Source organism: Colobus angolensis, unplaced genomic scaffold (assembly GCF_000951035.1).
Source record: "Colobus angolensis palliatus isolate OR3802 unplaced genomic scaffold, Cang.pa_1.0 Scaffold147, whole genome shotgun sequence".
In the NCBI taxonomy this organism is placed as follows: domain Eukaryota; kingdom Metazoa; phylum Chordata; class Mammalia; order Primates; family Cercopithecidae; genus Colobus; species Colobus angolensis.
In genome coordinates, this window is record NW_012114566.1 from 836,602 (window position 1) to 908,690 (window position 72,089).

General features: G+C 36.6%; 1 pseudogene; it reads right to left on the minus strand.

Moving 5' to 3' along the window:
* Positions 1-23,612: 23,612 nt before the first annotated feature.
* On the minus strand, positions 23,613-24,723 carry LOC105507255 (annotated as a pseudogene).
* Positions 24,724-72,089: the final 47,366 nt, after the last annotated feature.

Here is a 72,089-nt window from a genome sequence, read left to right on the forward strand (position 1 = left end):
ATTAACGAGGAATATTCCCTGTTTACTAATGCTACCAGTGATCGTTGCTTAAGGCCTTCAGCAACACAATCCAAGACGAAGGAGTCCAACAATCCTGATTATGACGGTTTCCAACATGAAATGACTAAATTAGACCGAATCTTTAAATTTCATTTTCTGCATCATGAAGAATAGGGATAGAGGTTCAGAAAATTAAATAAACTATAGAAAATTATATCAAAAATTATAATAGACACACACAGAACTGAGCACCATGAAAACTAGATTAAAAGAGGAGATGACTATAAGGAAGGCATAGCCAGGCTACAGGTACACTAGAAGTAAGAATAGGAAATCAGAAAATCAGTCTTCTCTCTGTATCTCACAGGGACTTCAGATCCTTTTTCTTAGCTTCTCGTTAGTTAGCTGCATGCTGCTGTCTCTCCTGGCCTCATCCTAGACAAGGATGAAGAGCTGCTCTGCTGCTGACTGCAAAGTCATGATGTCATTCAGAAGTCTCCAGCTCATAATACCAGTGGCCTCTGCCATTTCAAATCCCATTTCCTCATTCTTTGCTTGACATTTCTGACTTATGCACTCCTACTGATTTCTTACTCATCTCGTTCTTCCTCTCTGCCAGCACTTTTCCCTCTATTTTGTATGCTGATGGAAATGTCATTTACACTGTCATTTGGTGAAGATGAAACTCATGAATTCCTTGTCAGAATGGGGTATATGTGCACACACGTAAATGTTATATATAAGACTGGACATATGGACTCTTGTTGTAATCCACATAATATAACGGATCCATCTTATTATATGAGGTGGATACAATTCTCAGTCCAAAACTTATGTTTTGCAAGAATCGTAACATATGTCTTTTTCTACGACTCAGCTTAATTTCTATTTCGAGTTCCCATGCTGCTGTAGTTGTAGAAACTCAGTGTTAACCAGTTTGTTCCCACACCCCTCTCTTTCTCCAGGATTATGCTAAAGTTGTAGAGGTTTGTACAGTGCCAAGAAATTGGAGTGAGACTCTTCAAAATCTTCCATTTTTCTCCTCCAGGTCCATACTAGTTCCTTCCACACCAGTCCCTGCCCTGGGGCCTGAAGTAAATAGATCACATCCATGGGGCTTCCCTGTGGCTCCCAGATGGATTCAGCCTTCTCTGCCTGATTCTTTTCCTTCTAATTTCCAGAATCACACCCTCCTCTCCTCATTTCATGCCTAGCAGTGGCAACAGCTCTGCTGCTACAAGTCCCAGGTTCCTGAACTCTACATGCTTGTCTACACCTTGTAATCAGTCTCCTTTGTAAATAATTTCTCCTCAAATTATCCAACTATTAGGGCATCATCTATTTCCTGTTGTGACCTTGACTGATTCAATTCTAGATGTTCATTGTCCACATAGATTCCCAGATATATTTTATTCTATCTGGTACCTGGTTGTCAGACCTCAAGATTTACAACATCCCTTGTGTTTGTTTACCTCCCCGTGCAGGTCTTGTCACTCCCCTGCTGCTTTGCTCATGCCAAACTTCGGCCCAGAAATACCTGTTCGGTTGCCAAGGCTCTATCTGCCTGGACCTGTGTTATTCTCTCCCTCTCTGCATCCAAGGTTGTAAAATAAAGGGAGCTCCCTGTCTCTAGGGAAGATTCATGTCTGCGCACTTCCCACCCCTGCCCTGTCTACCTTATGCAACCCATACTAGGGGACAGGTTTGACTGGTGGGAGATGGTGAGAGGAATGAGGAGCATAAAATATTGGAGAAGAAATATATATGTCCTAACATAAAGAAGTTGTTAATTTAGGTATTTAAACATCACCACCTTGTAACAAATCCATGAAACCCAACATTTACATAGCCACTAGAACCATCCAGCTTGTGGGTTCTGAGAATAAGAACTTTAACAGTTCTTCTGCCAAATGCCAGGCTTTTCATTCATATAGTAAATTATACTTTGAAAAGCATATTGCATATAAAAACTTATTGGATCCTCAGACAACCTGGAGAGGGCTATAAAGTATACTTCATTCTATAGATCAGAAACTGAAGTTTAGAGAGGTTAAATGGCCTGCCAAAAACTCACAGGCAGCTTTACAGTAAGTTATTTCCAGTGAGTTATTACAATTGTAATCCCAATACTTGTCTCCTACCCTATATTATGGCTCTCATGAGATGACTACAAGTGCTCTATAGCTGCACAATATTATTGTCATATGAGAATATTCATGAGAATATGTGTATAAACTTCTTCAAAGTCAAGCAAGGCATCTGTGGGCTTAGGCCACCAGGTTGTGGCTGCCTCCAGGCTGTTTCCAGACTCCCCACTTCCCACCCTCCCTCCACTCCATCTGCTGCTTTTCCGCCCCTTTCACACTCCCTGTCAATTTCCTGAATCACAGGTCCATTCAGAAGACTGTACGATGACGGAAAGAGGTGAGGGAGGGACCCTCGAGCCCCAAGTGAACTGCACCGAAACACTATGAGGTACATAAAGGAGAGGACACTACTGGGGGCATTGAATTCCCACAATGGAGCCAGGCTAAAGAAAATGAAGGGAGAGCGAAAACAAAAGGAATTTCAATCTAATTCTGAGTCTAAGCACAGGAACTTGAGCCTGTGGACTGCAGTAGGGTGGATGGGCTAGGTGGGAATAAGAAACCCTCGGTTATGGGCTCAGATCTGTGGCTTGCTTACAAGGAATTTTGGGCAAATTAATTATTGGGCCTAGGTTTCCTTACCACTGAACGGCTAGGTTATATATGCAGTTTCTTCTAACTCTGATATGTGCTAAGATGTCTACCTGACACTGTAATTTTGTGTTTTCATTGAAGCATAAAATTGCATCATATGATTCAGCTGCCATTTGAACTTCAATGTCAAGTTTTGATGCTCTTGGGGAGTAGGTTTTTAAAACATAGTAACAATTTTAACTGTAAAAGTATTATTTTGAAGTTAATCTTACTCCAATTTCAATATAAGAGGAAAAAAATGACAATTTATTTCATTGTAATCACAGCAAATATTTCACTCATTTCCTCATTCATTTAGCCAACATTGAAGGAACACTTACTGTGGGCTGATTCCTTACTGTACTTACCTTAGGCAATCAGAGTCTTTTCAGTTGGGGGACAGAGACAATACAGAGTGGATAAGGCTGTGGATCATTTTAGAATATAGGTAAACCCAGGATGGCATGGCAGGTATAAAAGAGCAAAAAGGGCAACTAGCCTGACTTTCCCATGAAGAATGAATAGGAGCCCATCCAAGACAAATGGAGTAATCTGTACTGTGTCCCAGCGAGGACTGGAGATAGTCAAGGAATCATAGGAAAATAGGAAGAGTCTATCAAAAGGACTGGATATTTTGATGACTAAATCATGAAATTCTCTCATACACTACCTGTAATTGAGTTTAAACAATTCCTTTGCTATTTGTTACCCTTGTGAGGTTTCTAAATGATGTGAATCTTATGGCAGTGCCTAGTACTTGTTATATCCTGACTTGTTCTTAGAAACAAACATGCCTAAAGTCACAGAAAATTAGATATGAAAAGGACCTAATAAATCAAGTATTCCAACCCATTCACTCAGAGAGATAAACAAATTGCTACTAGACTTCACAGCAGCAGAGCCAAATCTAGTTTCCAAATATCTGGGCTCCTAATGATTTTGTATTTTTTCTACTGAAACTCCCTGCACTTCCCACCAACCTTTATGTAGAAATTCCAGGGAAGGAAGTCAAATATTCTCTGTCATTCTGTGAATCAGCTACCAATCATTTAGGAAGTATGCCAGACCACAGAATCGATCATGACTATATTGCAGTTGTGCTACCATGCACAGAGTTGTGTGCCATATAATTGATATTTTGGTCAATGATGGACTGCATGGGCAATGGTGATGGTGGTCCCATAGGATAACAACGGAGCTGAAAACTTCCTGTTGCCCAGTGACATCATAGCACAATGCATTGCTCACAAGTCTGTGGTGATGCTGCTGTAAACAATCACACTGCGTTGCAAGTCATGTAAAAGTATAGCACATACAATAACATATAGTACATAATACTTGAAATGTCTATGTCACTGGCTTATGTATTTACTATGCTATGCTTTTCAACCATTATTTTAGAGTATACTTCTCATTCTTCTTATAAAAAGTGTTAACTGTAAAACAGTCTCAGGTAGGTCCCTCAGGTTGATATTCTAGAAGAAGTCATTGTTTTCATAGGAGATGACAGCTCCATGCATGTTTCTGCCCCCAAAGACCTTCCAGTGAGACAAGTTGTGGAGGTGAAAAACAGTGATGCTGATGTTCCTGATCCTATGTAGGCCTAGGCTAATGTGTGTGTTTGTGACTTAGTTTTTAACAAAAGAGTTTTAAAAGTTAAAAAATATAAAAATTTTTAAAATAGAAAAAACTTATAGAATAAGGATATAAAGAAAGATAATATTTTGTACAACTGTAATAATAGGCTCATATTTTAAGCTAAGTGTTATTACAAAAGAGTTAAAAGGTTAAAAAAATTAAAAGTTTGTAAAGTAAAAAAGTGACATTAAGCTAAAGATAATTTATTATTGAAAAGAAAATTGTTTTTATAAATTTAGTGTAGCCTACGTGTGCAATGTTTATAAAGTCTACAGCAGTGTACAGTAATGTCCTCAGCCTTCACATTCACTCACCGACACCCAGAGGAACTTCTAGTCCTGCGAGTTCCATTCATGGTAAGTACCCTGTACAGGTATACCGTTTTTATACTGTATTTTTGATACTGTATTTTATGCTGTATTTTTACTCTGCTTTTTCTGAGTTTAGAGATGTTAGATACACAAATACTTACCATTGTGTTACAGTGGTCTACAGTATTCAGTATAGTCACATGCTGTACAGGTTTATAGCCTAAAAGCAATAGGCTATAGCATATAGCCTAGGTGTGTAGTAGACTATACCATCTAGGTTTGTATAAGTACACTCTTATGTTTGCACAATGATGAAATCAGTTAAGGATGCACATCTCAGACCATATCTCCATCATTATGTGGCTGTATTTATATGTTCAATATTTTGAAATTTTTTTCATTTAAAATAGTCTTAGCTGGAAAGACTTATAAATGCAGACAGTGACTGAATATTGCAAAAATTTCCTCAGAGCTGACTAAAAAAGTGGAGTGGCAGTTGACACTGAACTCAGATTCCCTGTTCATTTGGCAAACATTTAATGAGCACCTAATATGTGCCAGGCACTGTTCTAAGAAGTGAAAAAAATGGAGCAACTGTAATAAGACAATGTCCTGGGTCACATGGTGCTCATCTACTGAGTGAGATAAAACATAAGCAATGAAATGCACATTACTAAAAAGTTGAACAGTAACAATCATATGACAAAGATTCAAAATACAGAAAGTGAAGAATGTTTTCTTTAAATTCTAAAGGATTAAAAAGTGCAATAAGAGGAAACTGTATTGACTCCTACTTCCAGAAAAGACACTTGAATACATTGAAGCCTTTTGCATTCACCTTCCTCTGTCACAAAGTCATTCTTAGAAACATAGTGGGAAGAGGTAGGAGGCACTCTCGAATTTCTTCTGGAGTATCAAGAACCACCCTCCTATCTCTTCTCAGATTGGTTTTGAGAGACATCAAGCCTTATCACTTTCTCCTCCAAATACAAGGGAGATCTTGTGTTTTTGTATTATTTGGGCAATGGTTCTTCTTTGCAATACCTGTACTGCAGTTTCTTCAGGAACAGAAAACAGAAGAAAACACTCTACCTGTTTTGTGGGATATATTTGAAGTAGAGGGGCCTCTTCTTTAACCATTTGATCCTGGTGACATATGGCTAGGGCATTTTCCATACTTGTAGGGAATCCTGAAGCTTTTAAGTGCATTGGTGGCCTGAGGTCAATGATTATACATGGCTCCCTTCCTTTCCCAAAACACCCAGGTTACAAAATGTTGCATTAAATTTCAGAAAGTTCATTGAAGACCATCAATAATCATCTTCCTAATGATCCCTTCAAAAAACAATCATATTTCTCTTCATTATGGAGAATGAGTTCTAACTGGCTTAGGCAGGGGGGTTGCAATCCAATAATGCACATGTTCAGAGGCCTCTTGGCAAAAGGACTTTGGGCCACCAGTCTGCACTGTTCAGGGAGTAAAATTCACAGGGATGACCAGCAGGATTAACAGGGATAACAGTCAATACTGTTAACTGCTGTTATTGAAAACAAAAGAGGATACCAACTTTTTTAATTTTATAAAGGAGTTTTAAATATATACATGTAAAAATGGTTGCTCCTGAAATTCATAGAATAAATACAATGGAATCCTTAAAATATTAATTGTTAACTCTACCCATATATTAGAACTACAAAAGTCTACAAATGAAATTAAGAAACTAAATAAATAAAGAGATATTCTATGTCTATGGATGGAAAGACTCAATAATGTTAATATGTCAGTTTTTCCTAACTTGATCTATAGAATCAAAGTTATTTTGTGGATAAATACAAACTAATTCTAAGGTTTATATGGAGAGGCAAAAGACCCAGAATAGCCAACACAATGTCAATGGTAAAAAACAATGTTGGAGGCCTGACATTACCCAACTTCAAGAATTACTGTAAAGTTACAGTAAATAAGACAGTGTGGTATTGGCAAGAGAATAGACAAAACAGGGTAGAACACCCAGAAATAGATCCACATGAATATAGTCAATGGAAATTTCACAAAGGAATGAAGACATTGAAAGAGAAAAGATAGTCTTTTTCAATAAATGGTACTGGGGCAGCTGGACATCCACATGCAAGAAAAAAAAATGAATCTAGACACAAATCTTACATCATATACAAAAATTAACTCAAAATGGATCATAGACCTAAATGTAAAATGCAAAACTATAAAACCCTTAGAAGATAACACAGGAGAAAAAATATATGACATAGAATTTGGCAATAACTTTTTTATATATAACAACAAAGGCATAATCTAAGAAAGCAATAACTGAATTTTATTAAAATTAAAAATTTATGCTCTGGAGAAAGGAGGTGGAGCAATATGGCCTGACCAAATATAAGCTTCTACTGATCACCACCCCTGACAGGAACATTAAATTTAACAACTATCTACACAAAAAATCACCTTCATAAGAACCAAAAATTAGGTGAGTAATCATAGTACCTGGTTTTAACTTTCTATCACTGAAAGAGGCACTGAAGAGGGTAGGAAAGACAGTATTTGATCACCAACGCAACTCCTCTCCCATGCCCTGACATAGAGGGAATCTGTGTGTTGTGGGGAGAGAGAGTGCAGTGACTGTGGGACTTTGCCTGGGAACTTAGTGCTGCCCCGTCACAGCAGAAAGCAAAACTGGGATGAACTCAGCTGATATCCATGGAGGGAAGGTTAAGTCAAGTGCTAGCCAGAGAGGAACTGCCCATCCCAGAGGCTGGAACTTGAGTTTCAGCAAGGTTAGCCACCACGGGCTAAAGTGCTCTGGGGTCCTAAATAAATTTGAAAGGCAGTCTAGGCCACAAGGACCACAACTCCTAGGCAAATCCTAACACTGTGCTGGGCTCAGAGCCAGTGGACTTGTTGGGCATGTGACCTAGTGAGACACCAGCCATGGCAGCCAAGGGAGTGCTCTTGCCACACTTCCGCCAACCCAAGGCAGCGCAGTTTGCAGCAAGAAAAGTGACTCATTTCTTCTATTTGATGAAAGGAGAGGAAAGAGTAAAGAGGATTTTGTCTTGCAACTTGGATGTCAGCTCAGTCATAGTAGGATAGCGCAGCAGGGAGAGTCATGAGGTCATTACAATAGACCCTACCTCCTGGAAAATGTTTATAGATACACCCTGAGCCAGAAGGGAACCTGCTGCCTTGAAGGGAAGCATCCAATCATAGCAGGATTTATTCCCTGCTGACTAAGGAGCCCTTGGCCCCTGAATAATCAGCAGTGATACCCAGGTAGTAAGTCACGGTCCTTGAGCAAGACTTTGAGACATGCTGACTTCAAGTATGAAACAGCACATTTCAAGCTGTGGTGGCTGTGGTGATAAGACTCTTCCTGCTTGAAAAAGGCAGAAGGAAGAGTAAAGGGGACTTTGTCTTGAACCTTAGGTACCAGGTCAGCCACAGAGGGAGAGAACACAGGGTAGGCTCTTAGGGTCTCTGATCCCAGGCCTGGGCTCTTGGATGGCATTTGTAGATCTGCTCTAGGTCAGAGGGAAGCCCACTGCCCTGAAGAGTGAGTCCTAGGCTTCGCAGCATTCACCATAAACTGACTGAAGAGCCCTTGGGCCTCAAGGGAACATAAATGGTAGCCTGGCAGTACTCCCCATGAACCTGAAGTGGTGGTGGCCACAGGGTGAGGTTTCTCTACCTGTGGAAAGGGGAGGAAAGAGTGGGAAGAACTGAGTATTATGGTTTCAGTGCCAGCTCAGCTGCAGTACAATAGAACACCAGGTAGCCTTCTAAGGTTTTTGACTCCAGTCTCTGGTTCCTGGATGGCACCTGTGAATGTACCTGGGGCCTGGAGGAGCTCATCTCCCCAAAGGGAGAAACACAGGCATGGCTGGCTTCACCACTTACTGATTGTAGAGCCCTAGGACCTTGAGCAAACATAGGCAGTAGCCAGGTAGGGGTTACAGCAGACCTTGAGCAAGACCCAATGCTGTGCTGGTTTAAAGTCTAACCCAGCAGAGTCCCAGTGGTGGTAGCCACAGGGGTGCTTGTGTCACTCCACCCCCAACTCCAAGCACAGAGAGACACTCCATTTGTTTGGATAAAGTAAAGGGAGAGAACAAAAGTTTCTGGTAATCCAGAGAATTCTTGCAGATCTTATCTAACACCACCAAGGTGGTACCTCTATGAGTCGGAAAGAACCAGAGTATTACTGGGCTTGGAGTACCCCCAAGCCCAGTAATCTAAACTGTAATGCAGATACAGTTTAGATGACAACACCCAAATCCCTTCAAATACTTGGAAAGTCTTCCCAAGAAGAATGAGTACAAACAAGGTTAGACCACAAAGACTACAATAAATATTATACCTAAGTCTTTAATGCCAGACACCGAGAAAACATCTATAAGCATCAAGAGCATTCAGGAAAACATTACCTCACCAAACAAACTAAATAAGGCACCAGGGACCAATCCTGGAAAACAAAAGATATATGATCTTTCAGACAGAGAATTCAAAGCAGCTGTTTCAAGGAAACTGAAAGAATTCAAGATAGCACAGACAGGAATTCAGAATTCTACCAGATAAATTTAAAAAGCTATTGAAATAATTTAAAAGATCAGACAGAAATTCTGGAGCTGAAAAATGCCAATGGGATACTGAAGAATGCATCAGAGTCTTTTAATAGCATAATTGATCAAGCAGAAAGTAGAATTAGTAAGCCTGAAAACAGGCTATTTGAAAACACACCGTCAGAGGAGACAAAAGAAAAAAGAAAACAAAAACAATGAAGCATGCCTACAGAATCTGGAAAATAGCCTCCAAAAAGCAAATCTGAGTTATTGGCCTAAAGAGGAGATAGAGCTGGAGGAGTACAAAGTTTATTCAAGGGATAATAACAGAGAACGTCTCAAATATAGAGAAAGATATCAATATTCAAGTACAAGAAGTGTGTGGAAAACTAAGCAGACTTAAGGAAGACTACCTCAAGGCATTTAATAACGAAACTCCCTAAGGTCAAGGATAAAGAAAGAATCTTAAAAGCAGCAAGAGAAAAGAAACAAATGACGTACAATGCAACTTCAAGATGTCTGGCAGCAGGCTTTTCAGTAAAAATCTTATAGGCCAGGGGAGGGGGCATGACATATTTAAAGTGCTGCAGGGAAAAAAAAAGAAAAAAGAAAAAGAAAAGAAAAAAAAACACACTTTTAACCTAGAATAGTATATCCGGAAGAGCATTTGAAAAAATATCCTTCAAATCTGAAAGAGAGACAAAGACTTCTAGACAAGCAAAAGGTGAGGGATTTAATTAACACCAGACCTGTTCTATGAGAAATGCTAAAGGAAGTTCTTTAATCAGAAAGGAAAGGGTGTTAATGAAATCACCTGAAGGTCCAAACTCACTGATACTAGTAAGTACAGAGAAAACACAAGATATTATAATATGTAATTGTTGTATATAGAACTACTCTTATCTCAAGTAGAAAGACTATAAGATGAAGCAATCAAAATAATAACTACAACAACTTTTCATGATATAGCAAAATGAGATATAAATAGAAACAACAAAATTTAAAACCAGGGGGATTAAGTTAAAGTGAAGAGTTTTTATTAGTTTTCTTTTTGCTTACTTGTTTGCTAATAAAATCAGTGCTAAGTAGTTATCAGATTAAAATAATGAGTTATAAGATAGTATTTGCAAATCTCATGGTAATCTTAAACCAAAAAACATACAACAGATAATGTAAAAAATAAAAAGCAAGGAATAAAAACAAACCACCAGAGAAAATCACCTTCACTAAAAGAAAGATAGGAATGAAAGAAAGAAGTCCACAAAACAACCAAAAAAACCACAAAATAGCATAAGCAAATCCTTTCTTATCAAAAATAACATTGAATGCAAATGGACTAAACTCTTCAACCAAAATACAGAGAGTGCCTGAATGAATTTTTAAAAACAGACTCAATAATCGGCCGGGCACAGTGGCTCACGCCTGTAATCCCAGCACTTTGGGAGGCTGAGGCGGGAGGATCACGAGATCAGGAGATCGAGACCATCCTGGCTAACATGGTGAAACCCCATCTCTACTAAAAAAACAGAAAACTTAGCCAGGCGTGGTTGTGGGCACCTGTAGTCCCAGCTACTTGGGAGGCTGAGGCAGGAGAATGGCCTGAACCTGGGAGGCAGAGCTTGCAGTGAGCTGAGATCGTGCCACTGCACTCCAGCCTGGGTGACAGAGCAAGATTCTGTATCAAAACAAACAAACAAACAAAAAGACTCAATAATCTATTGCCTACAAGAAATACATTTCACCTATAAAGACACAAATAGACTGAAAACAAAAGGATGGAAAAAGATGTTCCATGCCAATGGAAAACAAAAAGGAGTTGCAGTAGCTATATTTACATCAGACAAAATAGAGTTCAAGACAAAAACTATAAGAAAAGATGATGAAGGTCATTGTATAATAATAAAGGGGTCATCAATTCAGCAAGAGGACATAACAATTGTAAATATACATGCATCCAACATTGGAGCACCCAAATACATAAAGCAGATATTATCGGAGCTAAAGAGAGAGAGAGACCCCAACACAATTACAACTGGAGACTTCAACAACCCCATTCAGCATTGGACAGATATTCCAGACAGAAAATCAGAAAGAAACATGAGACTTAGCCTGCATTACAGACCAAATAGATCTAATAGCCTCTTACAGAACATTTCATTCAACAGCTGCAGAATACACATTCTTCTCATCAGCACATGAATCACTCTCAAGGATAGACCATACATTAGGTCACAAAACGAGTCTTACAAAATTCAAACAAATTGAAATAATATCAAGCTTCTTCTCTGACCCCAACGAAAGAAAACTAGAAATCAATAACAAGAGGAATTTTGGAAATTATACAAATATGTGGAAATTAAACAATACACTCCTCAGTGACCAATGGGTCAATGAAGAAATTAAGAAGAAAATTGAAAAATGTCTTGAAATAAGTGATACTGGAAATATAATATTCCAAAACTTATGAGATACAGCAAAAGCAATACTAAGAGGGAAATTTATAGCTATAAGTTCCTACCTCAAAAAAGAGGAAAAACTTCAAATAAACAATCTAACAATGCATTTTAAAGAGCTAGAAAAGCGAGAGAAAACCAAACCCAAAATTAGTAGAAAAAAAGAAATAATAAAGATCAGAGCAGAAATAAATGAAATAGAAGTAAAAAATGCAAAAGACCAATTAACAAAAAGTTTGCTTTTTGAAAAGAGAAGCAAATTGACAACCCTTTAGCCAGACTAAGAAAAAACAGAGAAGATCCACATAAATAAAACCTGAAATGAAAAAGAAGACATTACAACTGATATGGCAGAAATCAAAGAATCATCAGTGTCTACTATGAGCAACTATATGCCAATAAATCAGCAAATCTAGAAGAAATTGACAAATTCCTAGACACCAAGATTGAACCAGGAAGAAATCCAAAACATCAAAAGACCAATAACAAGTAATGAAATAGAAGGTGTAATAAAAAGTCTCCCAGTAAAGAAAAGCCTGGGAACTGACGGCTTTATTGCTGAATTCTACCAAACATTTAAAGAATGAATTCCAGTCCTACCCAAACTATTCCAAAGCATCGAGGAGGGAATATTTCCAAATTCATTCTACAAGGCCAGTATTACCCTGATACCAAAATTAGCTAAAGATGCATCAGAAAAAATAAAACTACAGGCCAATATATCTGATGAATTTTGATGTAGAAATCCTGAATAAAATTCTAGCAAACTAAATTTAATAATATCTTAAAAAGATTATTCATCATGAACAAGTGGGGTTTATACCTGGGATACAAAGATAGTTCAACATATGTAAATCCATCAATGTGATACATCATATCAACAAAATGAAGGATAAAAACCATATGATCATTCCAACTGATGCTAAAAAAGAACTTGATAAAATTAAACATCCTTAATTTTAAAAAAATTCAAAAAACTGGATATAGAAGAAACATGCTCCAAAACAATAAAAGCCATATACAACAGACCCATAGCTAGTATCCTACTGAATCGGAAAAAAACTTTCCCATAAGATCTGAAACATGACATGGACAGTCACTTTCACCACTGTTTTTCGACATAGTACTAGAAGTCCTAGCTAGAGTAATCAGACAAAAAAAGAAATAAAGGGCCTCCAAATTGGAAAGAAAGAAGTCAAATTATCTTTGCTTGCAAATGATATGATCTTATATTTGAAAAAATCTAAAGACTCCACCAAAAAACTATTAGAAATGATAAATAAGTTCAGTCAAGTTGCAGGACAAAAAATCAGTATCATTTCTATATGCCAACTGCAAACAATCTGAAAAAGAAATTAAAAAGCAATTCCATTCACAAAAGTCACAAATAAAATTAAATACCTAGGAATTAACTTAACCAAATAAGTGAAAAGCCTCTACAATGAAAACTATAAATCACTGATGCAAGAAATTTAAGAGGACACAAAAAATGGAAAGATATTATATAGTCATGAATTATAAGAATCAATATTGTTAAAATGCCCATACTACCCAAAGCAATCTACAGATTAAATGCAATCCCCTATCAAAATACCCATGACAATCTTCACAGAAATAGAAAAGAAAAAACTGCAAAAACTTATATGGAACCACAAAAGATCCAGAATAGCCAAAGCTATCCTGAACAAAAAGAACAAAACTGGGAGAATTATATTACCTGACTTCAAATTATACTACAGAGCTATAATAAACAAAAGAGTATGGCACTGGCATAAAAACAGACTCATAGACCAATGGAACAGAATAGGGAACCCAGAAAAAAAGTCCATACATTTATAGGAACTCATTTTCAGCAAAGGTACTGAGGACATACATTGGGAAAGTACAGTCTTTTCCATAAATGGTCCTAAAAAAAACAGATATCTATAGGCAGAAGAAGAAAACTAGACCCCTATCTCCCACTATATACAAAAATCAAGCTGATCAAGCCAAAATAGATTAAATACTTAAATCTAAAACCTCAAACTATAAAACTACTACAAGGAAACATTGAGGAAACTCTCCAGGACATTGAGTTGGCAAAGATTTCTTGAGTAATACCCCATAAGCACAGGCAACCAAAGCAAAAAGGACAAATGAGATCACAGCAAGTCAAAAACCTTCTACATAGCAAAGGAAACAATCAACAAGGTAAAGGGGCAACCCACAGAATGTGAGAAAATATTTTCAAACTACCCATCTGATAAGAGATTAATAACCAGCTGATATAAGGAGTTGAAACAACTCTATAGAAAAAAAATCTTGTAATCTGATTTTAAAAATAGACAGAATATCTAAATAGACATTTCTCAAAAGAAGATATACAAATGGCAGATATAAAAACGTGCTCAACATCACTGATCATCAGAGAAATGCAAATCAAAACAGAGACATCATCTTATTTACTGTACACTTTCTGTACATTGGGGAAATTACAGAAAGAGACTGTATTTCCCCAGTGACTTTTATCCAAAAGTCAGGCAATAACAAATGCTGGCAAAGATGTAGAGAAAAGGGAAACCTCCTACTCTGTTGGTGGGAATGTAAACTAGTGAAGCCACTATAGAGAACAGTTGGAGGTTACTGAAAAAAAAAAAAAAAAGAAAAACAGAGCTACCATATGATCCATCAATCCTATTGCTAGGTACTCAAAATAAAGGAAATGAGTATATAAAAGTGATATCTGCATTTCCATGTTTATTGTAGCACTTCACAACCACCAAGATTTGGAAGCAACCTAACTGTCCATCAACCAGTGAATGGATAAAGAAAATGTGGTACATATACACGGTGGATGATTATATACACATTTCAACCATAAAAAAAAAAAAATGAGATCCTGTCCTTTGCAACAACATGGATGGAACTGAAGGTCATTATGTCAAGTGAAATAAGCCAGGCACAGAAAGACAAACTTCACATGTTCTCACTCATTTTGGAAGCTAAATTTAAAACTACTGGAATAATGGAAATAGAGAGTAGAATAATGGTTATCAGGGGCTGGGAAGGGTAGTGGAGGTTGGGAGCTAGTGGAAATAGTTAATGGGTATAATAAATAGAATGAATAAGATCTAGTATTTGGTAGCACAAATACAAGAATATAGCACAAGGGTGACTATAGTCAATAATAGTCAAATATAGAACAAGGGTGACTATAGTCAATAATAATTCAATTGTACATTTTAAAATAACTGAAAGAGCATAATTGGTTTGTTTGTAACACAAAGGATAAATGCTCGATATGATGGATACCTCATTGACTCTAATGTGATTATTACACATTGCATGCCTATATCAAAATATCTCATGTACCCCATAAATACATATACTTACTGTGCACTCACAAAAAATAAAAATTAAAAAAACTGCTCTGTGATAATAATGGTCAATAGAATAGAAAGAGAAGCCTAAAACCGAAAGGAAGTATTTGCAAACAACATACCTGATGAAAGACTTTTATCCAAAACATGCAAAGAACACATAAAACTCAACAGTAAGAGAATAAGCTGATTTTAAAATGAGACAAAGACCTTAACAGACACATCATAAATGAAGATATACAGGGAGCAAATAAGCAATGTCATGATCAGGGAAATAGAAATTAAAACATAAATAAGATACCTCTACACACCTATTAGAATGGCCAAAATCCAGAACACTAACACCACCAGATGCTGGAGAGCATGTAGAGCCATGGGAAATCTCATTCACTGTTGGTGGCAATGCAAAATAATACAGCCACTTTGGAAGACAGTTTGGCAGTTTCCTACAAAGCTATATAAAATGCAGAATGTTGGCAAACTGACAAACTGCGTCTGCCACCCAGAAGGAATCCTGAGGGCAGTCACAACCCAAGCACGAGTGTTTCTTGTGATCAGGCACATATGAAGCCTGTTAGCAATAATATGAACCTGTGATCAATTAAGCAGCTGACCAATCATCACCTCCTCCCCCTGCTCTTTCCCCCCAATAAATACGAAGGGCTGTTGAAGCTTGGGTGCTGCCTTTCCTCACTAGAAGCAGGTAGTTCTCTCCTTCTTCTCCTGACCCCTTCCTTTAAAACAGTTTCTTTTGTCTTAAGTTTTCATGTCTACGTTCATCCCTTCATTCAGGGTCATAATGACAGTCTCAAGTAGTAACAGTAGTAACTGTCATAGTGGTGGTCTCAAGTAGTAACCGTGGCAGTCAGCCACACAGTTGCACTCCTTGGTATCTATTCAAAGGAGCTGAAAACTTACTTCCACACAAAAACCTATACATGGATGTTTATTGCAGCTTTATTCATAATTGCCAAAACTTGGAAGCAACTAAGACGTCCCTCAGTAGGTGAATGGATAAATGATCATATGTCCAGGCACAATGAATTGTTATTTAATGTCAAGAACAATTAAGTTATCGGGTCATAAAAAGGGAGGAAATACAAATGCATATTACTAAGTGAAAGAAGCCAATCTGAAAAGGCTACATACTGTATGTTTCCAACGATATGACATTCTGGAAAAGGCAAAACTATGAAGATAGTAAAAAGATCAGTGGTTTTCAGGAGTCAGGGGGTTGATATAGTGTCATACTATAGTATCATACTCTCTATGGTGAGTATGTGTAATTAAAAATTTGTCCAAGCTCATAGGATGTACAACATCAAGAGTAAACCCTAAGTTAAACTATGGACTTTGGGTGATGGTGATATGTCAGTGTAACCTCATCAATTGCAGCAAATGTACCACTCAATGGAGGATGTTGGTAACGGAGGAGGCCACACAAATACAGGGACAGAGGGACATATGAGATATCGCTGTACCTTCTGCTCAGTTTTGCTGTGAATCTAAAACTGTTCTAAAAAAATGGTCAATTTCTTAAAAAGAAAATAAGTACTAATGCTATAATGTGTATGAATCTTGAAATATTATGCTAAGTAAAAAGTCAATCACAAAAGACCACATATTATGTTATTTCATTTATTCAGAATGTCTTGAAATGGTACATCCATAGAGACGTATCTAGATTAGTGGTTTCTATAGCCTGGGGTTAATGATTAAGGAAAAGAGAAAGCTAATAGCTATGTGGTTTTGGCTAGGAGGTAAGATTAAAATGTCCAAAAATTAGTGTTGATGGTTGCAAGGCACTGTGAATACACTAAAAAGCACTTAATTATACAGTCTAAAAGGGTAGATGTTATAAGATGTAAGTTGTATCTCCATTTGTTTTTAAAAAAGATCAGCTCTAAAAATATCTTCACAAGGATAGTTCTATTAAGTGTGTAGTCAATGATAAGCAACACTTAAGTATGACATTAAGGTAACTTTCAATGCATGGGCTCAACTCATTTCTTTTTTAAACATTTTGTTGGAGATGATTAGCATACAAAAAACTGCACATAATTAAAGTACACAACTTGATGAGTTTAGAGATAAGTGTATAATCTTGAAACCATCATCACAACCAAGGCTATAAACTTACTCACCACTTCTCAACATTTCCTCCTGCCATCTTTATTATTTTTAGTTTTAATCATTTATAAGGTTTTTCTTTTGTGGTAAGAGGTCTTAACAAATGATCTACCCTCTTAGCAAATTTTTAAGTATACTATACATTATTGTTAACTATGGGCCCTGTGTTGTACAGTAGACCTCCAGAACTTACTTATCTTGCATAACTAAAATTTTGTACTCCTTGAATGACACCTCTTTCTTTCCCCTCTTCCTAGCCTCAGATGACCACTATTTTACTCTCTGATTCTATGAGTTTTATTATTTTGGATTCCTCATAAAGGTAGTTTTATGCAGTACTTGCCCTCCTGTGCCCGCTTATTCCACTTAGCATAATGTCTTTTAGATCCATTCATGTTATCGCAATGGCAAGATTTCCTTCTTGCGTAAGGTTAATCATATTCCATTATATAAATATACCACATTTTCTTTATCCTTCCACTTGTCTATGGACATTTAGGGTATTTTCATATCTTGGCTATTGTGAGTAATGCTGCAATGAACATGACAGTGCAGATATATTTTTGAGATCCAGATTTCAATTTCTTTGAATAAATACCCAGAAATAGGATTGCTGAATCATATGGTAATTATATTTTTACTTTTTTAGGAAACTCCATACTATTTTCAATAGTGGCTGCACCAAGTTATTACATTAATAATATATTAATACATTCCCACCAACAATGTACAGGGTTCCCTTTTCCCTACATCCTTGACAAAACTTGCTGTCCCTCAGGTTTTTAAAATAATAGCTTTTTAAACTGGTGTGAGGTGATATACCATTGTTTTGATTTGCATTTCCCTGACAATTAGTGATGTTGAGTACCTTTGCATATACTTGTTGACTATTTATATGTCTTCTTTAGTGAAATGTCTGCTCAATCTTATGTATTTTAGATATTAACTCCTTATCAAATGGATGGTTTGCAAATACTGTCACCCATTCAGTAGGTTGTCTTTACTTTTTGTTGAGTGTTATCTTCGCTGTGAGGAAGCTTCTTGGTTTGATGTAATCCCACTTGTCTATGCTTGCTTTTGTTACCTATGCTTTTGGTGTCATATCCAAGAAATCATTGTCAAATCCAATGTCTGGAAGATTTTATTCTGTTTTCTTCTAAGAGTTTTGCTTCAGGAGTTGCATTTAAGCCCTTAAATCATTTTGAGTTGATTTTTGTATATGGTATGAGATAAGAATCTAAAGTCATTCTTTTTGCCTGTGGGTATCCAGTTTTCCCAATACCATTTATTGAAGAGACTATCTTTTCCCCATTAAGTATTCTTGAGACCATCATCAAAGATTAGTTGACTTTATGTGCATGGTTTTGTTTCTGGCCTCTCTATTCTGTTTCATTTATCTACATGGCTGCATTTCAGTAAGTACCATAGTGTATTTATTTCTGTAGCTTATTATATATTATGAAATCAGAGAGTATGAACAACTTTGTTCTTTATTCTCAAAATTACATTGGCTACTCAGGGTCTTTTTTGGTTCCAAATAAACTTTAGAATTTTTTTTTTCTAGGCCTGCAAAAATTGTCATCAGGATTTTAATAAATATTTCATTGAATGTGTAGATTATTTTGAAAAGTATATAGATTTTAACAATATTAATTCTTCCAATCCATGAACACAAACATCCTTCCATTAATTCATGTTTTTAATTTTTTCAACAATATTTTATAATTTTCAGTGTAAAAAGTCTTTTGCCTCCTGACTTAAGTTTATTCCTAAGTATTTTACCTCTTTTGATGCTATTGTAAGTAGAATTTTTTCTTAATTTCCTTTTCAGAAAATTCCTTGTTGGTGTCTGATAGTGCAATTTAATTTTATATGTTGATTTTGTGTCCTGAAACTTTACTGAATCTATTTATTAATTCTTTTAGTATTTTTGTGGCATCTTTAGGCTTTCTACAAATAAGATGAAATCATTTGCAATCAGGACAATTTTACTTCTTCCTTTGTCACTTGGATGTCTTTTACTTCTTTGTCTTGCCTATTTGCTATGGCTAGGACTTCCGATATTATGGTGAATAAGAGAGGCAAGAGTGGCATCCTTACCATGTTCCGGATGTTAGGGGGAAAGCTTTCAGCTTTTCACCATTGGTATGACATTAGCTGTGGGCTAATCATAAATGGCCTTTATTGTATTGAAGTCAGTTCCTTCTATACGTAAATGTTGAGTTTTTATTATGGAAGAGTATTGAATTCTATCAAATGCTTTTCTTAAATCTATTGAGATTATAATGTGATTTTTACTCTTTATTCTGTTAATGTAAACCATCCTTGCATCCCAAAAATAAATCCTACTTTGTCATAGTGTATGATCCTTTTAAATGTGCTGTTGAATTTGGTTGGCTAGTATTTTGTGAAGATTTTTGCATCTATTTTTATAAAAGATATTAGCGTATAGTTCCTTTTCTTGTGATGCCTTTGGTAGCTGAACGATGCCTCAAAAACTGAATTTGGAAATGTTTCTTGTTCTTTTATTTTTTTTTTAGTTTATGACAAATTGGTATGTCTTCTTCTTTAAATATCTGATAAAATTATCCCTGAAGCCATCTGGTTCTGGGCTTTTATTTATTGAAAGTTTTATTATTATTATTATTATTATTACTGCTTCAATGTCTTTATTTGTTATTCATCTGTTCAGAAGTGCTATTTCTTCTTTATTCTGTGTTGGTATGTTGCATGTTTCTACGAATTACCCATTTCTTATAGTTTATTCAATCTGTTGATGTATAATTGTCAGAGTCCCTGTGATCCTTTTTGATTTTGATGACATCAATTGCAATATCTCTACTTTCATTTCTGATTTTATTTGAATCTTCTCTTTTGTCCTTAGTCTAGGTTTATTAATCTTCTTTATGTTTTCAAAGAAAAAAGAATGTCATTGATTTTTTTCTATTGTTTTCCTATTCTGTATTTCATTTATTTCTACTCTATTTTTTTCTTTTCTTCTGCTAAGTTGGGGCTTCATTTTTTCTTTTTCTAGTTTCTTGAGGTCCAAAATTACCTTGTTAATTTGAGATCTTTCTTCTTTTTAAATGCATATGTTCATTTCTATAAACTTCCCTTTCAGTACTGCTTTGCCTATATCCCAAAAGTTTGGGTATGTTTTGTTTTTGTTTGTTTCATGATATTTTTTAATTTCCTTTTTAATTTTTATTTGACTCAATAGTTATTTAAGTATATGTTGTTTAATTTCCACATTTTTGTGAATTTTCCTAGTTTCTTTCTATTATTGAGTTCTAGTTTCATTCCATTATGATCAGATAAAATACTTTAGATGATTTTAATTTTATTGAATTTGTGGAGAATTGTTTTGTGATCTAGCATGGACTCTATGCTAGAGAATGTTTACATGTATTTGGGAAGAATGAATATTGTGCTGATACTAAGTAGAATGTTCTATATATGTCTGTTAAGTCCATTTAGCCTATAGTATTCTTCAGTTCTGCTGTTTTATTGATTTTCTATCTAGATGATCTATCCTTTATTGAGAGTGGGGTATTAAAGTTACTTATGGCCAGGCTCAGTGGCTCATGCCTGTATTCCAGTACTTTGGGAGGCCAAGGCAGGCGGATCACGAGGTCAGGAGTTCGAGACCATCCTGGCCAACATGGTGAAACCCGTCTCTACCAAAAATACAAAAAAAAAAAAAATTAGCTGGACATGGTGGCACGTACCTGTAATCCCAGCTACTTGAGAGGCTGAGGCAGGAGAATTGTTTGAACCAGGGAGTTGGAGGTTGCAGTGAGCTGAGATCATGCCACTGCACTCCAGCCTGGCAACAGAGTGAGACTCCATCTAAAAAAAAAAAAAAAAAAGAAAAATTACATATTAGTATTATGTTTTCATTTCTTCTTTCGATTACAAAATGTTTGCTTTATATGCTTATATACTTAGGGTCTTTGATGTTGAGTGAATATAGATTTATAATTGTTTATTTTTTAATAAAATTGACCCCTTATCATCATTTAATGACCTTATTTATCTCTTGTGTAATTATTTGATTTAAAGTGTATTTTGTCTGATATAAAATGTAGCCACTCCTGTTCTATTTTGGTTATTTTTTACATGGACTATCTTTTGCCACCCCTTCACTTTTAGTCTATGTGTGTCCTTAAACTTAAACTGGGTCTCTTGCACACAGTGTGTATTTGGATATTACCTGTTATTTTTAAGTCCACTCAGCCATTTATGTCTTTTGATTGGGGAGTTTAGCCCTTTAAATTTAAAGTAATTAATGATAGGTAAGAACACTACAATTAACTTGACATTTTGTTAATTGTTTTCTGTCTCTTTTATAGTTCTCCTCTTCCTTTCTTCCTCTCTTGTTATCTTTATTGTGTTTTGATGGCTTTTGCTGTTATATATTTTGATTCTTTCCTCTTTATCTTTGATGTATCTACTGGAGGTTTTTCTTATGGTTACATTGAAAATTGAACATTTTATAATTGTGACAGTCTATTTGAAGCTGACAACATTTTAACTACAATTGCATGCAGAAGTTTACACTTTACTCCCCCGCAACTGTATGTTATTGATGTCAGATACTCTTTTTTATATTATGTTTACATTAACAAATTTCTATTGTTACTGGAATTCTTAATAATGTTGCCCTTTAACTCATTATAGTGTTAAAAGTAATTTATGTGTCACCATTACAATACTACAATATTCTGTGTTTATCTTTATATTGATCTTTACAGTGAAATTTATAATTTCATATGTCTTGGTTGTGCTGCTTAACTTCTTGTTTTCATTTCACTGTTAATCTAGTGCTGACAAACTCCTTTAGCTTTTGTTAGTTTGGGAAAGTCTTTAACTCTTCATCATTTTTTAAATGATAGTTTATTTGGGTATAATACAGATACTCAGCATCAGCAATATAATATAGATTTTTTTTTCCTTTCAGTATGCTGAATATATTATCCCATTCTTTCCTGACCTGTAATGTTTCTTTCTTTTTAGTAATATGATTTTAAAATTTATTTTTATTTTTAAGTTTAAGCATCCCCTTTGACAATACGGAAACATAGTCTTCGCTCACTCTTTGGATATACATACCTAAAACACTTAAAAGTGATTCCTCAATTTTCAATGACAAAGTAGGAAAAAAGAATATGTTCTTGAGCAGCAGTTCAATTTTTTCTGTACTCTTTTCTAAAAAATCATACTTTGCTACCAAGCCACTCACCAAACTATTAGAAAAGACAATTTTTCAAAAAGCCAAGAAAACCCAGAAAAAGGAATAGGTATCAATCCAAAATTATCACCCAAGACACTGCCATTGCAAAAAAAAAAAAAAAAAAAAAAAATAGGAAGCCAAATTCCCATAGCTTGTTAGAGAAGATATTTTAAAAGAATTTGGAAAGTTAGGACTAGAACTACAGTGGAATAGACAGGTTGTATACTGTCACTATAGGCATGTACAGTGCGAAATGTGGATAATTCAAGAACTTTCAACTTAGGAACATATTAGGCTTTCTCCTATTCCAGCAGAGGAAATAAAAACAGGTGTTGCTGGAATTAATATTAAAATTGTCCTTACAAACAGAAGGTAGGGCAAAGGTAAAGAGAGGGAATGTGGAATAAAAGTAGTAAAGACAAGTCATTTTGAATCTAGACTCTAATGCCCAGGAAGGTTGAATAGAACTTAAATTCTTCTGAGCCAGTATCACTAAATTCTAGATTTGGCCTGAAACCAGTGGACCATATACAACACTAATAAATATCAAGTGCCCCACAGTATTTGTGGTATTAAAAAATATTTTTAAAGTATTGTAAATTTCCATTCTGAAAAGCAGTATATGAAAATAACACTAGACCATCCAGTCAGTTACAGAGTATAGGGCTCCCTCCAAAGAGAACTGACTTAGCTGAAATTTAGGTTGGAAGGAATGTGACTAACATGGAGTAAATTAGATCTGAATCACAGTATAATTTTCATAAGCCTTCAACCCACACCTGTTGTAAGGAGTAGTACTGAGGGACCTCCAACAGAATGCCTTAGAGGGATGCTTCTCAGAGACAAAAAGGGTCTCTAAGTTTAACTCTTGACCCCTCTTTTCCTACCTAAAGCTTTGGGAAGAAAATAAATATTTAATTTTTAACAATTCAGAGATTTGCACACATTATATCTAATATTCTGTTGTTTCATTTTCTGAAGCTTCAGCTTATAATTTTGCTCAACTTACATTAAAAAATGTATGAATGCACCTTCATCAGTAGTACCACATGAAAATATAAGACTTGTTCTTCCATATCTTCTACACAGGAAGAGTGAATGAATAGTGCCATAAATATCCTGCAAAGTTACTTTGTGTACTGACAAAAGATTAGGGAAAACCAATCCACTTCCATATCTTGAGCAGTCATTAACTAGTCTTCAATCCCATCTTCCCAAATGTCTCCATTAACATCCATAGCGTGAAACAGCCCATTAAAACATGGTGAGGTAGGATCAGTGAAATGTTTGTAAGAGTCTGCTCTAGAGAAAGAACCCATGCAAATCCAACAGAAATATTGCATACAGTCAGTACATGTCATCTTATTACATTCATCTAATTTCTCTATGGGAGTTCCACAACGTGGCAGCTCTTTGAGTTCTTTTCTAACCCCTCCTTACTTTCCATCTCTTCCAGTGCCTTCTGAATCACCCTCTTATGATACCTTTGTTACAAAAATCTTTTATTGGCCTCATCTGCATTCAGGGATTTATTTCGTAAGTCTATTAATTTATCTGCAGTCACCTTACATAGAGAGACCCCATGGTAGGTCAATTTTCCCAAGGTACAGAAGGCAAAATTGTAGCTGGAGCAGATGCCCATGGTGCAGTCAGGATTCTGCATCACAGGCAACTGGCAGCATGAGCAGCAGCAGTATACCACAAGTGCCATCCGGTCCAAAGGGGGCTGGAGGAGAAGGCAATGATAACAGGCAAATAACTCTGGTCCCACTAGCTCTTTGACCGGATCAGGAGTGACCATCGAAGGGCACTTTGGTTCTGGGTAGTTGAGGCATTGGACCTGACCATCTCTGATCTGGAGTTCAAAGTAGTCCTTCAGACAAGCTTTGCAGTATACACACCTGCCCTCCAAGAAGTACATGCATTCACTGCCCAGCTCCTCACAGAAACAGATATTGCACAGGAAAAATTTACTATTAAAGCATTTTATGTGCTAACCTTGATCAAAGTACAAGATTTTCTGGATTAGACGTGACAGTTATTCCACATCTGCACAGCTCTCTCATCCACAATTTCCTCTTGGTCTACATTAGATCCAGCAGCTCCTCCAATATCTAGCTCTGGGTTAGGAGAGGCTTGAGCTGTCATTCTCTATACTTTTTTCTGAGAACCCACCCTGAGCTCGAAAGGAGAGACAATATTCCAGAACACTAGGATCTCTTCCTTAAGAAACTGCATCCAGGCAAAAAGGACCATGCTGGCATGGTGTTCTTCCCATAGGAAGTCTAAATGCTTGCATAGAGCAGATAGCGCTCACAAATATCTTGAAATTCTATGGCAAATCCAAATAGAACCTGGTTTCTCTACCTTGAACAGACTCTACTTTTCTAAATTCATCTCCATCATAAATAATCTCCAGGGCCAACAATTCACCCTCCTGAGCTTCTCTGTCTTCTGACATTTAATTTTCTGAGGAACTGTTAATAACGATCAGAAGAAAAGGATACTAACACTGCAATCTCTGTTTCAGTTCAGAGTGGAGTTCATGCAAATCCCATTTATTCTTCAGCTGGTGGAGCTGAGACTGCTGAAGCTGGATATGCTGGCCTGTAATGTTTCTGCTGCAAAGTCTGCTGATAGAAGTTCCTTTCTGTGTGAGAAGTTTCTTTTCTCTCGCTGTTTTTAAAATTCTGACTTTTATAACTTAATTATAATGTTTCTCCAGTATACCTCTTCAGGTTCAGTCTATTTAGGAATCTTTGGGCTTCATAAATTAGAATGTCTATTCTCTTATCTAGATTTGGAAAATTTTAAGTCATTATTTTTTCTTTTTTTTTTCTTTTTGAGACAGTCTCGCTCTGTCTCCCAGGGTGGAGTGCAATGGCACAATCTCAGCTCACTGCAGCCTCCACCTCCCTGGTTCAAGCAGTTCTCCCATCTCAGATTCCCAAGTAGCTGGGATTACAGGTCCCTGCCACCACGCCTGGTTAGTTTTTGGATTTTTAGCAGAGGCGGGGTTTCACCATGTTAGTCAGGCTGGTCTTGAACTCCTAACCTCACATGATTTACCCACCCCCTAAAGTGCTGAGATTACAGGTGTGAGCAACCGTGCCTGGCCCATTATTTTTAAAAATAAGATTTCTTCCCATTTTTCTTTTTCTTTTCCTTCTTGGACTTCCATAATGGGTATATTGTTTCATTTGATGGTGTCCCATAACTCCCATAGGATTTTTAACTCTTCTTTGTTCTTTTTCGTTTTTGTTCCTCTGACTGTATAATTTCAAATGAACTGTCTTTGAATTCACTGACTCCTTCTGTTTGATTTAGCCTGCTGTGAAATGAAGACTGCTAGTTAATTTTTCAGGCCAGACATTGTATTCTTTAGTTCCAGGATTTCAGTTTGATTCTTTCTTATGGTTTCTATTTCTTTGTTGAACTTCTCCTTTTGTTCATGTATTGTTTTCCTGATTTAGTTTCATTGTCTATGTTCTCTTGTAGCTCCTTAAGTTTCCTGAAGTCTACTATTTTTAATTCTTTGCCAAATATTTTTTTAGATCTTTATTTCTTTATTGTCATTTACTAGTGTTCTATTGGGTTTCTTTGATGGTATCATGGTTGCCTAATTTTTCAGGATTTGTGTAACCTTTTGTTGATGTCTGTGCACTTGAGGAAGCAGTCACCTCTTCCAGTTGTTACTAACTGGTGTTAGCAGGGAAAGATCTTTGCCAGTCAACTCAGTCAGAGATTCCAGGTATATAAACTAGCACAGTTCACAAGTGAGTTGGCTGGCAGTGTTCACAGGCATATGTGTCTTTGGTGGGCCTGCTGCAGGTATTTGCAGGGGGCAGTCCTGCTGTTGGGGTTTGTGGCTGGCCTGGGCTGCCACTGGGGTCCACAGATGAGTGTGGCTATCTTCAGGGTCTGTAGGAAGGTGGGGTCACCATCATGTTCACAGGTGGACCTGCTGCTGGGTCTACTGCCATGAAGCACCATTTACTTTCTTTGTACCTTAGACAAATTACTGAAGCTTATTAACTTTGTAATTTTTCCATCAGTTATGGAGATCATACTTAAAGCATAGTTGTGACAATTTAATATTATATCATAGATAAAGCACCTGGCATGAGTTTTTGTCACTGTTGTAGAATAAAATTACCAAGGAATGGTGAGGAAAGGCTAAAATAAATCCCATGATACTGAATTAAGAGTCAGAGATATCAGTATAAACTCATGTTTATTTTAATATATTTGCAAATAGATTAGGAATAATTATTGATATATATGTATGCATGATTTAATATACATATACATATTTCTTAGCTTTGTGAGCAGAGAGGACTTAGAAGCAGGTATTCCAATATCAATCAGCACATCTAATATCCATATCTTCATTACTAAATACTAGTCTCCAATAAAAAGAATAAGAACTCCCTAGAGAAATGGCTGATTCTAGGACCAGGGCAGCAAAAATACAGAGAAATCTGGACCATCTTGTAGTGCTAGAAAAAAGAGAGCGCTTTAACAACAACAAAACGAAGGATGGATACATAACAAAGGACATAAGAGCCAACCTGAAACATTTTTAAATGGACAAAGATGGAATAATTTTAACACAATAAATAGAGATAATACCGGATTATGACCACCCAAAATTAAATAAATATCCAGTACATACTGATCTAAACAAATGATTAAATACATAAGTAAATTGGGAAAAATAAATGAATTTTTTTTTTTTTTTTTTTTTTGAGACGGAGTCTTGCTCTGTCGCACGGGCTGGACGGGCTGGAGTGCAGTGGCCGGATGTCAGCTCACTGCAAGCTCCGCCTCCCGGGTTTACGCCATTCTCCTGCCTCAGACTCTGGAGTAGCTGGGACTACAGGCGCCCGCCACCTCGCCCGGCTAGTTTTTTTGTATTTTTTAGTAGAGACGGGGTTTCACCGTGTTAGCCAGGATGGTCTCGATCTCCTGACCTCGTGATCCGCCCGTCTCGGCCTCCCAAAGTGCTGGGATTACAGGCTTGAGCCACCGCGCCCGGCCATGAATATTCTTTAGAAAAGAATTTTAAAGAAACATAAAGGAAATTAAGGAAAAATAATATCACCATTACATACTGTGATACAGGCTGGGTATCCCTTATCTGAAATGCTAGGAGCCAAAAGTATTTCAGAATTTTTTTGATTTTGGAATCTTTTTATTTTATTTACTGGTTGAGCATCCCAAATCTGAAAAGTCAAAATTCAACATGCTCCAATGAGCATTCTGTTTTAGCATTGTCAGTGCTCAAAAAGTTTTGGATTTTGGAATTTTATATTTGGGATACTCAACCTGTGATGGCTGTAGGCAGGATCCATAGATGAATAGCATTCATGAATAGCATTTTAGCAAATTTGTGGGTGGATCTTTATAAGGAAAGAGTATATTTATATTTATATACTCTTTATATAGATATATTTACATACTCTTTATATATCTATATATATCTTTATAAGGAAAGAGTATATTTGCTTAGCCTTAAAGTATTATGCTCAAAATATTTATCAATTACTGTGGTGTTTTTAACATTTGTTCACAAATTCCTTGTAAGTTTTCAGTGAAGAAAGCTTATATCACTAGTAGTAGTCATGTTGATATCACATACCTCTGATAACATGATATGATGCGATCAGGGAATGTTTCACCTTCATGATATTCTTCTTGCTCAGAAGCTCAGTCAAATAATGAGAAAACATTAGAAAACCCCAAGTTGAGGGACCCTCTGCAAATACCTGACCAGTACTCTTCAAAATTGTCGAAGTAACAAAGAACAAAGAGAGACTGATGAGAGGAGACTGTGATGTCATGATGACTAATGCAGTATCTGATATCCTGGATTTAATTCTGGAGCAGAAAAAAAGACATCGGTAGAAAAACTTGTGAAACCTGAATAAAGTCTGCAGTTTAGATAATATAATAGTATGCCAATGTTAAGTCTTAGTTTTAGTAAATATACTGTGGTTACATAAAAGACTAATGTTAGGGGAAGCTGGATGAAAGCTATTCAGGTATTCTCTCATCTGCACAATTCTTCTGTAAATACATAATCATTTTAAAATAAAAACTTTTTTAAAAAAAAGACTGCTGTATATTCTTAATAAATAATAGCTATTATCATAGCTTTCTAAGATGACCCCTCTTCTATTGATTATACAATCCACTTTCCCCTTTTCTGAGAAAAAACTTCCTCCTTGGCCTCCAGATCCCTTTGGTTATAATGGTGAGTTTCCTAGAAATCACATTAGTAAATATGGTGCCTCCTACGACGTACCTCCCATTCCCTGCCCTATTATAGTTGATTGGACCAGGAATGGGCCCTTGACTGAAACTGAGTCAACGAGCCCCTTTCCCAGGGAATTTCAGATTCCAGATACATCTGTCTGATATATTGACTAGGGGAGATCTACTTAAGTGCTTTTAGAAGCTATTTTCTAATATCTTGCCTGAGAAGCAAAGAAGCCATTCTATAGCAAAGGAGCAGAATAAAACAGACATGCCCTGAGAGGGAGATAAATCGGTAGAGAGACTACCTGGGTCACTACGGAACTCCAGCCTTTAGTTCTGAATTCCATCTGCTTCCCTACCCTTAGATTCCATGAAATAACCACTTTTCCTGAGGCTCTTTAGGTATAAACTGGCTAGACTTGGTTTCTGTTAATACAACTAAAAAGTGTTAATATAACCACTTTGTAGAAAATGACATGCAATGCATCTAGACTCTATTTCCTGTCGTTTTTGCTTTTCAATAATTAAGGCCAGTAATTTTTTAGTCATATTTTATATAAACTATCTGGTTAAATTACCTCTTTGTTTACACGTATACCATACCGTTTCAATTCTGATCATTTGTTTATTCTGTTTTCACTCTCCAGAATACCTTCATTTTATCTCATGCCCCAATTCTATCTATACTTCAGGGCTTGATTAAAATGTCATTTTTTTCATGCAGACTTTCCTGTCACCCACCCAAAAAGAGAAAGAAAAAAAAATCCCATGTTCCCTTATCTGCACCGTTTGTGGCAATTATTTCTTTTATTTGCATACTTATTTACATACACTTATTCTCTTAGATATGAAGCTACTTGAGTTCACCATCCCTGTTCTTATTCAGGCACCATTTCAAGAAATATTTATATAATAATGTAAACACATACATTAATTTCAACTGCTTTAAGACAGAAATGTAAGATATTAATAATATTCAACAGCATCCTTTTCCTGTACTTAATCAGAAAAAAAATTTTTAAGTAAAGTTATCTCACACATACTTCTAGAAATATATTGGATATATTGGAAAATCCAAAGATGTCTTTTTTTTTTTTTTTTTGAGACACAGTCTTGCTCTGTCACCAGGCTGGAGTGCAGTGGTGCGATCTCAGCTCACTACAACCTCTGTGTCCCAGGTTCAAGAGAATCCTGCCTCAGCCGCCTGAGTAGTTGGGACTACAGGCACGTGCCACCACACCCAGCTAATTTTTGTATTTTTAGTAGAGATGGGGTTTCACCATGTTGGACAGGATGGTCTTGATCTCTTCACCTCGTGATCCACCCGCCTCGGCCTCCCAAAGTACTGGGATTACAGGTGTGAACCACCGCACTTGGCCAGATTTCGTAAACCGGACAAAAAAAAAGTACTAATAAAATAAAAGTGAATACATTACACTATATTAAAATCAAGAATTTCTGTTTATCAAAAAAAAAATCTAAAAAGGCCATTAAGATGGGATAAAATATTTGAATTATACATAAAAGACTAAAACCTAGATATTTTAAAATGTACAGATCAATTTTTTATTTAAAAAAGGACACATTCTAATAGAAAAATGCACAAAGACTTCAGCAGGTCCTTCACAGAAAGGGATATCTAGATGGCCATTAAACTTACGAAAATGTGCATGACATCCATAGTCATCAGAGAAATAATGTCAATTAGCCACAGTGAGATACCACTTCACACCTGCCGGAAGAGCTGAAATGAAAAAGATGGAAAAAAAACAAGTGTTGGCAAAGTGGGTGAGGAAGTAAACCAGGAGGCATTGCTGTTATGAGTGTAAGCTGATGCAATTATTTTAGAAACTAGCTCAGCATGATGAACTAAAGCTGAACACAGGCATAATTTATGATCTAGTAGCTCACACCAATGCATGTATACGTGTGTACATCAATAGACATGTATAAGAATGTTTATAGCACCATTATTCATCACAGATAGAACCTGGAAACAAACGTTTATCAACAGAAAAATGGATACAAACACTGTGGCACATTCATACAGAGGCACATTAAATAGCAACGAGAATGAACAAATTATTGTTAAACTCAAAATACATGGATGATTGTGTAAACATAATATTGAGTGTTTGTTTTTTTAAAGCAGGAACAAAGATGTTTCTACTGTGGCTGTAAACTTATGTAAAGTTCAATACTATGCAAAACTAATCAGTGATGTTAGAAGTCAGATTGTGGTTATCGTTTTTCAGTGGCTAGTGCCTAGGGTGCTGGTATATTCTAGTTCTTAGTCCACTCAGAGACTGGCAATACAGGTGTATTCACTTTGCAAAAACCCAGCAAGTTGTAAACTTATAATTTGTACACACTTCTTTATGATGGTTATGCCTCAATAAAATATTTTTAATGAAAGGTTTTTACACATTATTCACAGCAACAATTTCACTGCCTTAGGCACCATGCCAAAGAGTTGTGTATGTATGAATTACATACCCTTTTAGTAGCACAAAAACTATTAAAATCAATACTTTTATATTACACGTTTAAGAATTAAGAGGTAAAATTACACTGTGATTTATTCAGCAGTACAAATAGAAACAATAATAAGTGTTTATTGATTTTGAAAGTATGGAGCCCTGAGAATTTAAATCAGAGTTTCAGTATGCTGAAGCAATTCATTTGTTCAAATCACCTTGGTATTTATGATTAGCTACAATTTGATTAATCGGGGGTATATGTCATCATCTTGCAGTGTGAAATTATCCCCCAAGTCTCTTTTCTTTTCCTTTGGTGTATTTCATCTGGGGTGTTCCGGGACTATCCTTAACATTATAAGCTCACTTGGAAAGGCAGATAATGCTTAAAATCTAGCCAAGTGGGTTATGGCTCCATTAAAACTATCAGAAGGATCAGCAGAATTAAGTAATAAGAATCTATCTAGGCCAAGAAACAAAATCTGCCATATACTGTGGAAATCTTCTCCAGAAAAAAAGGTGCTTCCTTCCCACCTCTAATCCATAATGAATTTAAACCAATCCCTAGGACTTCAAGGCCTAGTACAAAAACATTTTGTTAGGTCTTCCACTTTCAGCGAGTTTTTTCAGTAATTAGATTAAAGTTCAAATAGACATTGGAAAGCCTGGAATAATCACAGAAGGCACTACAGGGCATAAAGCAATGTGGAACTGTGCACCTCAGAGTAGGGGTGGTTGCTAGTTAAGAAAAGGAAAGGGGAGCCCTTTAAATTGTATACATGTTTTGAGACTCAAAGATGTAAGTGATGGTTCAGGCCAGTTAACCCTGGCATGCTAAACATTTGCTAGTCACAACTCACCATCTTGTTCCTTCAAAATGGGCACTAATGTTATCAACAACCTTGCCATTTCACACATACCCTCAAAGAGTTCAGGCTTCTTCCTGGGTTTCATACTTCAGGGGGCTTCACAAATTCCTAACTCTGTCTCTCTCTCTCTCTCACACACACACACACACATACATATACACATACACATACATAAATACACACACAAACATATCTATTAAAAAGCACATATGTGCCTCTGCCACTCAAGACCCTGTCCTTGACGCTGGCATTGTGTCACTAGAACCCTGTACTGTTCAGTTTCCAGGTAACTGCTATTCCACACCTCTTGCCCTACAAAATCAACTGTGCCCCTCCCTATGTGGTGAATGTATGAAGACTGCACTAATTCCAGTATCAGAGTCAGAAGCTGACTCCCAGTTGCTGTGGACTGAATGTGTTCCTCCAAAGTTCATGTATTGGAAACAATTCCCAAAGCAAAAGTGTTGGGAAATGGGGCCCTTTGGAATGTGAATTGATTAGTGCCACTATAAAAAGGGTTTGAGGGAGTGGGTTCACTTTCTTCTGCTCATCTGCCATGTGGGGACACAGCAAGAAAGCCCTAACAAGATGCTAGCACCTTGATCTTAGATTTCCCAGCCACCAGCACTGTGAGAGTATAAATTTCTGTTCTTTATTAAATAAATTACCCTGTCTGTAATATTCTGTTGTAGCACCACAAAACAAAGACACCAGCACAGTCAGGAATCAAGTGGTAGAAGTACTTAGATAACAGACAAATTAATTTACTTGCTAAAATATTCTCAGCATAAATGCAATAGATTATTGCCCAAAACATTACTTTCCAGTATTTTTTTTCTTCCTGTTTCATTTCATGAATCTAGTAGTGCTCATGGTTTGCATAAAAATTTATAAAAATCACACACTGCGGATGAGGAACATGTTGAAATAATAAATAGTTGATATTACTTTTAAATATATATATATATATATGTTGGTCTAGATATAACTTCTTTTATATTGGCAATTAAATAAACATTGAATGTTACATTTGCAAATAATTTTATTTTTATAAAAATTTTTAGTAAGATGTGATTAAATTTTCAAAAATTGGCCAGGTGTAGTGGCTCAAGCGTGTAATCCCAGCACTTTGGGAGGCCGAGACAGGCAGATCACAAGGTCAGGAGATCAAGATCATCCTGGCTAACATGGTGAAACCCCGTCTCTACTAAAAAATACAAAAAACTAGCCGGGCGAGGTGGCAGGCACCTGTAGTCCCAGCTTCTTGGAAGGCTGAGGCAGGAGAATGGATTAAACCCGGGAGTCGGAGCTTGCAGAGAGCTGAGATCCGGCCACTGCACTCCAGCCTGGGCTACAGAGTGAGACTCCGTCTCAAAAAAAAAAAAAAAAAATTTCAAAAATTATTCATCAATCTTAATTTTAGTGGATATTTTGATTTCCTTACTTTTAATTTGTCTTCTGCTTTTTACCTTCAGTGCATATCCTGAATATTTTAAAAGAAAAGTTTTTGAAAACATGAAAATAATTTTATTTCTTATTTTTATATTTAATATAGACTTTTTTTACTTAATATACATTTTTAAACAAAAACATATTTAAATTTTATATGTTTTGAGTAATTATTTAATTTTACTTTTTATTCCTTTAGGTCATTATATGATACCCTTGATTATGAAAAATTTTCATCATGACAACATAATTTATTTTGTTGAAATGGAGAAAATAAACTTAAATTTTATAAGATAAATATAAAAGATTTATGTATATCTGCATTTAATACTTTTTAAACTAACACAATATTCGGATATCTTGATACTTAAATTCAGATGTCTTTGGTATTTTACCAATTTTCAGTTATGTAAAAACCGTAGATGTAATTCACATATCTTTTAATTTGGTTTTATATATGCCATAAAAGTTATATCAGAAACAATTGGAAGATAAAACATGTTATGTAATAGCTTTTAGTATGATTTATCACATTTAAATATTAGACATATGGCATGTAGGCTTCCATATTTTTATCTTGCTGCAGACTTCACAAATGTAAAAAGGAGGTCTGCAATAAGTCAGATAAAACTCTGCCACCTCATTAATACCATTTCTAGTTTTTAGTGTTCATATACCTTCTCTGATGTCAAGGTTATTTTTGGAAAAGTAAAAACAAATTAAAAGAATTATTAGGAGTTTTTAGTACTATAATCTAACGTAATATTATGCTAGTAACTTTTTTATCTTCCTAAGTCTTTTAATAATCAGAGGTGTTTTTTTCTGTTTCAAATGTTAGAATCTGATCATCTTTTAATCAAACATTAGTTTATTCATAATCATCTGCATTTTTTTTTAATTTACAGGATACTTTATGTGCATAATATTTCCCAAATCCGCCTAATCCTAAAAAGTCACATGGGCCACTTCCTAACACACAAATTTCTACATCCCAACCCACATCCATATTTCCTGTATCAAAATATCTAGGAGAGAGAAGTTTGTGTATCATTTTTTTTTCCTTTTTTTCCCCTCTTCTCCCCTCCCCTTTTTAATGAACACCTGAAAGGATTCTCATCAAATTAGTCTGAGTAACACTGTTTTGTAAGGAAGCATTTTTCATGGATGGATCACAGATTATTATTCAACTTCTCCCAGCTTGTTAGGCCAAACAACAAATGTAGGCCATCTCTTTTATGACCTACAGTTGGGTCATATAATTTCTCTCTCTCTCTCTCTCTCTCTCTCTCTTTGACTCTCTCTCTCTCTCTCTCTCTCTTACCCTCCTCAAAACCAAATATCTTTTAGGAACATCTTACAGTTATTCAAAGCACTTTCACATCTATGGTATTGTCTTAATTTATTCTCAAAACCAGGCTATGATAGAGGTGTTATTATCCTCAAGTAGTAGATTGAGAGACTGGACATAGAATGGCTGGGGATCCTGTCAACATCATCATGTACCTAGGCAGAGATGAGACTAAACTAGGTCTCCAGTTCTTGTGTCAGTTAGCTCTTACCGTATGACACACAACCACAAAAACTCAGTGGCATTCAACAAAGAGTGTATATTTTGGGTTCAAGTACCTGAGACTGGGCTGGGGCAGCTCCTCTTGCGCATCTCATACTGGAACTCATGCTAGAGGCACCTAGGGCATAATCTTCTCCTGGCACTGCAGAAGCACAGTGCAGAGGGAAGCAAGCCCAACCACTCATAAAAATTTTCAAGCCTCTGATTATATTATATTTGCTAATTTCCCTTTGGCTAAAGCAAGTCATGTGGCCAAACCCAAGTCAAGGAGGCAGGAAGCACACTCTGGCTAAAATGAAGCCATAGCAAAGGAATGAATCGATTATTTTACCAGAGCTAAGGAAAACTTTGCATCAGTCATTGAATCAACTTCACTCAAAGGCACAGTTCTTTTTCCCAGAGCTAAGGAAAACTTTGCATCAGTTATTCAATCTACTTCACTCAAAGGCACAGTTCTTTTTCCCAGAGCTAAGGAAAACTTTGCATCAGTTATTCAATCTACTCCACTCAAAGGCACAATTCTTTCTACTAGATCATACTAATTTGACCTTCAGCCTTTGACATAGGCTTATTTTCATGGCTTACTCTGGTTATTTTAAAATTTGCTATATAGGAAAAATTAATTTTACAAATAATATATAATTAAAAGCTCATCACAAATTAGGGTATTACCTTACACAAAAATGACGAATACCAAATAAATGTTTCAGTAAATAAGAGAATGTATTAATAGTTCAGCTTGCTGATTCTACCATAAAATAATGTTTCATGCTAAAAGTTTTGTCTATTGTTTGACTAAACACTAAAGAGCTTTCTTTTAAGCAAATCCACAAGTAATAGTAGAATAGCCAAGAATTTGTACAGTTATGAAATATAAGCTTAGAGAATGAAGAAAATGTTTTTAAATGTTAAATTTCTAAGTCTATACCTTCAGGCAATTGCATATCTTGAATTTTGAAATTTTCTTTTTCAAATAATGACTAGAAAATTTGTTTTGAAAGTCAGTTTCCTGTTATATTCTGTAGACAAATATTTTTCAGAAAAAAAATTAATATTAACGCTTTAATCACTAAGCAGGAGTTACTAATAATGGAATTCCTTGAATGAACTATTGTTTTCAAAAGACACATATATACATTTTTTTCAATTTAATTAATATTTAATCATAGGAAGCATGTTTTTAATTGGACAAACGGTAGACTCTGGCATCATGGAATTTGGGTTCCAGTAGGTCAGTTCAAATATAGTTAGAGCACAGGCATAAAACTGACTCTGTTATCAAGTTGCCTGTGAAACATGTTGAAATAAAATTGATTGCATTGTTAGTCAAAATATTACGTGCCCCTACACTTGGGAGGTTACACTTTCACCTTATGAAGTATCAGGCATAGTTATTTGACCAGCAGTGACCTCCCTGTGAAAGCATTATACAACGCTGCCCTGCTGACTTCAGGCATATATATCTTGAGGTATACCTCCCTGCAGGAGGATTGTGTGTCCCTGTCATGGTGAACCCAGGACTTTTTTAACCAATGAAATATACTTGGATATGACCTGGGCCACTGTAAGAAGAAGATTTGGGTACCACTGTATGGTTATGCCATGCTCTGTTTTCTCTATGATGAGGCTATACACATTTCCCATTGATACTGCTTCCTCAACCTTGATCACAAGCAGAGATGTAGAACAAAGTTTCAGCTGACCTTTGATAAGCCAGCTGTCATGTGAATGAGAAATGAATCCTTGTCTTTGTAAGCAACTGAGATCTGGCTTAACACTCTACAGCCTAAACTTATACTCTACAGCCTAAACTTACTGGTATAGAAATTGATCCCCAAAGTGAGTGTTACCATAACACAAACCTGAAATACGTGGCATTAGCTTCACTGCTGGACAGTGGATAACCAGGAAACTTGTTTACAGTGGAAAGACATGACCCTTACCATGGAGTGGCAAATTGGAATAACCAGGAAGAAAGATAATGTACCAAATGAGCTTACGGCTTTAAGTGGAGAGGCTGAGAGACATAATGTTAGGACCATGCTTTTGTTGCTATTGGTTGCATTTGGTAAGGTACTGCAAAGAAATGAACTCAGAAAAGGTCTGTTGGCTTGTAAATAAGAGTCAAAGGAAATAAAGAGAGCACAGAAATTTGTGGGCCTTTCAGTTTTGAAGGATGCAACTGCTTTTCATCTCCAACTGGTAAAACATTAAACCCAAAGAGAAAGCTTTGGGTGACAAAGGCCAATATGAAAAGAATTTTCATGGGAAAGACAAAATCAAGCATGTGACCATAAAACCTATTGTGAAACTTCTGAATCAATTAAGAAATCAACAAATATCCTTTCAGCTAGACAAACGGCAGAGGGAGAACATACCAAGGATGTGTCTTCTGTGTAAATCTCATCAGCTTACAATGTCCATAATTAATATTAGGACAAGGAGCATGTATCAAGAAGAATTCTTGATGTAGGTATTGGTATGGGAACTAAATAAAATAAAATAAAATAGAAAAAGGTCATGTAAGTTTTTGAGAGAGTTGTACTCAAAAGATCATCCAGTCTGGACTAAATAAGAATGACTGAGACATAAAGTAAGTCTTGGTCCTGAACTTTCTGTGAGTAGTATATCATTTGAGGTTAAGTCAGGAAACCAGAGCCACTATATGTATTACAAGGAATAAGGAGAGCATCCATTGAAGTACAGAGAAACAACAAAAAAACAAAATAAAAAGGAATAAGGGATTTAATATGGGAATTAGAGTTTATACAAACATTAGTGGAGTTGGGAAAGTAAAGGGATTGGACATAGAAGTTGAGAAACTGTCACTAATGATTTTATCTTGACTGGCTGGCATGGGAGCAGTGTGATACTGCCAAAGAGGAACTGGAGAACCTGGGAAAGAAGGAGCTCAGGGAGAGTCTTGTGTAAGCCTCAGTGGATCCACAAGCCAAGCTCTGTCCCTGTTCTTCCATCCAATCAGTGTTCAAGTCATTTTAGATACTTTTTGAATACAATTTGACAGGTACCTGCAAACTGTAGCCTTCAGGCCAAATCTGGCTGTCTCCCATTTTTGTTAAGTACAGATGTCTTGGAATGCAGTTCAGACGGCTATCTATGGTTGTTTTTGCATTATAAGGGCAGAGATGAGTAGTTCTGACAGAAACTGTAGGACCAACCCAGAAAGCCTAAAATATTTACCCATCTGGCTCTTTGCAGAAAAAGTTTGTCAACTCACAAATAAGATCGATACACTGCAATGGGTGGCTATGTCTCTCAAGTCTCTCCTTTAATCTATTAGTTCCAGAGATGACTTCATAGTAGTATATAATAATCTTTCCAACTTCTCTTTACTACTACATATTACTCCATCATGTGGTTGTAACATAGCATTCAACCAGTCCTCTTACGATGGGCACTTTGGGTTTTCTAAGCCTTTTGCTGCAATGAGTAGTCTGTGCAAATGTCATCTTGTTTTTCCCTCCACTTGATTCAAAATAGGTTCCTAAAAGTAAGATTTCTGTGCCAACTAATAGATATTGCCCACTTGCCCTCTGCTTGAAATTGTACATTTCTTCATTCCAACCAACAATGTATGAGCATGCCTCATCCAGCTAGCAGGGATGCTGTCAAACTTTTGAAATTTGGCCAATATCCTAAATGGGAAAAGGGATCTAAGTGTAGCTTTAAATTGCTGAACCCTTTACCAATGATGCTGAATACCTCTGCAAATAGTTAAGAGCCATTTTTATTTTTTTCTATCTTTACTTAAATCTCTTGCCATTTTTCTATAGGATTTATAGAATATTTTTCTTCTCTATTGTTATAAACTCTTTGTATACTCATACTATTAAACTTTGTCTTTGGTATACATTGCAAATACTTTCCTCATTTTGTCATTTTCACTTTCTTTTCTTTTTGAGACGGAGTCTGGCTCTGTCGCCCAGGCTGGAGTGCGGTGGCGGGATCTCAGCTCACTGCAAGCTCCGCCTCCCAGGTTTACGCCATTCCCCTGCCTCCGCCTCCCAAGTAGCTGGGACTACAGGCGCCACCTCGCCCGGCTAGTTTTTTGTGTTCTTTAGTAGAGACGGGGTTTCACCATATTAGCCAGGATGGTCTCGATCTCCTGACCTTGTGATCCGCCCGTCTCGGCCTCCCAAAGTGCTGGGATTACAGGCTTGAGCCACCGCACCCGGCCCATTTTCACTTTCATAGTGTTTCCTTGTTTTTGCCATGAAAAGTTTTTTGATGTTATTATCTTGAATTTTTATGCTGTCAAATTATTAATATTTTTCCTTACCACTCTTGTATTTTGAGTTATAGTTACGAGAGTTTCTCTTATGCCTAGGATATAGGGTTGCACCTATGATTTGTTTCAGGACTTCTTTGATCTAATTTAACTCTCTGGCACATTTGGAATTTGTCCTAGTATGCAGTAAGGAGAATGAGACCAATTTTCTCTCTCTCTATTGCCATCTACTTATGCCAACACTAATTTATTTAAATAAGTTCTTTACCCCACTAAGATTATTTTATACTACATTTGCATATGTATTTGGGTCTATTTTTTCTTTCAACCTTTGCTATAATGTTATATTATTTTAATTTAGAGGTTTCATAGGATATTTTAATATATTTCAGGATTAGTCTACCATTTTTGTGTTTTTTTTAAAGGTTCTTATGTCTATTCTTGCTTCTTTTTTTTTTCTAAATCAACTTTATAGACAACTTTTCTAGTTCCAGAAAAAAAAAAAAAAAAAAAACTGGTGGCACTTTTATTGGGAGTGTATTAAATGTATTAACTTAGAAATAACTGATATCTGTGTTATGTCAAATTTTACTGTCCAAAACATATCTTTTCTGGTTGTTCAACTGTACCTTTGGACCTTCCAATAGTGTGTGTTACAGTTTTCTTTATGAAGGCTGTAGACATTTCATGTTGAACTTATGTATAGCTGTGTCTGTGTGTTTGTTTTTAAGCACAAATTGGGTCTTCAATTTTATTATTATTTCAAATAATCTCTCTCTCTCTATATATATATATATATGTTTATTCAATTTTGTATGTCAGTTTTAATGCTGCCATTTTATTACACTATTGATTATAGTAATTTTTACATAGTTTATTGATTTTCTGTCACATAATCATACCATCTGAAAATGGAGATAATTTAACTTAATGCTTTAACTTATTCTTTAAAATATCAACTCTTAATTACTGATTTTTAAATTAGATTACCCAGAAATGAAGAGGTCTGTTTTTACCTTTCAAAAAACTACATAAGAATCTGAGATGATATATTGGCTTTCTTTTCTTTCTTTGTTGTATTAATTAAATGTCAAATGCTAATTGAGTGGCAATTTATAAAACAATTTTACAGTAAAATCTTTAAAATATGTTAAAAGCTCTCAAGTTTAAAAAAATGTGTAACCTCAAGTTTGCAGATTTTATCTATTACTTAATTGGAAAAGTTACAAATAGAAAGCAGGATCAAATGGTTAAAGTTTTCCCTCACAATTTGTGACCCTTTCTTATACCTCTATTTCCCCCAAGGATGTTTGGTTATCATATTCACCCCTTATACTCTAAGAACACTTATAAAGAAAGCCACCCAACCTTGAATATCCTCTTTATTCCTGTCCTTCCTGGCTCCCATCTAACGTAGCAGAGGCTGAGCTGCTGTCAAAGAAAGAACTTTAAGCACTGCAAGCATAACCTGACTCTGTTTAATCTCACATGTAAATATGATTCACAAAAGGAACCAAAAAATAAACAAACCAAAGCAAATGATATGGTTTGGCCCTCATGTCCCTACTCAAATCTCATCTTGAATTGTAACCTCCACGTGCAGAGGGCGGGAGATAACTGGATCATGGGGGTGATTTCCCACCTGCTGTTCTTGTGATAGTGAAAGAGTTCTTACAAGAGCTGATGGTTTTGTTAGGCAGTTTTCCCTATTCTTGCTGGCTGTCTCTCACCTGCCACCAGGTAAGACGTGCCTGCTTTCCCTTCCACTATGATGTTTCCTGAGGTCTCCCCAGTCATGCAGAAATGTGAGTCAATTAAACCTCTTTGCTTTATAATTTACCCAGTCCTGAGTATGTCTTTACAGCAGTGTGAAAACAGACAAATACAGCAAACAAACAAAAGCTAATGTGAATGAAACACTGATGACTAAGTAAACTCAGAATGACTTTTCAGACTTTCAACAGAAATGGTATTTCTTTTCCTTTAGCTAGCACTCTTTTAACCAGCCATAAGGAGGGTCATAGAGTTTCAGATGTGAAAAATATCCTAGTCTCATTTGACTCACCTCCACCCCTTTCCCTTTACAGGCTTAAATTTTCCAACCAACAGCCCAATAACTGACAACAAAAATGGCTGGACTTAGGACAGAAGATCTGTTATGTGACTTCTTCCTATCTCCTTAGTTCTAATTGAAAATTTGAAAATGAGAACCTTTCAATTCAAGTGGGACCAAGATAGAACATGTGCAAAAATCAGTACCAAACCATTCTTGTGACTTCTAAAACATAGTAGATATTATGTGCTATCTATTGCAAGAACATGTTGATACATTTATGTCAACAATATCATATTTGACTTTGAAGGATACTATATTTTATTAAATATCCAGAGATTACCAAGGGGACTTTATGATCAATGTCAAACTCTACAGTAAGCTTTGTGCATTCATTTTCTCTGGTATGTAGATATAGTTACAGGTAAAGGTTTTCTCCAACTTTGGGTAGAATCACTTTAAACATTCAGAGTTGGCCAGGTATGGTGGCTTACACTTGCAATCCTAGCACTTTGGGAGGCCGAGGTGGGCAGATCACCTGAGGTCTGGAGTTCGAGACCAGCCTGACAAACATGGAGAAACCTTGTCTCTACTAAATATACAAAATTAGCTGGGTGTGGTGGCAGGGGCTGTAATCCCAGCTACTCGGGAGGCTGAGGCAGGAGAATCACTTGAACCCAGGAGGCAGAGGTTATGGTGAGCTGAGATAGCACCATTGCACTCCAGCCTGGGCAACAAGAGCGAAACTCCATCTCAAAAAAATAAAATAAAATAAAATAAAAAATTCTGAGTCAATAAATAAACTTAGAGAGTCTCATATATATTGTCATAAAGGTTTTCATGAGTTGGAATTTCCAGAACCCAAGAAATGAAAATGGAATTATAAAATAGTACTTATAAGGGAAAACATCAAACAGATTTCTCTTTGCCATGTATTTCAGCAAGTTTTAGATTTCAGTTAGGGTCTCACTTTGGATTAAAGTTAAAAGTCATAGTATCAATGACTGAATCTCAAATTGCCTCTGAAATATAGTGACAGGTCCACCAAATGAAAGCACTTTCAATCACAAGGAAATCTTCCTTTAGGTTTCCTTCTCTGAACACTCCTTAATATTTAGCAAATATATGTGGTATTAGTGCTGATAGTATATAATATTTAAATATGTATTGGTTAATAAACTCTTAGTTCTTTGAATTCAGAGTCTGTGGTATTTCTCTTGTGCTATCTATTAAACTTAATAAAGGTCAGAGAGAATAATGTGATATTCAGTATACGTAGATTGATTTAGATCAGTAAGTCTTGTAAAATAGCAAATATATTCAAATTATAGATGAAGACCCAGAATTTAATCTAGAAACAGAGATTCAAAGGATTTTTAATAAACTTTCTTGAGGCTAAGAATTACGTTTTTCTTATCCTTGCATGGTATTGTAGGAGTTCATTGAACAAGGATTTTTTCTTAAGGCACAGTAAATATGTGCTAAATAAATTAATTAATGAGTTAATTTGGTTCTCAACTTTGCATTTAGAAAATACTGAAAATCAGTAGAGACCTTCATGAATGTTATGCAGAATGGGAAGAAGGTCTTCTTCACACATTTTCTTCTATGCTGTGTAAGCCCAGATCTCTGCTCCTGTTTTCCTTCTTTCTCAGATACATGTAACTTTTTCAAGTTAACTCCACACATCTGGTAGCTGATAAGTTTTAACTGACGCTTTCCAGAAACTCTGGAATCACCAATGTCCCTTTAACAATCCAAATGGAGGTTCTGAATAGTGGACTTTAAGCACTAAACAAACGTAGGGTTCTGGTGTGGGGTGTACCCGCACAGGTGAGAAAGTCAGCTTGAGATTCAGTATCCAAACCTTACAACAGCCTAACAAGGCAGATACTATTATCGCCTTTTAAAGATGCAAACATGAGACTCTGAATGGTGTTTCTCAAAGTGTGGCCCTGGACCAATAGCATCAGCATCACCTGGAAACTTGTCAGGCAGATGCTTGGGCCCATTTCAGACCTATTGATTCAGAGACTCTGGGGTGGAGCCTAGCACATCGTGTTTCAGCAAGAAGCCTGGGTGATTCTGGTGCATACTAAAGTGTCAGAGTCACTGCATTAGAGAGCTTAAATGATTTGATTTGCCCAAGGTCCCACACAGATGGGAAAGGCAAAGCTGGTAACTGAATCCAGGCATCTAATGCCAATATTTCACTTTATTTTACCTCATTTCCTAATGTTGGAGAGTCAGTCACCCTCCACTCTCTCAAAAGGTCAATCCTGTGCTAGAGTTGAAATTCAACAAGGAAAAAGATGAAGCCACTTCCTAGGAGGGCCTCACAACTTCAAAATGTTAAAGACTCTTAAAAATCAGTTTACATATAAAGTCCAAATAAGCATATAATCTTCCTGATTAAAATAGAACACATATAATGGTTTTTGCTATAAAAATATAGAGATCAGGAAGGACTTTTCACTCATTTCATTCTGTGCTTTCTCTAAAATTGTTATTTATAGATCTTAAAAAGGACTTTCTTCTCTTTATCTAATCTGATCCTGACAATGAGTAGATGTTTAAAAGAAGTAAAGCAATTCATAGTAGGATACATGTATTTTGTGTCTTAATAGCCATTTTCCCTTCCTCGACCTGAGCTGACCTATAAAATTCTCTGAGAACAACAACAATAAAAAAGACTCTGAAATGACTTTGTTGGAAGTAGCATAGTACATTGGTTAAGAATTTAGGTTTTGGGCCAGGCGCAGTGGCTCATACTTGTAATTCCAGCACTGTGGGAGGCAGAGGCGGGCGGATCACCAGAGGTCAGGAGTTTGAGACCAGCCTAGCCAACATGGTGAAACCTGTCTCTACTAAAATACAAAAATTAGCCAGGTGTTGTGGTGAGCACCTGTAGTCTCAGCTACTCGGGAGGCTGAGGCAGGAGAATTGCTTGAACCCGGGAGGTGGAGGTTGCAGTGAATGGAGATCACACCACTGCATTCCACTCCAGCCTGGGAGACAGGGAAAGACTCTGTCTCAAACAAACAAACAAACAAAAACAAAAACAAACAAAACAAAAAACTAGGTTTTTGAATTAGAATCACCTGGATTTGATCCAATTCTGACAATTTACTATGTCCAATAATTTATTTAGATTTCTCGTGCCTCAATTTTACCATCTAAAATGAAGATAAAAACTATACCTACTTTATAGAGTAGTTGTAAGAATTTTATGAACTTAAACAAAAAAAAACTAGGTTTTGGAATTAGAATCACCTGGATTTGATCCAATTCTAACAACTTACTATGTCCAATAATTTATTTAGATTTCTCGTGCCTCAGGTTTACCATCTAAAATGAAGATAAAGACTATACCTACTTCATAAAGTAGTTGCAAGAATTCTAGGAACTAATACAATAAAGCACTTAGCACAGTTTCAGCACAGAGTAGATGCTCAATAAATGCTGGCTTATTGTTATTAGTGTTACTGCTATCATTAGTCATGTGAAAATACTACAGCTGAGCTCCAGGTTTGCCATTTGTGCATATAGTTATTCATTCAACACATTCCTCCCCTTTACGTCATTCCTCAAGATGTTTTGTAGGGCCCCTTTAATTTTCAGTAGGTATTTCTTCTGCCTGTATTTCATCTCCCCCAGGACACAAACCCACACATTCACACACCCACTCATTCTTATGACTCAGGTTGTCACAATCACATCCCAGAGTCTGGGCCTTTTTACCAAAGCTGATTATAGGAGTGAAGATAACTGCAGATCTTTTCCCTGAAAGTGGCCTTGCCACCAATCATTGCTGCCTGTCATTTTTAGTGATTCTTTGGTGTTAAGATGAACTATTTCCTCACCACGTACCCCTTTTTAAACAAAAATGCCACTGAAAACGGGTAACTTACTAAATCATCAGTGTAAATAAATTATTGAATTGAATGAAAGAAAAATGTAGATCTTGAGTGCATTGGATTCTTCAGGGAGAGGAAGTAAAAGTTCTCCAGTGGGTGACTAGAGGTGTCAAAAGCAAACCTGTGCATTAGACATTAGTCTGTGAAAGCTGACAAAGGCCTCTGCCTTTGAAATCAATACAAAGTTGCAGAAGTGTCTTTCTATGTACACATTTCCACCTGAAAAATGTTAGCTCCATGATCTACCCAGGATCAGGGTAAAAATATTGAGTACAAATATCTACAATCATATACATAGCAGTGTCATATGGGGAACCTATAACTAGCCTAAGCAAACCAGATAAATAAATACAATGATAATAAAAGAGAGAATATATAATTTCACATACATTTTACCTCCATAAAATCTTTAAACAGAACCAAATACACAAAGACTCTGAAAATTTAAAGATATCAATACCAATCTTTCCACCTACACATATAATCCAGAGTTAACATTGGTCTAATTCATACCATAAAAGTACCCAACCTAGGCAAGTTCAATGCTAACATTAAGGAGACAAACAATCGTGATGGTTAATTTCATGAGAGTCTCTTTTGACAGTAAGGAGGCTGGGTCCTCATTAAATTAGCTGACTTGAGAGTCCCAAAGTTGCAAAATTAGCATCTCCACCCTCCCAAAGCCATCACCATGTAGTATGGCCAATTACACTCAACAAGCATCAGCATGTTCGGGCTTTAGAAGCTGCAGTCAGTTGCTGTAGATGAGTTCGGCATGTTTCCAATGCCTTCCTAAGTATGAAAATAAACATATATTCAATAATGACCTAATGGGAAACGTTCAGTGAAGCATCTGACAACCAGTTCAGACTGGCACCTTTATCCCTTTCAGTTTCATCTGTCTCTCCCGGTCAGACAAATGCCTAGGCACCAGTAGTGTTGTGGTGGGGAGGGGGCTGGTGGTCCTTGCAGAAGTCCAGGTGTTTTGCCTAAACACTGATTATGACAATGTATCCAACAGTGGTAGGCATTCTATCTGCAAAAGCCTGATAACTCTATCAGACTCTGCTCGATCAGGCGACTCTAGAGTCCCCCTTTTCATCTTCAGCTTGAGGCAGATCTCAATGGTCTGAAAGAGTATGAGAAACTGAGATAAGTGCAGGCTACAATTACAGAGATATGTCTGTGCTGCTGCAATTAGAGTTGTGTCAGCGCTTCTATTAACCTTTGCATTGCCAGCATTTTCCCATTTGAAATTCCAAGTGAGTAATAGCATTTAAACTAAGAAGGAACACAAGCCACTGCCTGAGTTACAGACCCGTGAAAGGGGTGAAAATGGACAGCAGCGATAGGACAGTATCTATTGAGCTGCTAAACAAGCCAAGCAGGGATTGGGAAAGTTTACGAGAGTAGCTCCCACACCACTGTTCTTTTGTACTGTGATGTGGAAACAACTTCTGGGGATAGGGTGGACTATTACTGGGTCACTGAGAGAAGCTGGGCACTGGTAAGATCTCAATAATTTATTGGGCCTTTCCCTTGCCTGTATTAGATACCCTCACCAAATACTCCTTTTAAACAGTTTAGAATAATGATTTTCAGACCATTTTGAAATAAAATATACAGAATTTGTGATTATCCAATGAGTTTAATAACTCTTTGTATTTATGCCCATTATGGCATTCAAGCCTCACAATAATCTGTATGATGCATGGAATATGTGTTGTTACATCCCATTGACAGAGATTGAAGATAAAAAGCAGAGAAGCTAGGTAAATTGCCCAGAATCACACAGCACGTTAATTGCAGGACCAACACAAACCTATTAATTAATAGATTTGGGTTTAATCTGGAATAGATTACATTAGTTTTCACCGCTAAGGACTAGAAAGCTAGAGTATCTTTTCTTCTCTATACCACAAAGCAGCCTTCAGTTGCTTCATCAAAAAAAAAAAAAAAAAAAAAAGTAAAGAAAAGAAAATAAAAGCTCTGGTTTTGAGAAAAGTTTATCATAATCTCCATGAAGAAGTATTTATCAATTCTATTATACATAACACAGAATTTTTTTAATATCCTCCTCAAGCACCTAAAATCTTTTTCACTAAAATTATTGTTCACCCCTGTTATTCAGCTCTTAAACTCTATTAAAACTGAAAACAAGACAACAATCTTCTCCTAAAAACCAGATTCTGTCTCTCCTCCATATTTGATTTGCTTCAAGTATCCAAGCATAAAATTAAAATGAATGATACTGCCACTGTCTTTTTACTTACCCCTATCTGATTCTCTTGCCCCAAAAGCTTAATCTTAGGAATGGAGAAACGGAAGAAATTTGAGTTTGGTTATTTTTTTTTATTAATAGGATTAAATGTTAATTATGTTAAATTTTGTTTACAAATCTGGTTTGTAATGCTGTTTTCCCATCAAAACTTAAGGGCAATTTCAAGTTCATCTGGTCCAGTGATCTGACATTTCCAGCTGTGTGTCAAACCAGTTTGGATTGTACAAGCCTGGGTTGATTATGAAGAAATCTAAGGCTAAATTTAAATAGCTCTGGGCTAACTTAGTGATTCCCAAACTTGCTAATAATAAAAATAACCTGGAGCTATTGTTAAAAATATAGATTCCCAGACTTTTCTGGAATCTACAGTTTTAAGATGTGCCCAGGTGATTAGTTCTCTCAGCTATATTTGGGAAACACTGTGCTAAATGTTCATTTTAAGTGGAAACCAAAAATAAAGCAGGGATTTTCATTGACTTTTTAAAAGATCTTAGAGGCTCCTCTTAAATCAACAAATTCAAATTAATGTTTGTCAAGAAAACTTTGGAAAATAAAGACATTATCAAACATGGTCATCGTCTATTATATACATATTTCAAGAAGTTTTTGTTTCCATAGGCATCGATTCTTTCTAAAATTTGTATCACCAGCAGCTAAGCCAGGTCTACACACTGTGCTTGGTATAGAATGCTTAATAAATATTTCATTAAAGAATGAATGAAAAAAATGACTCAAGTCCCCACTTCTTCAAGAAGTTCACGCTCATCTTTCCAACTGCATGTGATATCTTACCTCTTTCTCTCATATGCATGTTATAAATACAGCCTACTCCATCCCACAATGCACTTGATCTCATTGTATTCAATTGTTCCTCTAAGGCAGCACATTGTGGTAAAAAGAAATATGACTTTCAGTTCAGGCACCCATGGACAAATTTCTTAACCTAGAATCAACATGTGGATATGATAAGTATTTTACAGAGTTGGTGAGGGGATTCAATGAATAATGCCCACCAAGTATTATGTATGACCTCTGTAAAACTACCTAAGTCTTCTCATACTTAATACAGTGCCAAGGTCACTGCAAGAGCTCGCTTTATTCTATTTTCCTTCCATTCTTCCTTCATTGAATAATCTACAGATCCTTTAAGATCAGGGACCAAGTCTTACACTTCTTTATATTCCTTTGCTGCTATCCTTTGTCAGTTATTCTGAGCATATATGTTCAAATAATTGTGAATTTGGAAAGATCAAAATGAAATGGCACAGGAAAATAAGAGTAGAGAAATAAAGAGAGAGCACTGAAAGAAAAAACAGTACTTAAAAATAGTAAATGCTGGAAAGAGTTGTCTTCTCAATAATTATCCCAGGCACCATGGAACTAGCCCTCAGTGCAGAATTAGAGTTGACATCCTAAGACTGCCCAGCAAGAGTTGTTTCTCACAGCAATAATTGTTTGCAGTTTTGTTCACTTCCAGTAACTTAGATTTCAGAACAAAGAGTAAATGTTTGATTTTTACCTACACTGCACAGTATTCTCTTTGCAATATAGTTTTTATTTGCTGAGGCTTTTCTGCTTATCTGTAAAGCTCAGAGTTTATTTCAAATATAATTCATGTAATTTTTAATCTTTAAAGTCAAATGGAGATGAAAAGTAATATTATATACTGCATGTAGCCCAGGATTCTCCACATTCCTAGCTCCAAATAAAAACTAAAAACAAACGGGAAGACAGGTTTTTGTTAAATTTTTTAAAATATTTTTTATTTTTATTTTTATTTTTTTTTGAGACAAGGTCTCACTCTGTCACCCGGGATGGAGTGTAGTAGTGCCATCATGGCTCACTGTAGACTCGACTTCCTGGGCTCAAGTGATCCTGCCTCAGCCTCCTGAGTAGCTGGGACCACAGGCAAGTACCAACATGCCTGGCAATGGAAAAAATAGTTTTTCAGGTTGCTTTTATTAATTAACTAAAGTAATTTAGAGCTAAAAACCCAGTAGAAGTCTTTTTACAGATGAGTTCCAAACTGAGACCTAAAGAAGGTAAGTGAACCACCTAAGAACAAATCAATCAAAACTCTAACCAGGATGAATAATTTATATCTAAAGAAATTTATTAAATCATTACATTTTAGACCCACAAATGATCTTAGAAACACCAAAGTCTAAAATATCACTCTCAAATAGAGATACCCAATACAACATTCCTGATGGTGCTGTGTGAATATTACCTCTGAGAATTAATTACTTGTCACAATTAGATAGCCCATTCAATTTGTGAGATATTTTATGTTCACATCTAGCCATAATATCTTTCCATCTACTCTTTGTTCCGGATGATATTTGAGAAACTGATAATTCTGCTTCCTTTTCTCTTTAATATTTTCACATTCCTTTTAGGCATTATACTCCAGATTTTTTAATAGTCAAATAATTGTATTTTATTATTTTTAATTTATTTTAAGTTCAGGGATACATGTACAGGTTTGTTACATAGGTAAACTTGTGTCATGGGGGTTTGTTGTATAGATTATTTCATCATCCAGGTATTAAGCCTAATACTCATTAGTTATTTTCCCTAATTCTCTACCTACCCTCCACCCTGCAATAGACCCCAGTATGTGTTGTTCCCCACCATGTGTCCATGTGCTCTCATCTTTTAGCTCCCACTTATAATTAAGAACATGCAATATTTAGTTTTCTGTTTCTGCATTAGTTTGCTAAGGATAATAGCCTCCAGCTCCATCCATGTCCCTGAAAATGACATGATCTTTTTTCTTTTTTATGGCTACAGAGTATTCCACGGTATGTACCATATTTTCTTATCCAGTCGGTCATTGATGGGCATTTGCTTGGTTTTGTATCTTTGCTATTGTGAATAGTGTTGCAATGAACATATGTGTGCATGTGTCTTTATAATAGAATGATTTATATTCCTTTGAGTATATACATAGTAATGGGGTTGCTGGGTTGAATGGTATTTCTGTGTTTAGGTCTTTGAGGAATTGCCACACCATCTTCCACAATGGTTGAACTAATTTACACTCCCACCAATAGTGTATAAGCATTCCTTTTCTCCACAACCTCTCCAGGAGCTGTTATTTTTTGACTTTTTAGTAATAGCCATTCTGACTGGTGTGAGATACTATCTCATTCCAGTTTTGATTTGCATTTCTCTAATGATCAGTGATTTTACTATAAAATTTTAAATATTTCATGACCTTGGTCCCCTCCAGATATTCTGTAATTAATATTGATGAGGATAACATAGAGAAAAAAAGTTATGAGAACAACCTATATTTATTGTTTTCTATAATAAGGCATTGTGACAAATGATTAGCATTTACTATCTGTTTTGTCCAGTGCTCTATCCACAGCACCTAAAACAGTGCCTGACATACATTAGGCATATGATGAATGTTGGTTGACTGAAGCCACCTTCATCAAACTCTTCAAAGGAGGCTTAATTATTCCTATCAAAGAGCCAATATATATATCACAGTTAGAATTTGAAGATAGGGCATTTTGACTACATAACTTGATACATGCAATTAACCATTGTGCTTTAGGCTTACACATGTTCTTTTCTCAAATTTATTCCATTTATTAACTATTACAGTAAGTCCTCACTTAATATCATCAATGGATTCTTGGAAACTAAGTTTAAACAAAGCGACGTTCAACAAAACCGATTTTGTGATAGGCTAATTGATATAAATAAGAGTTAAGATCCTGTGGCATAGTTCTGGTCACAAAAACATCACCAAACTTCTTAATAAAGACCCACTTCTAATAGTAAGCATTGAAATAAATGTTGTCTATGTGTACATTTCAGAAAGATTAATAAAAACAAGATAATTACTTATCTAATTTTTAGTGAATCAGTGAGTCACAGCAGAGGAGTGGTGGTGGGTTCAATCAAGAAATAAATGTTTGCAAAGTGAGAGTTGTAATGAGCACCTCCAACCACCATACAGTCCAAAAAACCATAAATATGGTATGCTCACTGAGTGCTTTCATGCCAAATTGTTTATTGTCCTGTATTTGTATGATTATTGCATACTTTACAAATTTTTATTTTACCATCATTTCTATTCATTCTTCATTTTCCAACCTGATTATTCCAGTTCAGGGTCTCAGGTAGCTGGAGCCTTTCCTGGCAGCTCAGGGCACCAGGAGTGAACCAGCTTTGGACAGGACACCATTCCACTGTGGGGCACACACATGCACATACACACAGACACACACATATACATACACTCTCTCAGACTGGCATCATTTAGACATACGTGTTAACCTAACATGCACAGTTCTGGGATATAGGAAGAAATACAAGTACCTGAGAAAAAAAAAATCCATGCAGACACAAGAAGAACATGCAAACTCCACACAGACAATGACTGTCCCAGAATTAATTTTTTTCATTGATGGCATAATAAAATGACTTTGCACAAAACAATGTTATTTGAGGATATGCTGTATAAGTAAAAGTTCTGCATCTATAAGTGGACTGTATAGTGTTCTAGAATTCTGTTCATGGGAGTTGATTCCTATAGTATACAAATAAGCTGTTATTTCTCTGACCCCTGCAAGCTACTACTCTATTTCTTTTACTCCCTTTTCAGAAAAATCCTTTAGCGCTATCTGCCTTGCTGTCTCCAATTCTTCCTCTTCAGTTACTTTGTGAAACAACTTCACTTACTTTCTGCCCAAATCCTCCATGAAAATTGTTCGTTAGGATCTTCAATGATTTTCACTATACTAAATCCAGCAGACCTAATTATACTTGACTTATCAGCCACATGAAACACAATTCATCCCTCACTTCTCTCCAATACACTTCATTCCCTTGCCATCCAGGACAACTTTCTTGGTCTCCTCGCACCTCACTGAGCACTCCTTCTCAGTCTCAATCCTCTTTTTAATCCAGAGCGCTTGGTGTTAGTTTGCCCCAGGGCACAGTCCTTTTTGTCTATACTCACTCCCTTGTGATCTCATTCTTTCTCAGGGCTTTAAACACAATTTCAGTGTGAAGACTCTCAACTTTCACATTCCTGCCCATAACTCTCTCTCCACTGCCTTATTGTAATGTCCAACAGAGAACCAAAACACAATTCCTACTCCCAACCATTCCAAACCCACTCTACCCACAGCCTTGCCTGTCTCAGTTGATGGAAACTCTATCCTTGCTGAAGGTCAACACTCTAGGAATCACGTTGACACTTCTCTTTCTTTAACATACAATCTGTCAGAAAATCCTAAACCTCGATTGTTTTCTTTTTTAAAAATCTGATCATGTCACCCTTCCACTCAAAACCTTGCAATGGTTCTCCACTTCACTTAGAGTAAAAGCCAAGTCCTTAACTGGCCTTTCATGTTCTGCCTGATCCATTCCTCTGTTATGTTAAACATCACCCTCTTTAGCTCACTTAATCCTCACACAAACCCTATGACAGTTTGTTATCCCTATGCTGTAGATAAGGAGACTGAGGCTGCAAAAAAGTTTTTGTTTTTTTTTGTTTGTTTGTTTTGTTTTGTTTCGTTTGAGACAGAGTCTCACTCTGTTGCCCAGGCTGGAGTTCAGTGGTGTGATCGTGGCCACCAGGAGCTGCTCAAATCTCTGCAACCTCAGCCTCCTGGGTTCAAGTGATTCTCCAGCCTCAGACTCCCAAGTAGCTGGGATTACAGGGACATGCCACCATTCCAGGCTAATTTTTGTATTTTTAGTAGAGATGGGGTTTCATCATGTTGACCAGGCTGGTCTCAAACTCCTAGCCTCGAGATTAACCCACCTCAGCCTCCCAAAGTGCTGGGATTACAGGCATGAGCCACTGGGTCAGCCAGAACTTAAGTATTTGATTTAAGATTAAAAGACTAGTGAACGATATAGCCAAAATGTAAACTTGAGTAGCGGTACTCTTTATCATTCCATTCACTGAACCAAGAAGAACTGACGTTCATTGCAAAATCCCAAGGAGGCAAAGAAACAGGTGGTACGTGGTACCCCTAAAAATGAGAGGTGAATGTAGGACTAAAAACAGGTAGAGCCATTGAAAATCTGATTAAAATTTCAGTCTTCACTTTGCATAGACAGGCAATGGATCCTTCCCAACCTTGGAAGAGGAATTGAGACTTACATGATGGTAAGGGTGGGCCAGAGAGATGCAGGACTGGGAAATACTGGACATAAAGAGCCAAATCATTCCCCAGTCTAAAACGAGATAGTGTTTTTCATTGTATTTCTCATAACTTTTTCCATGAACATTTCAAAAACAATTTTTAGAACATTAGCATGGAGCAGTATAGACCTGGCTAAACAGCTTAGTCCAAAAATTAATGAAAATGACAAGTCTGCATTCAAAGACAAAGTACTTAATGACTAATTTTTTTAATTGGTTCTAGGCTGAGACCTTTGTATAACAAGTTTCAGCCTAGAGAAAAATTTTTATGCTGCAGTTATGAACTGCTGATAATAGAAGATTTAATGGAATTTCAAATAGGCCATTAATTGCAACATGCCAATATAGTAACAGGAAGATTAAAATATGACTAAACTAAACAAGTTCAATACAGCTTAAGGACTTTGTTTGAAATTAAACTTTCCCAAGTATATATTTTGGTATCAAATCTTGAAAAGTTAAATACTGAAACAGATAGCAAAAGGTTTTTGTGGCAAATTTCATAAAATATTCCTGAATAGCTTATGCTAACAACTTTGCAACCATATGAATTAGAAATTAGATCAAGCATAAAATAAATTGGGATAAGAGAGTTGTGGTATGTGTGTATTTATAATGTCTTATCCCTTTTGAAAGAAAATTTTGTAAAATGTGATTCTTCAGGGTAAATTTTGAAGTGTTTGTGACTTTTAATTTATTTCTCACAATATGGGGTTGCAAAACGGTAAAAAGGATTGGATGGAGTATTGTTTTTGAGTATATTGAGTGTAAACCTTGGAAAAGACAGATGGTGTATAGAGGGATTTCATTCTCTTTGGGGAGAACAAAGAAAAACATATGGTGGTAATAGCTACTGTGTTGTTTTTCTAAGGATGGTGCAGTGTTGGAGAGAATTATATAGATTCCAGCTATATTTTGTATTACTATGTGTATATCAAAAAGACTTGCTGGTGGGTTGGAAATGGGAGGCAAAGAGGGAAGAAATTAAAAATGATGAGCAAGGCCAGGCATGGTGGCTCAACCTTATAATCCCAGCACTTTTGGAGGCTGAGGCAGGCAGATCACCTGAGGTCGTTCGAGACCAGCCTGGCCAACATAGTGAAACCCCATCTCTACTAAAAATACAAAATGAGCCAGGTATGGTGGTGCACACCTCTAGTCCCAGCTACTCGGTAGGCTGAGGCAGGAGAATCGCTTAAACTGGAGAGGCGGAGGTTGCAGTGAGCTGAGATTGCACTATTGCATTCCAGCCTAGGCGACAAGAATGAAACTCCATCTTAAAAAAAAAAAAAATGAACAAGTTCCTGGCTTGAGCAACTGACAAACTGGTGATGTCATTTACTGAAAGAAGATGAGTAGGGCAAATAGATTCATGGGGTGTGGAATCATACGTTATCTTTGGGACTTCTAAAGTTTGTGATGCGTGTGAGTCATCCAACAGGTGAAATCAAGTAGGATGCTAAATATCCAAGTCTGGAGTCATCTCCACTAAACTATGGACATCAGCAACAGTGAACACAAAGTTGGTCAGATTCAACATTATATGAGCACAGAGTAGGTGGTCACCTTGAAAATGCTATGACGTAGTCACAAAAGTCTAGTAGGAAAGTGAGGAAATCTAGATTCTTGTTTTTCTCCTCATTCCACTATCTAGCTGTGGGATTCATTCTAACTTTCTGGAATTCACAATGGTGCCATTGTTTATAATATACACTCCCAATTAGGAAAACTGGGACCAAGTTCTAGTTGTGCCTCTTACCAGCTGCACAATTTCAGAAAAGATAAAATATTTGTGCCTCAGTGTCCTTATCAATAAAAGGGTGATATTATTATAACTATTTCATAAGATTGTCTTATAATTAAATTACCATGTGTGTTTATACACATAAATACATACACACACACCATAACTTAAGGTTGGTTCTGAAACATAATAAGTGCTAATTAAGTGTTTGTTGTTATTATAATAAGACTGATTCAATTATAATAACAACTTTCAGATTTTATCTATTAATAAGATCCTTTCTTCTAAACAATATTATGTAGAAACTCAATATGTAAATATAAATGAGAAATAAAGAGGGTATGGCTATGGCTGGAACGTAGAACCCACATCCCACCAGCTTAACAGTTTCCCCTCCCTTTTCCCTGTCAATAGCCTCAGAGGAAGATCTAGGAAACTTGTCATTCTCTTTTCTGAAAACCACCAGACTAGATAATCTTTCCAAAGTGAGAGAAATAGATGTTTTCAGACATACAAGCAATAAAGAGTCTAAAAAGAGATCCTCACTAAAAGAACTCAGTGCTTTGGCAATAACCGTAGTGAAGCTGGAGGTTCAGTCCGTCTTACTGGAGGGATGCTTCTTCTCTAGTCCTATGTTCCCTTCCACATGGCGGGTCTTCCACTTGCATCACAGCCCTGGGCTTCCTCTCTCCACCCCACCCCACCTCCAGCTCACTAGTCCTCCTTTGAGAAAAGTATCTTAATATGATGGGAAAATTTGAAAGGAGAGACTGGGTGTTCAAGGAGAGAAGCCACTTCCTCTCTCCTTCTGCTTGGGAGCCAGTTGTCTATAGGGAAGAACCTTATGCTGTGCTGCTTCCATATGGTACTATCTGGCCACATTGGCACCCACTGTCAGGGGGCTTTTGCTATCTTCCAGAACTGCCTATGACATGGTTTGTATAACCATCTAATTCTGGGTACTGATATTAGAAAGTCCACTTGTCCACCAGTAGGCAATTTTTCAACTATCAGCTCTGTCGGTAACAAATATCACATTTGGGTTCCCATATGCCTTACACTTTTGTCTTATTTTTAATGGATACAGAACTTGGATGACAAGGTGTGTGCTATTTAGAAGACTCCCTTGACTTCCAATAGTGTGGGGCAAAAACAAAAACAAAAAACAGTGAACTCAAAAATACATCAAATCTGTTGGCAAATCCCTGAGATAAGAAAGTTCCAGATCAAAAACAACAAAATTTATCATGCTAAAGAGGTTGGATTTTATCCTGTAAGGAGTCAAAGGTCATTAGAACACTTTAAAGAAAAAATAAATGGCCAGATTGGTATGTTTGATTATTTTCTCAGACAGGGTCAGCACAGAGAGAAGACAGTACTGAAAACTGGCTAGCATCAGGTTAAAAAGAAAAGGCAGCATTTCTGAATGCCAAATTCACCTGCTGTATAACTTTGTCTAAGGCTGTCTCAGATGATGATGTCACATTTTCCCAACCTACTATCTAATTTTAAACAGCTGGTCAGCCTGTTCCATAGATTTCATTAAGTCAAGCAATCAGATAAGCAAATCTTCAACTGCAATGGGATCTTTATCATGGTGTTTCAAAGATGCTTTACAACTTTCCATTTAAAAAAAAAAAAAGAATGAAGTAATGTTTCTCTTCTGACTTCCAAAGTTTACATTTTCATGATACATTGTTATTTAGAATTTTATTGTGAAATTTAAAAAGGCAAAATACTGATAATCACAGAGTGATAGCTTAAGAACTAAAATTTGTGGCTAAAAAATAGGTCATTTGTCAAAAAATTAGCACAGTTTTAAAATTTTGATGCAAAACAAATGTATACTACATTGCAACATTTGTTTATTCCTTGCATACAATTTCTTTTTTTTAGTAATTGTGAGAATATGTCAAGAACCTAGTAGTACCTCTTAGCCATAAGCTAGGCATTAAGCTGATACTTGGTTCCTTGCCTTTCTGAGTCCTCTCTTTTTGTGCCATTCCTCTGAGAATAATGCTTCCAGCAGAACTGATTTTGACATAGAAGTAAATAGTTTCTGCTACAAACATTTATTAAGTTCCATAGTGGGCTAACACTGTCCGGGGCACTGGGAATACTGTAATGAACAAGCAAGAGAGGAGACAGTCTGTGGTTCGGGAAGATCAAAGTCACACACAAGCGAAAGCAGTAGTAGTAACACCCCATCCTCAATTCCTAAGGGTTCCCCCATCCTGACCTCCCATCAGGAAATCCCCTGATGTGTACACTACCTGATGAGGAACTTTGTTAAGGAAACACAAGAAAGGGAGGGAAAGGATACTCACCTGGCTAGGCAAATCAGCCAAATCACCTGGGATGACAAACATCCTAATCATAGATTGCCTTGCTTCCAGGAGGAGCCACTTGGTGACTTAAATCATTCAGCTGTTTCATTCTTATTCTTTGTTTTATTGTGTTTTCTTCAACACAGCTACTAAGTACTCCCTTTCTTAGCAGGGAAAAAAGTGCAGGCCTAGCTATTTCTAAAGTCCAGCCATTAGTTCCTTGGAAACAAAATATATTAATACGAAACCTCTTTTAGTAATAAAAAGCCTACCCAAACATCTTGGAAGAAACAGGCTTGTCTGACTTTCTAGCTGGGAAGTTCCACCAATGAACTTCAGGCCCGGCTAGATCATAGCGCTCAAATTACGTCTTAAAGATTTGACTTTCCCATTCTATCTCTGTTTTTCTCTGGGCAGATTCTTCCCACATGTGGCAAAGATGACCACCAGCATCTCTAGGCTTCCATCATCTTTACAGACAATACGCCTGTCCCCCGCCCTCCCCACACAAGCAAGTTGTCTCTTTCCTCATAGTTTCAGCAAAATTCCAGGGATTGTCCTCAAGAGAAATGCTAGAAAGAAAAAAGAAAACATAGGTATATCCATTTTACACAAAAGCCCTCTAATATTTTTAAAAACTTTTAAATAAAGAGAACAAAATTTTTAAAAAATCAAATTAAAATGACAAAAAACTGTATAGATTAATGTTTTTTATAGATCTCCCTCTGGAGTTTATGGAAATGTCAATGGAATTAAGTCAGCTATTTCTTAGCTCCTTTCACTGACTCACTTCTTGTTGTACTGTTCAGAACGATCTCTGCCTAAATTTTTTGTTTAGGTTTTTATTTTCCGGATAATGCTCATAGGTTTTCCCAACTTCTTGGTTGCCATCCTCTCTTTCTAATTATATAGCCAACAATGAAATTATGTAGCCACTAGTTATAGATAATAGATCCAAAGAGAGCCAAGTAAGACTTGTATCTTCTCAGAAAACCACAGGCTTTCTAGATCTAACGTCTTCTGGCTTCACATAGACAAGTCAATTTACTTAATTCCTTGATGCTTGACCTATGCTTTGCTCCAATATTTTTTAGCAATGGTTGTCAAGCACAAAGCTGGAAATTTGTCTCTATGGGACTGGAACATAGAAAGCTGGTGCTGGGCTTTGAGAAACCCTCACAAAAGAGGACAAAGACCAGGCACTGTAAGGAAGATGAAGATTGTACACATTCTCTCAAGCTGGGCGGGTCTCTTGCCCCTGCCATTCTCTCCGGCCGTAGAAAAGTGGAGACTGTAGAAAAGTCAGCCCATTACCTGTGGCTAAGAGGAAAACAAATTATTCTCATAGGGTAGGAAGAATGCACCTGTACTGTATCAATGGAGAATTACCTGGGCATGATCAAGATGAAAATAAATCTCATGGCAAAAACAAACAAATATTTAATGCAAAGTAAAAGGACCCAACTTGGAAGAAATTATAGCTTAAAAATGACATGGAAATACCTCACAGTTGCTTTAAGCTACAGATGAATTTAATAAGAATACAAATTCAAAGGATTTTAAGAATGAACTGAAAAAATGAGTTGATCAAACAACGGTTTGAGATCAAAAAGAAGTTTGTCAGTCTGAGAAAAAAACAATTAAGGACGGATAACATTGTTCTCAGGCCATAAAATTCGTTGGCTCTTCTCTCTTCTTCCAAATAAAATAGGGTTTAGGAGCTCAGGAAATAAGCCAGACTCATTGTTTGAAGAGATTTCCTAAGATAACGCCTGTTTCCTGCTTTAAAGATAATACACCTTCTCTTGAAATTAGGAAAGATCAAGGCTTCATGAAGACTTTGGTGGAAACTTGGCAAATGCACATGTGTGCATGCACACACACTCGCCAGTGGAGAGGAGTAAATATTTGAGACCTAGTGAAGAGTTAAAGTGTGTTCCTTCAGCAACATCACATAAAATGACAAGTATACGCTAATCATTCTCACTGGCAAACCCCTCAATACCATTTCCACCACTACCATTCTCTGACCTTCTCTAATGTGCTGTGTTCCATGGGAAGCTGACCCCTGAGGACTCATCACCCTTGCTCCTTTGTCCTTGGGCTTCCAGTTGGGCAGGAGATCAGAAGGTAGGAGGAGGGAGAGGCCAATATGTTGTTTCTCCAATTTTTCCCTGCTGCTTTGTAGGTCTCTGACAGTAGATAGAACACTCCACACTCTGCTGGTGTGAGGGGACCTTCCTTTCTGTGTTCATTATCAGTTGACTCCAGGAGCGCTACCTCCTCCCCTAGTGCCTGTAGCAGCTTCAAGCAGTTGTTAGTCTCTGGAATCTCACTATTGCTTATTTTTTTCTCTTAATCTCATTCCCACCCCAACAGTACTTCTTAATATGTCTAAATTTTAAGCAAACAGGGCAAATTCTGTTTCCTCACAGGATCCAAACTGAGTTGCAAACACAGATACTGACTTTGGCCAAATTGAGAAAAATGAATAATTTCAAAGAAGCAAAGAAAATTAAAAAGGTTCTGCTAAATATAGAATTGTTCTTATAGGGAAATGGCTAAAGATAATAATAGTGAATGTAAAAAAGAAAAGAAGAAGGAAGAGAAGGAGGAACAATCTAAGAGATTAGGGGGAAACTAACAGATAAGAGAGTTAGATAAAAAGGATTAACATAGATACTGAGTTGTAAAGAACCAAACAAATACAAAAAGTTATTTGAAAATATGAAACGAGAATAATTTCCCTGAATTGAAGGCAAATGCTGCAAACTGAAAGAACACACTGAATTTGAAAGAAATTTGACACAGAGTAGTCAACGCCAATTCATATTCTAGTTAGGTGATTTTCCTTATGCTAGTTGTGCTACTATCAAGCATTAAAAAAAAGAATTCAAACAAAAAAGACCAAAAACGCCAATCACTATCACGGGGAAGTAATCACACTGGCCTCAGATTCCTTGACAATTGGAGATTGGTTGTACTGATCTTCATGGTTCTGGGGGGAAATCACGGTACATTGTAATAGTCCTATTATGTTAAAAATAAGTTTTAATAAAACCTGGAAGGTAGATAGAATGAGATGACAGAATGGATGTGACTGTTAATGTCCTCATTATTTATAGCAGGGAATCACTATTAAAACTGAGACTTTCCAATCTTTTTTTTTTTTTTTAGATGGAGTTTCGCTCTTGTTGCCCAAGCTGGAGTGCAGCGTTGCGATCGCAGCTCACGACAACCTCTGCCTCCTGGATTCAAGCGATTCTCCTGCCTCTGAGTAGCTGGGATTACAGGCATGTGCCACCATGCCTGGCTAATTTTGTATTTTCAGTAGATACGGGGTTTCTCCATTTTGGTCAGGCTGGTCTCGAACTCCTGACCTCAGGTGATCCACTCTCCTCGGCCTCCCAAAGTGCTGGGATTACAGGCGTGAGTCACTGCGCCCAGCCCCTCCAATCTCTTAACATTTGTGTTTTTCCAAAATTTCTTCCACAGTCTTATAGGAATCTTTTACATTGAAAGGAAAGAAAATATTTGAAGCTTACACTTCCATCAGGGTGTTTGGGAATGTTTGTGTGGTGTGTATGTATGCATGTGTGTGTGTGTGTTTGGGTCATAAAGAAATTGGCTTCTTTTTCACTTTAAAAAACATCTATAGGCCAGGTGTAGTGGCTCACGCCTGTAATCCCAGCACTTTGGGAGACTGAGGTGGGCAGATCATCCAAGTCAGGAGTTTGACAAGCAGCCTGGCTGGCAGAGTGAAACCCCATCTCTACTTAAAATACAAAAATTAGCCAGGCAGGGTGGCACACATCTATAGTCCCAGGTACTCGGGAGGCTGAGGCAGGAGAATGGCTTGAATCTGGGAGGCAGAGGTTGCAGTGAGCTGAGATCGTGCCACTGCACTCCAGCCTAGGTGACTGAGCAAGACTCCGTCTCAAAAAACAAACAAACAAAAAACCCAAAAACTATAATAGGCCAGGCATGGTAGCTCAAGCTCGTAATCCTAGCACTTTGGGAGGCCAAGGCAGTTGGATTGTTTGATTTCAGAAGTTCAAGAACAGCCTGGGCAACATGGCTAAACCCCATCTCTACAAAATATTTAAAAATTGCCTTGGCATAATAACACTCACCTGCAGTCCCAGCTACCCCAGAGGGTTCCTTGAGCCCAGGAGTTCAAGGTGGTAGTAATCTATGATAGTGCCACTACACCTCAGTCCGGGCTACAAAGTGAGACCCTGACTCTTTTTCAAAAAAAAGTCATCTATAATATAATCATATTTTAAAGCATTTCCTTCCTGTCTAGTGGTCTGCTTTTTAAAGAAACATGCCTGGATAAAGTTCATCTAATATTAACCAAGTTTCTTCCTATGTGGTGAGATTTAACTGATTTTTAAATCTCCATGTTTGTACTTTTTGCAGTGTTTGAATTCCTTCTAAAAATACACTTAGTATTTACAAGAAAAGATAGAATAATTTATTTTATTAAAAATAAGACTGTAAACAAGACAAAATATTAACCAACAACTATTAATCTCTTTATGGAAGGATATGAATCATTTTAGTGTTCTTCTTCCACTTTTTTCTAATTGGCAAATAATAATTCTATACATTTATGGGGTAGGATGTGATGTTTCAAATACATGTATATACATTGTGAGATGATCAAATCAGTGTAATTAGCATACCTGTTACCCCAAATGCTTATCATTTCTTTGTGGTGAGAACATTTAAAATCTTCTCTTTTAGTTATTTTGAAATAGCTAATACATTAATTATAGTTACCTTGTTGTGAAATAGAGCAGCTAAAACTTACTCCTCCTAGCTGTAACTCTGTACCTGTTGACAAATGTCTCTCCTTTTGTCCATTTACCTCCCCCAATCCAAGCCCCTGGTAACCATCATTCTGCTCCCTACTTCTATTTTTTTTTTGGCATCAGAATTAGGTGCAAATCTGCTCTCTCCTTCTATGAGCTTGCCTTTTTAAGATTTTACGTATACATAAGATCACATGGTATTTGTCTCTCTGTGCCTGACTCATTTCACTTAACACAATATCCCCTAGGTTCATCCATGTTGTTGAAAACGACAGAATTTCAGTTTATTTTTTAAAGATGAACAGTATTCCGTTATGTATATATACCACATTGTAAAAATCTATTCATCCCTTGATGGAAAGTTAGGTTGTTTCCATATCTTGGCTATTGTGAATAATGCTGCAATGAACATGAAAGTGCAGATGTCCCTTTGGCATACTGATTTTAATTCCTGTGAGTATATACCCAGTAGTGAGATTGGTGGGTCATATGGTAATTCTATTTTTAGTTTTTAAGAAATCTTCATATTATTTTCAAAATGTCTACTAATTTATAATACCACCAACAGTGTATAAGGGCTCCCTTTTCTCCACATGCTCACCAACACTTACTATCTTTTATGTTTTTGATAATAGTCTACAATTGTGAGGTGGTATCTCACTGTGGTTTTAATTTGCATTTCTCTGATGATTAAAGATACTGAGCATTTTTTGCATGTATCTCTTGGCCATTTGTACGTCTTCTTTTAAGAAGTGTCTATTCAAGTCCTTTGCCCATTTTTAAATAGAGTTGTTTTCTTGTTATTGAGTAGTTTGGTTTATTTATATATTTTGGATATTGGCTCATTATCCCATATGTGATTTTCAAATATTTTCTCCCAATCTGTGGATTGTCTCTTCTCTCTATTAAGCTTCTTTTACTTTTTAATAAAAGTTTGTTTCACATCTTTGCAAAACAAGGTTCCAGACTTCATTTGATAATATACAGGAAAGTTCAATAATTTGTGACAGCTTATTGCAGGGTAAAGAGTACTCAAGCTTTAGACTGAACCCAAGTTAAATATCAATTATCTATTGTTATGTAGTAAATCACTCCAAACTTAGGTAGCATAAAATGACTACTATTTTATATACTTATGACTTTGTGGGTCAAGTAGTTAGGCAATGTACAACGGTAATAACTTGTTTCTGCTCTTTGATGTCTGGAACCTCACCTGACTTTACTTAAATATACATGAGCTGACTGGAAAGGCTCAATGGAGGCCTTTGAGCCTTTCCAGCCAGACTGGAAAGTTTGAGACTGGAGTCTTGGTTCTGACTCTTAGCTTGGGCTCCTCATATCATGGTAGTCTCAAGGTTCCAAGAGGAAACATTACAAAGAAGACAAACTCCCTAAGTCCAAGTGGTTAGTAAGCCTCTGTTAATGTCATGCTTGCTAATGTCCCATTGGCAAAAGCAAGTCCCAAGGTCAAACTTAGACTCAATGTGGGAAGGGCAAACACAAGAAATTTGGATCCTAGCTCTATCATTTTTGACCTTGACAAGTAATTTTATTTCTTTGAGTCTCAAAATTTTGAGTTTTCTCTTCTGTAAAATGAAGATAACAATATCCAATTCACTTGGTTTAAGGGATTAAATGAGACAAAAGTATAGCTAACAGAGAACTTAAGAAATAGTACATGTTTAACGGATATTAATTTTCATAATACTTATTATAAAAACATAAAGGGTACTTTTGTTTAAAAATGATTGCACACCTCATAAACTTGCCTTTGAATAAGTTTGATACAGTTTTGATTGGCACGGTTTTAAATCTGTTTACTTTGGGTCCCCCACACAAATTCTATAAGTCCTTCTATGCAATGGTTACCTTATTTTCTGTTTCTTTGTTTCTCATCTTAACTTTTATTTTTATAGGCTTCTAATCAAAAGTACATTTTCCATTAACTACTTGGAGGACATCTCATTTGATCTTCATGCAATCTTATGATATAGATAAAGAGATTATTATCTTCACTTCATAGTTGGGGAAATTATGACTGAGAAGGGTTAAATTAATATCTAAGATCATCCATTAGTATAGGCAAGAATATGTCCAAAGTCTCAGTCTTCCCAGGCTTCAGAACTATAGACCATAATATATCTTTCTAAATTCTCATAAGCCTCTTAAGAAATCTATGTGAACATTCCAGAAATGTTATCACTGCAATGTTTTTACAATCTTTTCAAATGTTAATTTACTGTCTAATAATAGAAACACAGAATCCACCATAGTTAAGAGAACTTAAATTACTTTCTCCAGGTATCAGATGCAAACCTGTTATAATATTTGTATGTATTTAACGTTGTAAAAATATGTAGGAAACTTCTGGCTGTAAAAGGCTCTTTTCTTTTTATTCAAATAAAAAAGGACTTAGAAACTCACCGATAAACTGGAGAGTGTTGAAGGGAGACTCCCTAGAATATACCTGTTTCTGCTTTGTTTCCTTTAATTAAGAAAGATCAAGGTCTCATAAAGATGCCAGTGGAGGCCGGGAGCTGTGGCTAACGCCTGTAATCCCAGCACTTTGGGAGGTCAAGGCAGGGGGATCACCTTAAATCAGGAGTTTGAGACTAGCCTGGCTAACATGGTGAAATCCCGTCTCTACTAAAAATATGAAAATTAGCCGGGTGTGGTGGTACGCACCTGTAATCCCAACTACTTGGGAGTCTGAGACACGAGAATCACCTGAACCCAGGAAGCAGAGCTTGCAGTGAGCTGCAATCGCGCCATTGTACTCCAGCCTGGCTGACGAGCAGAGAGAAACTCCGTCTCAAAAAAAAAAAAAAAAAAAAAAAACAAGGCAAGTAGAAGCTTGATATTTGCAGATGAGTCTCACATACCAACACACATTCATTCACACAAGCATACACACACACATACACATCAGTGGAAAGGGGTAAATGTCTGATATCTGTATACTGATATAAAATGTTAAATTCTGTATAATCTTTAACAAAGGTAACATAAAGATTGTGATGGAGTTCAAGATTTTGTGTACCAATTAGAGATCTTTAGTTGCAACGAAAAAGGCTAGCACTGGCAAACTTGAAAAATAAAAAAGGACTTACAGGAAGGATACGGGTGGCTCACATAAGCAAAGTAATAACTGTTGAAGTGTGCTCAGCAAAGAACCCAGGGATGCAGGTAGCAAGAGCCAAGTAGCAGGAACTACTCTGTGGTTTTATTAGGTTACCTCTGTGGGGATGAATTAGCTCTATTTTTCCTATCTTTATATCACTCTTTTTAAAAAGTTAAATCTTGAAAAAGAATGTTTGCTTGGTCCTTATACTCACCCCTTGGCCAGGTGAGGACAGGGGACTTTAACAGTGAACAAGACTGCAAACATTGGGCAAAAGGTAACTCAAGACAGGAAATCATGGTATTGTATCAAGAAGAAAGAAAAGAATGCTGGACTACTAAAAATTAAATTACAGACCAAAATGTCTGGTTTAGATTTAATACATTTTATAGAAGGAGATATTTGCCTCAGATAAACCCAATAGCTAAGCTGATTTAAGATTATCCCATTTAATCAGTACAGAGACTTATTTTAGAAAGTTCTCAGTACATCAGGTTAGAATAATTTTATATTATTCTCTTAGTATGTTACTTACAGTTATCTATTTCATTGTTATTAAACCTGTCGTTTAAAAACATAAGCAGCACAATATAGTTCATTCCAAACTACACTTTCTTTCATCACATAATTACATTAGAAAACACTAAGCCTTCTGCTACAATGAGATAGCACAATTCCTAGGTGTTCAAAGATACATGGCAAACAATACCTAAAAGGCAATGTTATCTTACAGTTAAATATGCCTACCTCTCAGGGTTTTACCACTGCTAATGTGCTTTTAGAATTCTGAAAAAGATGTACTATAAGAATGTCATTGATTGGCAAATCATTACATACCAAATACCTGGAGTAAAATAATAGTAAGAATTCAAAACAAGATTGTGAGTATATTTTGATATGAATTTTGAAAAACATACATGGAAATTAAAACCTTTTTTGCAAACCCTCATAACTGTTTTCCTTGATTATAATGAGACATTGGCAGAACTAAGTATTTGATATCTATAATAATTTAAGAGATGAAAAAAATGGCGGATAGGAGGCAGGACTAACTTGCTGCTCCACCTCAGATGGATAGAACAGCATGTGGGGACTCATACTGTGAACTTTTGCTCTAAAAACTACGACAGGAACATATCAGAAAAACCAACAGAATACAAGAGACCCTTTGAAAGAAGCAGGTGGCTGCTGCAAACTCCGTGAGACAGCCAAAACACTGTGAGTGCCCAAAGTGTGAGGGGGTTAGGTCCACTTTCTAACACACACCCTCACTGGGGAACCTGTCAATCCAGATCACAGGAGAAAGATCTAACCTCACCTAGATCTGAAAAAAATGTAGAGAGCCAAGAGAAATACAAAAGTAGAAGAAGCAGTGGGAAGAGCCCTTTAGGCTCTGCCAGTCCTCCGGGAAGCCATTTCTGATTTTATCTCACAGGGTTCCTTAGGGAGGGCTGCCAGTGGAAATGGGGGAAGGATCACAGGGAGAAGGAAACTTCCAGAGCAGATCTTTGTAATAATTTTGACCAAACACAAATTTTCCTGTACACAACTGGGTGGGTGGGGGCAAAAGGGAAATGTAGATGGGAGCACGGAAGTCAAGGCCAGTGGGTAGGGGTGGGGCCTGAAAGCCCTGCTTACTTTCTTAGCAGAAAGGCTTGTAGCCTGGGGCAAGATCTCAGCCCTGCTCACAGGCTGGCTGGATATAAACTCAGTGCTGTTGATGCAGCATGATGGGAGTGAGACTGGTCTTGCTGGCTGCATGGGAGTTGGGTGATGCCTGTCACTGTTGGTTTTCCCCTACTTCCCTGGTGATCTGTATGAAACAAAAGAGGCAGCCATAATCCCTCTGAGAATATAACTCCATTGGCCTGAGAACCACACCCCCATACTCCAGAGCAGCTGCCACAAGCCCTGCCCAAGGAGAGTCTGAGCTCACACCACCTAAACCCACCCCTACCTGATGGTCTTTCTCTACCAGCCCTGGTATCCAAAGACAAAAGGTATAATCTCTTGGGAGATTCTATGGCCCCACCCATTGCCTGAGAAACCCAAATACTCATCCAAGCAACCTTAGGGCAAGCTTGTATCAGCTGATGCTCTCTCTTCTATTTTTTTTTTTTTTTTTTGAGACAGAGTTTCGCTCTTGTTGCCCAGGCTGGAGTGCAATGGCACAATCTCGGCTTACTGCAACCTCTGCCTCCAGGGTTCAAGCTATTCTCCTGCTTCAGCTTTCCTGAGTAGCTGGGATTATAGGCATGCGCTACCATGCCCAGCTAATTTTGTATTTTTAGTAGAGATGGGGTTTCTCCATGTTGGTCAGGCTGGTCTTGAACTCCTGACCTCAGGTGATCCACCCACCTCAGTCTCCTAAAGTGCTGGGATTACAGGCGTGAGCCACTGCACCCGGCCCAACTGATGCTCTCTTGAAAGCACCACCTCCTGGCTGGAGACCAACCAACTGCTAGCAAAACTAGCATTTGAGAAAACCAGTGCACTAAATACAACTACAACCAAGGACTCTCACAGAGGCCATGACACTCCCCTACTACCTCCACCGGAGCAGGTGCTCATGTCCATGGCTGAAAGACCTGAAAACCAATCACATCACAGGACTCTTTGCAGACACTCCCCAGTACCAGCCCAGAGTCTGGCAGCCCCACTGGATGGCTAGTCTCAGAAGAACAATAACAGTCACTGCAGTCCAGCTCTCAGGAAGCCCCATCTCTAGGGGAAGAGAGAGAACAATGAGACAAAAGAATCTGAACAGTGGCCCTTGAGCCCCAGATCTTTCCTCTGACATAGTCTACCCAAATGAGAAGGAACCAGAAAAACAATTCTGGTAATACGACAAAGCAAAGTTCTTTAATACCCTCAGAAGATCACATTAGCTCACCAGCAATGGATCCAAACTGAGAAGAAATCTTTGAATTGCCAGTAAAATAATTGAGAATGTTGATTATTAAGCTACTCAAGGAGGCACCAGAGAATGGTGAAAACCAACTTAAAGAAAAGAAAAAAAAAAAAATGCAGGATATGTATGAAAATATCTCCAGAGAAATACACAGCATAAATAAAAAAACAATTAAAACTTTAGGAAATGAAAGACACGCTTAGAGAAATGCAAAATACACTAGAAAATCTCAACAATAGAATTGAACAAGTAGAAGAAAAAAACTTCTGAGTTTGAAGACAAGGCATTTGAATTAACCAAATCCAACAAAGACAAAGAAAAAATAATCAAAAAAAAAAAAGAAAGAAGCCTCTAAGAAGTTTGGGATTATGTTAAATGACCAAACCTAAAAATAATTGGTGTTCCTGAAGAAGATGAGAAATCTAAAAGTTTGGAAAACATATTTGAGGGAATAGTGAAGGAAAATTTCCCTGGCCTTGCTAGAGAACTAGATGTCCAAATTCAAGAAGCTCAAAGAACACCAGGTAAATTCATCACAAAAAGATCATCACCTAGGCACATAGTCATCAGGTGATCTAAATTCAAGATGAAGGCAAGAATCTTAAGAGCTGTGAGGCAAAAGCATCAGGTAACCTATAAAGGAAAACCTGTCAGATTAACATCAGATTTCTCAGCAGAAACCCTATAAGCTAGAAGGGATTGGGGTCTTATCTTTAGCCTCCTTAAACAAAACAACTTTCAGCCAAGAAGTCTATGTCCAGTGAAACTGAGCTTCATAAAGGAAGGAAATATAAAGTCTTTTTCAGACAAATAAATGCTGAGAGAATTCACCACTACCAGTGCCAACTGGTAGACTACACTACAAGAGCTGCTAAAAGGAGATAGACATCTTGAAACAAAACCTCAAAATACAAAAAACAGAACCTCCTTAAAACATAAATCTCACATGGCCTATAATACAATACACAATGAAAAAATAAAAGGTATTTAGGCAATAACTAGCATGATGAATAGAATAGTACCTCACATCCCAATATCAACATTGAATGTACATGGCCTAAAAGCTCCACTTAAAAGATACAGAATGGCAGAAGGGATAAGTATTCACCAACAAAGTATCTTGTTGTCTTCAACAGACTCACCTGACACATAAGGACTCAGATAAACTTAAGGTAAAAGGGTGGGAAAAGATATTCCATGCAAATGGACACCAAAAGGGAGCAGGAGTAGCTATTCTCATATCAGACAAAACAGACTTTAAAGCAACAACAGTTAAAAAAGAAGAGGGACATAATGATAGAAGAACTAGTCCAAGAAGAAAATACCACAATCCTAAATATGTAAGCACCTAACACTGGAGCTCCCAAATTTATAAAACCCAGAAAAGAAGAGAAAAGATCCAAATAAGCTAAATTAAAAATGAAATGGGAGATATTACAACTGATACCACAGAAATACAAAAGATTATTCAAGTCTACTACAGACACCTGTATACGCACAAACGAGAAAACCTAGAGGAGACGGATATATTCCTGGAAAGATACAATTATTCTAGTATAAACCAGGAAGAAATATAAATTGTGAACAAACCAATAACAAGCAGTGAAATAGAAATGGTAATTTTTAAAATCACCAACAAAAAAAAAAGACCAGGACCAAATAGATTCAGAGCTAAATTCTATCAGACATTCAAAGAATTGGTAGCAATCTTATTGACACTATCCCAAAAGATAAAGAGGGAATCCTCCCTAATTTCATTCTATGAAGCCAGTATCACTCTGTGCTGCCAAAAGCAATCTACAAATTTAATGCAATTCCCATCAAAATACCATTATACTTCTTCACGCAACTAGAAAAAACAACCCTAAAATTCATATGGAACTAAAACAAAAAGAACCTGCATAGCCAAAGCAAGACTAAGCAGCAAAAACATAAAAACACATCAGGAGGCATCACATTACCTGGCTTCAAACTATACTACAAGGCTATAATCACCAAAACAGCATGGTTCTGGTATAAAAATAGGCATGCAGACCAATGGAACAGAATAGAGAACCCAGAAATAAAACCAAATACTTACAGCCAACTGATCTTCAACAAAGCAAACAAAAACATAAAGTAGAGAAAGTACACCCTTTTTAACAAATGGTGCTGGGATAACTGGCAAGCCACATGTAGGAGAATGAAACTAGATCCTAATCTCTCACCTTATACAAAAATCAATTCAATATGGATCAAAGATTTAAATCTGAGACCTGAAACCATAAACATTCTAGAAGGTAACATCAGAAAAACCCTTCTAAACATTGGCTTAGGCAAAGACTTCATGACCAAGAACCCAAAACCAAATGCAACAAGAACAAAGACAAAATGGTGGAACTTAATTAAACTAATAAGTTTATACACAGCAAAATAAATAATTAGTATAGTAAACAGAACCCTCAGAGTTGGAGAACATCTTCACAAACGAAGCATTCAACAAAGGAATAATATCCAGAATCTACAAAGCAATCAAACAAATCACCAGGAAAAAAATAAATAAAAACAAATACAAATAATCCCATCACAAAGTGGGCTAAGGACATAAATAGACAATTCTCAAAAGAAGATATACACATGGCCAACAAACATATTTTTTAAATGCTCAGTATCACTAATTATCAGGGAAATGCAAATCAAAACCACAGTGCAATACCACCTTACTTCTGCAAGAATGGTCATAATTAAAAAATCAAAAAATAATAGATGTTGTCATGGCTGTGGTGAAAAGGGAACACTTTTAGCCTGCTGGTGGAAATGTAAACCAGTACAATTACTATGGAAAATAATATGGAGATTCCTTAAAGATCTAAAAGTAGATTTACCATTTGATCCAGCAATCCCACTACTGGATATCTACCCAGAAGAAAAGAAGTCATAATATAAAAAGACACTTGCACACACATGTTTATAGCAGCACAATTCGCAATTGCAAAAATATGGAATCAGCTCATATGCCCATCAATCAATGAGTGGATAAAGAAAATGTGGTATAATGTCCCCACCCTGTGTCCAAGTGTTCTCATTGTTCAATTCCCACTTTTAAGTGAGAACATGCAGTGTCTGGTTTTCTGTCCTTGTGATAGTTTGCTCAGAATGATGGTTTCCAGCTTCATCCATGTCCCTACAAAGGACATGAACTCATTCTTTTTTATGGCTGCATAGTATTCCGTGGTGTATATGTGCCACATTTTCTTAATCCAGTCTACCATTGATGGACATTTGGGTTTGTTCCAAGTCTTTGCTATTGTGAATAGTGCCGCAAAAAACATATGCGTGCATGTGTCTTTATAGCAGCATGATTTATAGTCCTTTGGGTATAAGCCCAGTAATGGGATGGCTGGGTCAAACGGTATTTCTAGTTCTAGATCCTTGAGGAATCGCCACACTGTCTTCCACAATGGTTG